Source organism: Balaenoptera musculus, chromosome 17 (assembly GCF_009873245.2).
Source record: "Balaenoptera musculus isolate JJ_BM4_2016_0621 chromosome 17, mBalMus1.pri.v3, whole genome shotgun sequence".
NCBI classification, from domain to species: Eukaryota; Metazoa; Chordata; class Mammalia; order Artiodactyla; family Balaenopteridae; genus Balaenoptera; species Balaenoptera musculus.
The window spans coordinates 55,786,550-55,847,497 of NC_045801.1; the positions used below are offsets into that span (position 1 = coordinate 55,786,550).

The following is a 60,948-nucleotide window of genomic DNA, read 5'->3' on the forward strand; positions in this document are numbered from 1 at the left end:
TAGGTCCATCCATGTTGTTGAAAAGGCAATATTTCATTCTTTTTTATGGCTGAGTAATAGTCCATTGTGTGTGTATATATATGTGAGGTAATATCTCACTATGGTTTTGATTTGCATTTCCCTGATGATTAGTGATACTGATTATCTTTTTATGTGTTTATTGGCCATCTGCATGTCTTCTTTGGAAAACTGTCTATTCAGGTCTGCTCATTTTTTAGTCAAGTTTTTTTTTTTTATTATTGAGTTGTATGACCTATTTTTATATATTGTCTATTAATACCTTCTCAGTCATGTCATTTGCAAATATTTTCTCCCATTCAGTAAGTAGTCTCCTCATTTTGTCAATGGTTTCCTTTTCTGTGCAAAAGTTTTAATGAGATATCACCTCACTCCTGTCAGAATGGCTATCATCAGAAAGTCTACAAATAACAAATGTTGACAAGGATGTGGAGAAAAGGAAACACTTGTACACTACTGATGGGAATGTAAATTGGTGCAGCTACTATTGAAAACAGTAAGGTGGTTCCACAAAAAAAGTAAAAACAGAGCTACCATATGATCCAGCAATTCCACTGCTGCATATACATCTGAAGAAAATGAAAACAGTAACTTGAAAAGATTCATGCACCCCAGTGTTCATAGCAGCATTCTTTATTTACAATAGCCAAGATATGGAAGCAACCTAAGTGTCCATCAACTGATGAATGGATAAAGATGTGATACACACACACACACACACACACACACAATGGAATCTTAGCCAAAAAAGAGAATGAAATTCTGCCATTTGCAAAATCATGGATGGACCTAGAGAGTATTATGCTTAGTGAAATAAGTCAGACAGAGAAAGACAAATTCTCTATATTATCAATTATATACATAACCTAAAAAATAAAATGAATGTATATAACAAAACAGACTCACAGATATATGGACAGAGAACAAAGTGGGGAGAGGAAAGGGGGGAGGGGCAAGATAATGGTATGGGAATAAGAGATACAAACTACTGGGACTTCCCTGGTGGCACAGTGGTTAAGAATCTGCCTGCCAATGCAGGGAACACGGGTTCAATCCCTGGTCCGGGAAGATCTCACATGCCATGGAGCAACTAAGCCCGTGTGCCACAACTAATGAAGCCTGCACACCTAGAGCCCATGCTCCACAACAAGAGAAGCCACTGCAATGAGAAGCCCATGCACTGCAACGAAGAGTAGCCCCTGCTCGCCGCAACCAGAGAAAGCCCGTGCACAACAATAAAGACCCAATGCAGCCAAAAATAAATAAATAAAATTTATTTTAAAAAAAAGAGATACAAACTACTATGTATAAAATAGATAAGCAACAAGGATATAATGTATAGCACAGGAAAATATACTCATTGTTTTGTAATAACTTTAAATGGAGTATAATCTATACAAAATATTGAATCAGTATGCTGTACACCTGAAACTAATATAATATCATCAGTCAACTATACTTCAATTCAAAAAAATTATTGAGATATTTTTTGAGGCCTAACATGTGATCTATCCTGGAGCTTGTTCCATGTACACTTGATAGTATTCTGAAGTTTCTGAATGGTATATTCTATAGATATATATTAAGTCCATCTGGTCTAATGTGTTGTTTAAGGTGAATGTTTCCTGATTGATCTTCTGTCTGGATGATCTATCCACTGATGTCAGTGGGGTATTAACGTCCCCTACTATTATTGTATTACTGACAATTTCTCCCTTTACATCTCTTCACTTTATATATTTATTCACTTTATATATTTAGGTGCTCCCATGCTGGGTGCATAAATATTTACAAATGTTATATCCACTTCTTGGCTCAAGCCCTTTATCATTATGTTCTGCCCTTGTTTTTTGTTACAGTCTTTGTTTTCAAGTCTATTTTGTCTGATATGAATACTGCTATCCCAGCTTTCTTTTCATTTCCAATTGCATAGAATATCTTTTTCCATCCCTTCACTTTCAGTCTTTGTGTGCCTCTAGATCTGAAATGAGTCTATTGTAGGTAGCATATCCACTCAGCCACCCTATATCTTTTGACTGCAGCATTTAGTCCATTTACATTGAAACTGATTATTGATATGTATGGTATAAGATATGTACTTATTACCATTTTGTTTATTATTTTCTGACTGTTTTTGTAGTTCTTATCTGTTCCATTCTTCTTTTCCTGATCTTTTCCCTTGTGACTGGATAATTTTCTTTAATGTTATGTTTGGGCTCCTTTCTATTTTGCATGTGTGTACCTATTGCAGATTTTGGTTTGCAGTTACCATGAGGTTCATATATATATCAACCTATATGCAGTAGTTTATTTTAAGCTGATAGTTGCTTACATCCAAATGCATTCTAAAAGCACTACATTTTTACTCCCCTTTCCCACATTTTTTATGTCATATTTTATATCTTTTTATTTTGTATCTCTTATGTACTTATTGTATAGTTGATTTTATGACTTTTGTCTATTAACTTTCATATTAGATTTTTAAGTGGCTAAACCACTGCCTTCACTATATATTTGCCTTTACCAGTGAGATTTTTTTTTTCTTTCATATATATTCTTTTCCTAGTTATGGCCTTTTCTTTCCTGCTTAAAGAATACCCTTTAAATTTTCTCGTAAGGCCATTTTAGTGGTGATGAAATCCTTTAGTTTTTGCTTGTCTGTGAAATTCTTTATCTCTCCTTCAATTCTGAATGATAACTTTGGCAGGCAGAATAATCTTGGCTGTTAAGATTTTTTTTTTTCCTTTTTCCTTTAAATACATTGTGCCACTCCCTTCTAGCCTGCAAGGTTTCTGCTGAAAAATTAACTGATAGCCTTATGGGGGTTCCCTTGTATGTGACTAGTGGTATTCCTCTTGCTGCTTTTAAATTTTTCTCTTTATCTTTAACTTGTGCCATTTTAATGATGATAAGTCTTGGTGTGAATCTCTTTGGGTTTATCTTATTTGGTACTTTCTGTGCTTCCTCAACCTGGATATCTGTTTCCTTCCCCAGGTTAGGGCAGTTGTCAGCTATTATTTTATCAAATAAGTTTTCTGCCCCTTTTTCTCTCTTCTCCTTTTGGGACCCCTATAACGCAAATGTTAGTACACTTGATGTTGTCTCTGAGGTCCCTTAAACTATTCTCATTTTTAAAAGTTCTTTTTTGTTTTTGCCATTCTCATTGGGTGCTTTTCACTTTTCTATCTTCTAGACCACTGATCTATTCTTCTTTATTATCTAATATGCTGTTGATTCCCCATGGTGTATTTTTTGTTTCAATTATTGTATTTTTCAGCTCTGATTGGTTCTTTCTTTTATTTTCTAAATCTTTGTTGAAGTTCTCACTGTGTTTCTCCATTTTCCTCCAAAGTTCAGGGAGCATGTTTATGACTATTACTTTGAACTCTTTATCAGGTAAATTATTTATCTCCATTTCATTAGGATTTCTTTCTGGGGTTTTATCTTGTTCTTCCACTTGGAACATATTTTCTGTCTCCTCATTTTGTTTCTCTGTTTGTTTCTATGAATTAAGCAAAACAGCTACCTCTCCCAGTCTTGAAGCTGTGGCTCTGTGTAGAAGAGTCCCCTATGTAGACTGCATGTATTGGGTGGCTTTGGCAGGCTGGCTGGAGGCGGAGTGGGTGCCAGCTGAGGGTGGGGTCCAGGGGTTGCCTTGGCAGGACAGCCAGAGCTGGAGTAGGTGCAGATTAGGGGGGGTCCCATAGTGTACCACATCAGGGCCACCTTGGCAGGATGGCTGGAGTGGGCACACACTAGGGGGAGGCCTCAGAGCACACGATGCCAGAGTCACCTTTGGGGGACAGCTGGAGCTGGTTTGGGCCAGGGGCCTGGGGCACACTGGCATGGCCCTGGCAGGCCTGCTAGAGCACCTGAACCATGTTCCTGCTTATACTATTAAGGTGGAGGGGGAAAACAAAAAAATGGTGCTCTCCAGTGCCTCTGGGCCCCAAGAGAATTACAGCAGGCCCCCTCCTATATGGCAGATGCTCTAGGGTTAGCAAATAGATTTCCTTCATGTATAGTCTAGGTGCCCTTTAAACCACTCTTCTTCCTCCATACCCCAGGACAGGCAAGTCTGTATGCAGACCCCTCAGTGATATACCTCCCTACTCGAGGTCACCATAACAGGGGTGGGATTCCTGCTGACACTATGTCTCCATCTCTCCTACCTGTCTGTATGTGGTCATTCTATTATTTGTCATGCAGAAGCTGTTCAATCAGCCCTTAGTTCTTCTTCAGGAGTAATTGCTCTGATAAGTAGGTGTAGATTCAATGTGTTGCGGGAGGAGGTGAATTCAGGGTCTTCCTACACTGCCATCTTGAACTGGAACCTATTCCCTTCCCTTCTGAATCTGTTCTCCACATAGTAACAGAAGTGATTTATAAAAAGTAAATTTGAAAACAGAAAAAGTAATTTGAAACTTCTGCTTCAAGAAGGAAAAGTAGATCTTCTTCCCCCTATTTCTCCCATTAAGTACAACTGAAAACCCTGGAAACTGTATATAAAACAAACATGACTCTGGAAAGTGGAGAGAAGGCAAACCAGCTAGGGACATGAAGACCCAAGGAACCACAAGGTAGTGAGTCACCTGTGTTTTCTTTTAACCTCATGTATTCCAGATTTGGAGTTGAAGAACTGGCAAACCAGAAATGTCAACAGACATAAGCAAAAAGAGCCCAAACAAAAGCCATACTCCTTGGAGGTTTGAGAGGGATAAATATGCTTGGAAATGAGAAAGGAAGCAGGAGCCACAGAGGGTTTTATTAGTGAGGAGAAGCAGCATGTCCCAGTGTTTTCCTTTTCTCTTTTTTTCAATCTAACTCATCTACTCCTTTTCCCTCTGGACTATATTTTAGATTGCAGATCTCCCTGACACGTTTCCATGGCAATACTAGACCATTACCACCTATCTCGATTCCACCACTATCAGACAGGAACCAGATTTTCAGATGAGATCTGGGGAACAGGAATAAAGGAAATGAGAAGTGGCAGGAGAACGGAAGGGCAGATAATAAGATGCTGAATTAACCTCTTAACTTACAGCAAATATTCAAAGTGCCAGTGGAGAAGGAGAGAGAGGAAACTCAACAATGGTGTGGCAATTCATACTTCAGTACACATTACGAATACTCACTGAGAGTTTCAAACTCTTTACTACCACATTCAACTCAATGGGGAAGGTTTTATGGAAGACATGAACATGTGAGAATCAATTGAAAGACGGATAATTCAGTGAATTGTTGGGATGTAAGAAAGAAATTTAGGAAAAACTACAAAGGTGTCAATGTAATAACTGAACCAAAAAGGAAATTTAGTATTCTTGATTACTGATACATGAATACTATACATGAATATATTATGTATATTATATACATAATAATACTATATATTGTTATATAAATATATTGAAATATATAATAAAATTTAAGCTGTATTATAATTAAATATTAAGAAAAAAATCTAATTGAATATACTTTTTAAGTTTCACTTTTAGGTCCAAATCAGTGCTGAAACAGTGTACTAGGAAACAACTGAAACCTTGAAACAAGCATTTTAAATATAAATCCATTAGTGTTCTTCATACAGTAATGAATTAGTCTATATACTAATGAATTACTCTAATCTAGGCTTTTTGAATTCTCAGTAAATATCTTTGGATAATATTTGCTAATGTTAAAATCAAACCATATATATCAGACACCATATTAAGCGACTTGTATATAATATCAGTACCTTTTGTTTTGCTAACCAATGGATTCCTTTTAAAGCTGCTTATAACTTTTTCTTTAATATATATAACTGTGAAATGCTAAATTTTACCACAAGGTGGCTCTTCCTAGATTCTAAATTAACTGTATCATGTAAGTAGCACTGAAGGGCTTCCCTGGTGGTGCAGTGGTTAAGAATCCACCTGCCAATGCAGGGGACATGGGTTCAAGCCCTGGTCCAGGAAGATCCCACACTCCGCAGAGCAACTAGCCCAAGTGCCACAACTACTGAGACAGCACTCTAGAGCCCGCAAGCCACAACTACTGAAGCCTGCACACCACAACTACTGAAGCCCACACACTGTAGAGCCCGTGCTCCACAAGAGAAGCCACCACAATGAGAAGCTTGCGCACCACAACGAAGAGTAGCTCCCGCTCGCCGCAACTAGAGCCAATTTGGGAAAGGAGAAAAAAATGTAATATGTACAACTACATGCTCTTTCAATGATTTTTGTATGTATATGTGTGTGTGTGTATGTGTGTCGGGGGGGCCGGGGGGTGTTGGAAATCCATGATTTAACCTATTTCACTTGTACAAGAGTATATCTCCCATTCAATGACGGATACAGGATATGAAATGTCAGATATGAAATAATTCACTTAAGGAATGTCTTTATTAGCATTTGGGAGAAGCCCAAAATACAAAACATTCATTCATTCAACAAATATATATTGGTCCTGACTATATTCCAGACTCTGTAATAGACAACATAACAGAGTGGTTAAGAACATAGACCCTGGAGCCAAATTGTCTAGGTTTCAATAGTAGTCCACACAACCCCGCCCCCATTATCTGTGCCCTCTTAGGTGAAATACTTAACTTATTGCACCTAGATTTACTCACATGTGAAATGGGTCCAATAATACAAGGTTGTCATGAGGATCAAATACTCAATATAAGTAAAAAGTATAAAAGAGTGCTTGCTATATTTAAGTGCTTGGTAAGTATTAGCTATGATTATTAGGCACTGTAGTTGACTTAAATCACATCAGCAAATTCCTTGACACTCCTCCCAACAAAAGTCTAATGTTCTTTTCTTTAGATGTGAGCTAGCCTTAGCAATGCATTCACAAAAAGCAGAAGGCAGTGACCTCTGAGACTAGTTTTAAAAAGCAATACAACCTCAGCATGGTCCATTCTTTCTTAGGATGCTCACTCTGGGAACCCAGACACCATGTTGTGAGGAAACAAGGAACAAGACACAAGGGAAGTCCAGGTAGAGGTGTCTGGCCAACAGCTCCAACTAAGGTTCTAGGCAACAGTGAGCATCAGCTGGCAGACTTGCATATTAATGAGCCAACAGGTGGTTCCAGTCACAGCCTTCAAGCCGCCCTAGGTGTGGCTGAGTAGAGCAAAGCTGAGTTGTCCCTCCCAAGCCATGTTCCCATTGCAGAGGCATGAGCAAAATAAATGTTATTGCTTTAAGCCACTAGGTTGTTCCAAGTTTAGTCACTCATTAATAACCAGGACAGGCACTGAACCCATAAATAAGAAGACCCAGCTTCTTCCTTCAAAGAATAGTACAGTCGAGTACACAGGGACAGTATGATCTACTAAGAAAATTTATGGACTTTGGAGTCAGATAATCCAGAGTCCTAATCCTCTCTGTTTACTGCCAAACACCTTCCTAAGCTCTGCTTCTGCATCTGAAAAATCAAGGTAGTAATACTTGCTCTCAAGGATTTCTATATACCCTAGCAAATCACCTCCCTGCCTTGAGACTTGCCTCTCTATTTCTTCTGGACACCAGAGACAGAATAATCTGTCTGAAATGCAAATCTGATCCTGGGTTCTTTTCTTTGTCTTCCCATTGCCCATTCCCAAGAGGAAACTTCTATGCTCCTCAACCTTGCTTTCAAGGTCCTCTGTGACCTGGTCTTCCACCTCCTCGGCCTCATCCTGAGCCTTCCCAACTCTATGATTTGAGGTATTTGCTCTGTGGACTTCCTCTATTTCTCTTCTTGCATTTCCTTCTAAAATTCAAAGAATTCCCAGTCAAGTCTCTATGTAGTGTTCCAGCCACAGAAACATGAGCTTGTCTGAAAGCTTGAAGGACAGGGTAGATCTTAAGTATGACGTTCTTAAAGAGGTGACACAGGAGTTTCATGCAGAATTTCAAAGAAAGCTACCAAAGCATTACCTTTATACACCTTTCCTTCCCCTGAAGGTTTTCCATTCTGAGCAGCTGGCAAAAATCTTTTTCCCCACATGGCTCTCTTATAGTCAGGTAGCTCCACCCTCCATTCTATCCCACCTCCATCATGTACCACTCCTGGTCCTCAATCTTCCACCCAAGACCAATGGCTAAGGTAATCCATCCTAGAATGGTTTAGGACATACAGAGAACCTAGCAGTCAGACGCCTAGACTTCTCTCATTTCCTCAGAAAGGAAGCACACATGGAACTTCCTGGGAAAGGCAATCTCAGCTATCCTCTTGGTTGCTTTACTTATATAAAAAAATCAGCCCATTACTGCATTATGCAAAAGACCTAATAAGCAAGATTGACTCCTTTACTTTAAGGTCTGGGGTGCATGGAAAATTGTACATATTCATATACTCGTAATGTTTTGCCCCTAATACACTTGACTCTACCATGCTGTTTTTCACCACCAGACCTTAGGAAATACTGTCCTGGCTGGAATGCCCCCCTCCCCCCATTTCCAATCCCCATTCCCTTCACCTGTGTAACTTTTAATAATCCTTCAGATCTGAACTTAGATGTTATTTTCTCCAGGAAGTCATCACTGATTATCCACCCTACAGCCTGGGTTGGCCCAGTTCCTTCGTATGAACACTCTCTACTTTACCGAGTTATGGTTCTTGCTGCTCTGCATTGTAATCACCTGTTTGGTCTGTTGCCTTTGAACTATACTGTAAATGCCATGAGGGCAATATCTAATTCTGATTTTATTACCACTGTATCTCTTGGGTTGGAGTATGGCAACCATAAGTGTTCAATAAATATCTGTTGGTGAAAAGAATAAATGAGATAATACATGTAAAGTGACTACCACCGAACCTGACACTTAATCCCCAACTCCAAGTAAAACTGCCTCTCTCTTCTTTATGCTGATCAGGTACCCTGTTGAGAGATCCATCCTAGTGTCTAGAACACATTCATATTTATTGATTTAAGTGCCTGTCTCTACTTAACTGCTAACTGAAGTTGTTAAGTATAAAGTGTTTATTTTTAAATGACCAGCACTTGGAATTATGCTTCACACACATGAGGTACTCAGCAAATGTGGGCTGACTGAATGAAGGGGGAGACAAATATGAAAACAATTTCAATACAGTGTGATAAAGGCCGAAGTTTACACTAAGGACAAACAGGAGCACAGAGGAAGAAATGCCAACTAAGCTTGGGAAACTTATGAAAAAACACATGAAGGATTTCAAATGTAAGCTTTATGAATGGACTCTTTCAAAGGAGAGAGAAGCAGCAGCATGGACCAAGGAGAGGAGGCATTTCACATTTACAACAAGTGCTTCATCCAGTATAGGGGCTAAAAAGAGAGAAAAAGAAAAACAGGAATGAGGAGATTAGAGTGGTAGGCAGGGGCCAGATCATAAAGTCCTTCGTGCCAGCTGCCAGGCTAAAGAGTTTTGTGTTTTATCTCATAAATGATGCTTAATAATAAAGGATTATGATGCATGTAGATCTATGTTTCAGAATTCTCACTCTAGTAGCAAAAGTGGAGAATGAAAGTCTGGTGTCAAGGTTACCAATGTGGAGCCAATTGTATTGGTCCAGGGCAATATATTGGATGCCCAAAGGAATGTATTCGTAGTGATAAATGAAGAGAAAACAGTTTTGAAAGATATTTTAAAAAACAATTGATAGAGACTGCTTCTGACAGGGTATAAGGAATGGAGAAATAAAAATCTGGGACAATTCTTAAGTTTTCTGCTTCAGGTGATCTAGTAGGTAGGAATATTGTCACCAACCAAAGTAGAGAGGGGAGGGGAACATCAAGGTAGAGAGGAGGGAGACAATGAAGAAATAATGACTTTAAAGTACTGATGGGACATTCAAGTAGGAATGTTCAACCAGCTTTTGGGACTAAGCTTAAGTGGAATGCTCCTTCCTTTTCTGTTCTCTTCACTTCTAGAAAAGGAAAAACTGGGATTGGGGGGTCAGCTTTACCATTTTTCTAGCTACACTGTTGCTGACAGGCAAACACTTCTCATCACTCAGCAGCCACAATGAAGTGGGTGTTACTCCCTGTGGATCGCTAGAGGGGAAGATAAGTGACCTCAATCTGTACTAGACACCACCTAACCTGACTTTCCATAAATCAATAGAGATCCAGTGGAAGTATAAGCTGATCTTTATTGAGGAAGAATCCTTGAAAACCATCCCAACCTTTCTCTAAAGCTATACATCTTTACCCATTAATTGGGACACCATCCAAGTTCTTCTGCCTCTTATTTAGGATTTACACATATCCTCATCATTGATCACCTCTCATTATGTCATTAACTACCCTCATAGAGATTATTGATTGTTTTTCAGCATCCATGTTCCATCCTCCCCTCCCAACAGCATCCAGATTGTTATGCTGACATACACCCCCTCCCCCATGCAACCCATGTTCTTTGCATAAATCTTATTTGAAGTCACCTACTTCAGGGCTGGACCTTGGTTGATTTAAGCCAACAAACATGTTCTATTCCCCTGGCCACAGTCACTGCTGCATTGTTGGGCATCTGACTTAACCCGTCCAATCAGGATAAATCTCAGGAATCTGCTTGGAATATTCAGATGAAAGTTCTTTTTCCCACAAGAATTAACGAGGAGACATATATACTTCATTACTACGGGCATGCATCCTACATCGTGAGGCTTTTTAGCCTAACACTACAGAAAATAGAACAGAACCATTAAGTCATCAGATCACCCAACTTAAAATCCATCCTACCTCTGTATTTTCAGGTAATTGTGTCAATACATTTGATTATTAATGTTTCAGCAAGTGTGAGCCATATTTTCTATTACTTATACCAAGTCATACCAACCAATTTAGAACCTGGTATTAAAACGTGAAATGAGCTGAATGAGAGAAGCATGGTCCAGGGCATATCCCAGGCTGAGGAACTGGCCATCCCGATAATAAGATTGAAAAATTGTTGGTTAAACTGTTAGCTGTTGTGATGGGAAAGAAACACTGTATTCACGAACACTGAATTCTCCAGGGCACCTCATCCTCTCTCTTCAGGCCTTCTCAAATATTACCTGGGTGGGTGATGTTGGTGGCACATCTCAATAATTCTCTGAACTAGCAGCCCTCAACAAGAATTTTGGAGAAGTTTGCTGGCTCCACCTACCTGTGTACTGCATCCTCAGAACATGGAGTATTTAGCAACTTATATCCTCATCTTTGGTACTTAGCTGCCATAGGTGATAAAACTCATGTATCAGCTAGTTGCATATCTTTATGTCTATCTATATCTATACCCATACCTATAACTATATTTATATACATGCTTATGTGTATATCTATAAAGTGTATATATACATATATATATCTATACATATGTCTAAGTCTATATATCCAGCTGCATACATAACAGTTCATTGTTGTAACATTAGGGTGGTTATAGCAATTAAAGGAGCTCAATGGGCATTTGTTGAATGAATAAAAAATGCCTGCAACATTTTGCATTCTCAGTAAAGGCTAGGCATTATTATTTGTATTTATTGTATAATAGTAAAGGTAGTAACAACAGAAAATCCCAAGTTAAGCTTGCTTATCAATAAGGAAATTTATTACCTCAGATAATTTCAAGACCAGAAGCAGAGCAGATTCTAGGCACAGTAAAATCAAAGGCACCATCATGTCAGCAAGATGCTTACCCCCTTCACTCTACCATCCTCATACCAGCTCCATCCCAAAGTGATTCCCTTGCAGTTGCAAAATGACAACCAATGGCAGTCAGGACTCTGTCCTTCCTTGTTCATAGCCAATCGCAGAGAAGAAGGGAATACTTCCCCCCAAGAACAGAAATTAAACCCTTCCCTTTTCTTGGCCTTTCTCTTGACCCTTCTCTTCACTTGCCTATGTGGCAAGCAGCCCTAAGGTGGCTCTGTCCAATTTAAGATAAAAGAAAAATTTTAAAGATATTGACTAGCCCACAGAACCTCTAGGACACTTGGGGACAATGCAGCCAGGAACAAAGCCTAAAACCAAACCATAAAACAAGTCTTGTGAGGATGCTTCGGTCACTGAGCTTTAGACACTGTACCTCAGACGACCAACACAGCCGGCATGGGAAAGGATTCATCTGATTGGTAATGCCGAGGGCATGTTCTGTACCCTAGCTGCCATGGAGGCTGAGAAAGCAAGTATACAGCAATTCAGAATTTTATAGGGGGAAATGGGTTCTGACCTCTCACCCAGATTCATAAGACTGGCATTCCCTAGACTCAGAAAGACACTCAGAGAGTTGGCATCCAATAAGGTCCGCTGCAGCACTGTTACAGGAGCTTCTGCCAACTCAGCCACCCACATGGTATGGTGCTCCCTGGGGAAAAGAGGACTAGGTGAACAAAACTCAAAGGGCTTGCTTGTCAAACTGTGTAACACTTCAGTATTCAAGCAAAAGTGAAAGAAAGTTCTCCGTTTCAATTGGCAGCAGGCTGCTGTCCTGTGGGTCTCCAGTTCAGCAGGGGCAGGTAGCATTGCTGGAAGATCTCCAGCTTGCATCCGTGGTGTAAGAGTTTGACTCAAGTGACACTGAATGTCTCAGCTCTGTTAGTGGAAAGGCTAGTGTAGAGCTGTCAACGCAAGCATGACTCCATCAGTGGCAAAAGCAGTGACAGCAGCTCATCCAGCAATGGTGACAGGGAGCAATGACCAAAACAGATTCCCGGGAGCACAGAAGATATCTCTTGGGGAGTTTAAGGGTATGTAGAAAAGGAAAAACTTACAAGAGACTAGAACTCCTTAAAATGAAGTGGGAGCTTGAAATTAGCAAGATTTGGGTATTAATGTTAACATCCAATGTCTCAGAGACATATGGATCACATATGCAATTGGAGAAACATCTGGCATCTTACTTCCTGGAATTAGAATGAGTTCTTAGGAAAAGGAAAAGGGAGTGCTTCTGCTAACTGGTTTCCGTTTTCCTCCTACAGAACATATGAAGCAGCTTTCCTAGAATGCTCTGCACCCCCCCATGTCTACAAAGTTGTTTTCTTCTAGACATTCACATTCTCAGAGAGGTCCGATTTGATGCCTCAATGGATAATTGCTGCACGTCCCCCTACCCCAGCCACTCTGATCACATTACTCTATTTTATTGTCTTCAAAGAATATAAACCTAGATAAATTCTTAAAACTTATTTCTTGTTATGTCTATTGTCTGTCCCCACGTAAACATTCACCAAATGTGAACTCCATGAGAAGAGTGGCTTTGCATATGCCGTTGCTGATAAATTCCTGGAGGCTTAGAACAATAACTCGAACATATGGTAGGCAGGCAAAAAATATTTGTTGAATGAAGAGGAAGATCTGGCTCCTCACAGAGTTGAGGTTATTTGATACCACCTAAAAATTAAAACTGTCTGCAAGTCTTTATTTCAATTCAAACAACTTTGTCTCTCATTATTAAGCAATCTCTACATAAAATCCTCTATACCTTTTCTGCCTAGGATATTCCTTTTCCCAACCATACTCCTCGTTTCCCATCCAGACACATCCTTCACCTGGTTAATTCCTTCCCAATTCTTCTGGCCCATCCAGTCTTTCAACAAGGAAGATGAGAGAAGTGAGACCTCAGAACCAATATCAAAGAGCAAATCAGAATAACAGTAAAGCATCTGAGGACAGACCAGGCACAGGAGAACATCAGTTTATCAAGACAAATTATTTTAGGAGCCAAACCTAGGATGCATGAATTATACTAGAGCTAGGTAAGAGTCAAATAGAAAAAAGAAATGAAATCATCTGAGCCAGCTATCATACTGTTAAATGAAGTGAGGAACCCAGGAGTTCCTGGAACTAAGTCCAAAGACTTTGTTTTCAATCTATGTCTTGCCAAGTATGGCCCTCTGAGGGTCTAGGTTCTACCCCCTGCAATGACAGAGAAGGACTGGCGGAGGAGAAATCTGAGCTTGGGTTTCAGAGACAGACAGAACTGGGTTTGAGTCCTAACCTTTCTAAACAAGATAACTTCTCAGAGAATAACTTTTCGTGTATAAAGGACAGGCTATTTGGCCTTTCACAGACTCAATCTGTAAAGGATCAATTATGATAATAGTACCTGACTCGTGGGATTATTTTGAGGGTTAAATAAGTTAATGTACATAAAATCGATAGTGCAGTTCTCTGCTCATAGTTCATTCATTCATTCAACAAGTATCTACATACATTACTATTAATATTGTCTATCTTCTTAAAGTAGTTGACCTACCGAGTTGACTCAAGATAATAATAATAGCTATTGTTCATTTTGCCAGGCACTGTACTAAGCACTTACCAAGCAAGATCATTTTTTTTATTTTTCACAACAACTTTATGAGGAAGAACTATTATTGTCGCATATTACAGATGAAAAAAGTTGGAAGCAATCCAAACAAAAGACCACAGCAAACCCAGATGATTTAAGCCCTCCCTGAAGAGGCTGATATCCCACATAGGAGATGAGCAGGAATCCTGGTATTGATGGATCAGAGACTTGCTACTTCTTCCAAGGCTATACATTTTCCCCTGAAAACTTTTTTTTTTCTTTTTTGAAAGGACCTCTTGCACACTGGGATGTTGAAACCTGGCACTGGGACCTCAGAAACCAGAATTCCTTCTCTATGTTTATCCCAGAAGTTGCAGCATATCTCAAACTTAATTAAGACAAAGACTTAAATGTACAATAAAACCTGATCCATTGGTCTGTTTAATTTCGGTAGTTTAGCTTTTTTTGGTTTTCATTTTATTTTTCCTCTGCATAATGCCTTTTACAGATCTTAACCAGGTTGTGATACTTGTTTGGTTATCTCCTTAAGGTTTCAAACGATACACATAAACTCATAAAGCATTAGATCTGAAGTGGACCTTAGAAATCATCTATCTAGTCCAGTGATTTACAAATTACTCTGAGCAAATGAAGGAATCATTTCTCTTTAAGCAGAGTTGTTTCACATTGTTTCATAGAGCAAATTTCCCTTTAGTGTCTCTTTGAAACCAAATTCCACTGAGAATGTTTGTATGTGTGTCTGTTTCTCTTAAACCACCAAGCTGATCCAATAAGAAAACTTTAGTCACCCATTTTCATTCATTTATTCAGTCTAGCCCCAACATACGCCAGAGGTTCTGCGAGCCAGTGGAGAAGAAAAAGACATGTCCTATGCCTCAAGGAGCACATGTTCTAGTCAGGAAGGCAGTCACATAGGGATAACCACATCCAGTGGGGGCAAGACCACAGCAGAAGCTTGTAGAGAGGACTGTGGGAACATGGTGAAGGGGATTCAGACAAGCCTTTGCAGAGCAGGTCACCTAGAGCTGAGCCTCAGAAATGGGATGAGAGGAGTAGAATTCCAGGCAAAAGCTACAAGAAATACTAGCAAGAGAAAAAAATGAAACGGTTAGACTGGGAAATAATTGATATAGCTGGACTTTGAGATTCATTGCATGTGATAGGTACTCAATAAATAGCTGGTTAATTAATTTACTAATTAATTAATCTGTAGGAAATAGACCATAAAGGAGATAAAAGTCATTACACGAAGGGGCTCATGGGCCTACTCAAAAAATTTGGATTTTGTTCTCTAAACTAGGAATTGAAAATGCAAAAGTCTAGAGGGATATTATAGGAAATGTGAATAAGTAAGATAGGCCAGGTATAAAAAAACAGTTATTATGGAGACTTTACATGAAGTACCTGCCTTATTCAGGTATCATATAAAATGCTGTCAACACAAGGATGTCCAATATATAATCCTGGCCCTTAGGCTGCACACTGAACAAAGTACTCAAAAATAATGTGATGATTGTCTCCATTCATGTACCAAATACAAATACAATGGGCTCATAGAGGCGGTGCTTACTTAATTCCATCCGAGGAAATCGGGAAGGTATTACTCATGAGATTATATTGGAGATGGACTTGAGGGATGAGTAGGAGCTCATATCACTATTTCCAGCTACATCCAAAGACCCTTCAATCCAATCAGGTTGGTCTCCTCAGTGTCCCACAGCACCCCACATTGTTATGCCCTTTCTCAAGTTTTTGACTTTGCCTAGGGTGCCCTTCCTGCTTCCTTTACTTATTCAATTCCTAGCAATCCTTAAAGGCCCAATGCAGGCCTTCCTCATGCATAAAATCCATGAAGACTTCCCAGGTATCAAATGTTAACTGAGAATGTACCAGGGGCAAGACAGTATTGGAAGGGTGAAAGATATTTAGGACATAACGAGTGCAAAAGTGCTCAGAAAAGGGCGTCTTACTATGCATGGTAAGAAGTTTACCAGTTTGGGAGTCAAGAGTTCACTGGCTCTGAGATTGATTACAGGCAGAACTTTTAGCTTCTGTTTTCCTCAGTAGTCTTAGCTCTAAAATGGAGGCTTATCTTCATGACCATTATGGTCCCTTTCAGTTCTAAGACTGTAACTGTGATTTGGCGAAGGAATTTGGTCTCTTTGTTGTATTTCCAGTAGGATTTCCACACATGCTTTCAAAATCTTCCTTATGTAATATGATGAGTGGGAAATCACTAATCAATGGTAGCAGTATTGAAGTCTCTTCTTTGTGCCATTATAAATGTCATGTAATTCCTACCCTGGATTTAGGAAATTGCATAGGTCACAAATTCATTGTAATAAAGTTGGCTATCATGCTGCCCTGTTACAACTTTGGACACCTCCTGTTACTCTAAGAACAGATCACTTGTGGTTCTTTTTCTGAACTCTTACAATTTCATGGCAGGGAGAAAATAAAGGGCAGGTGGAGTACAGATCCTGAATATTAAGATTACAGAAACACTGCCTATGGAAAACAACATACATGAATTAGGGAATCCATGAATATATCACAGTAATAATTGAAAAAGAGTCATTTTATGTTTTTTAGTTATTATAAATCATTGAGAAGGAATTGTTTGCATTTTATCAGCTTTTACTTTGCACCTTCAGTTTGCCTCATTCCAACTTGCTGTATTAGTTGTACTCTTGGTTATAAGCAAAATAACCAACTCTGGCTAGATTTAAGGAAAAAGCAAATCTATTGGAAGAACACTAAGTTACTCATGAACTCTAAGGAAAAGTGGAGAAAGGGGGAGAACCAGATCAACTCCAGGGATCTCAGCCGTGGGACTTCATGGACCACAGAATTTCCCTTAGTCTGACTTTAGCTCCTGTGACTTCCAGCCTGTATCCACACCACCCGCCCTCAAAATAATTCCTAGAAGAGAGCATCATTTGGACACAACTTGGGTCAAATATCCTCTTCAGATACAATCAAGTATGACAAAAAACTTTTGTTATAAAAGTATCATATTACGAACATGGCCACAAGGGCCCCAGCCTTGTAGAAGAGGGACAAGCTTCAGAGAAGGGGGAAATGTTGGGATCTAGGAAGCTACCTCAAGAGATGTCTGCCAATTGCACATACTTTTTTCTGTTGTGTTTTTTTCTACCTTTCCTCTCCCCTGTCCCTTAAACCCACTACCACCAAGTACCACTATCTATATATCATTGTACAAAATAGTACCTTGAGTGGGCTCAATACATCCTGCTAGGTATATATCTTTTATATAAAATTAAAATACTGAAAGGGCAGAAAAATGGTCTTTACAAATTAAAGACCTATTACTTTACAAATTAAAATGTATGCAATTCAATTTGATTTTGTGCACTGTATAGAGGCATCTAAGCTTAACTATCAATAAAATATTCCATACATAGAGATTAGCCATTAGATGTTGTCTGTGATAATACAACTTTTACTCTGACAACCACAGGATATTCTTTTTATTATTATTAAGGATGTTCCAGAGGCCAGAAATAAACCCATGCATATGTGGTCAATTAATTTTCGACAAAGGGGCCAAGAATATATTATACAATGAGGAAAAGACAGTTACTTCAATAAATGGTGTTGAGAAAACTGTACAGCCACATGCAAAAGAATGAAACTAAACTACTATCTTACACCATACACAAAATCAACTCAAAATGGATTAAAGACTTGACTGTAAGACCTGAAACCATAAAACTCCTAGAAGAACACATGGGCAGTAAGCTCCCTGATGTCAGTCTTGGCGATGATATTTTGGATCTGACTCCAAAAGCAAAAAAAACTAGTAAGAACTACATCAAACTAAAAACCTTCTACACAGCAAAAGAAACCATCAAGAAAATGAATGGGAGAAAATATTTGCAAATAATTTATCTGATAAGGGGTTAATATCCAAAATATATAAATAACTCATACAACTCAATAGCAAAAAAGCAAACAACCCAATTAAGAATGGGTAGAGGATCTAAACAGACATTTTTCCAAAGAAGACATACAGATGGCCAACAGGCACATGAAAAGATGCTCAATATTACTAATCCCCAGGGAAATGCAAATCAAAACCACAATGAGATATCTCCTCACACCTGTTAGAATGACTATTATCAAAAGACAAGAAATAACAAGTGTTGGTAAGGATGTGGAGAAAAGGGAACCCTCTTGCACTGTTGGTGGGAATGTAAATTGGTGCAGCCACTATGGAAAACAATATGGAGGTTCCTTAAAAACTTAAAAATAGAACTATCATATGATCCAGCAATTCCATTTCTGGGTATTTATCCAACGAAAACAAAATACTAATTCAGAAAGATACAAGGCACTCCCAAGTTCACTGCAGCATTATTTACAATAGCTATTATATGGAAACAACCTAAGTGTCCATCTATAAATGAATGGATAAAGATGTGATACACACACACACACACACACACACATACATACACACACACTCATAAAATGGAACACTACGCAGCCATAAAAAAATGAAACCTTCCCATTTGGGACAATATGGATGGACCTTGAAGGCATTATGCTAAGTGAAATAAGTCAGACAGGGAAAAACAAATACCATGTAATCTCACTTATATGTAGAATTAAAAACAAAACAAAACACCAAGCTCATCAATACAGAGAACAGACTGGGGTTTCCAGAGGTGGGAGGTGTGGGTGAAATGAGTGAAGGGGGTCACAAGGTACAAACTTCCAGTTATAAAATAAATCAGCCATGGGGATGTAATGTACAGCATGGTAACTATAGTTAATGAAACTATATTGCATATTTAAAAGTTGTTAAGAGAGTAAGTCTTAAAAGCCTTCATCACATGAGAAAAAAAATGTAACTATCACATGAGAAAAAAATTGTAATTGTATGGCGACAGATATTAACTAGACTTACTGTGATGATCACTTCACAACATATACAAATATTGAATCATTACACTGTACACTTGAAACTAATATAATGTTATATGTCAATTATATCTCTTTAAAATTATTTTTAAGAAATATTCAGTTCATTTTCTAAAAGTAAAATTTAGACATTCATCTATACCAGATATTCTGGAAGATAAAAGTTACATATAGTATGTATATTCTGTATGCTCCTTTCAATAATTAGTGAAGGAAGTTCTTTTTGGACAATTCCAATGATTTTTCCTAGATCTTTTTTCTCCTCCTAACTGGGATATCTCTATGTCTTTACTTCTTGAAAGTTTAATATTCCTCAGCTTCCTTGATATTAGATTATCAGATTTCCCACATCAGAAGTATCTTTTGCTACCACCTGCAGTCCTGACCACAAGTGAGGAAAATATTGCAAAGCTCCTTTTTCTTTTCTTTCTATACCTTTATTAACTTACAGAAATCATGGATATAACTGCCACCTCACAGCCAAGACTCCCAAGTCTGTCCTGAAAACTACCTCATGTTTTAGTCTACTGTTTCTACAGAATTCTCTTTTTATGTCTCATTCACACTGGAAGAGCAATATTATCAACTCAAAACCATTATTATGCCACAAGCCAGATTAGCTTCCTATGTGCATTTTGAAATTACGACTATCAATTTTTCCGAGTCTTCGTAATATTCCAAAGCCTTAGAAATCATGGAAAGATTTTTATATCAAATTGCTCAATTCTAATGATAAACAGACCTGCAGACTGGTCTGAATTTCAGTATTTTACTATCAAAGAACGACTTTCCTGATAATCTTCAGCTCTTTAAATGTGCACGTCTAACAAGCCTAATACCATATTATTTGAGATAAAATTGCTCTCGAGATAGTAAAAAAACAAACAAACAAAAAAATCCACCACTAACACACAAGAATTTCAGCAGTTCTCTGCCAATGAGGAGTTCTGAATTATGTAGGACGAATAGGAGGTAGCGGAGCATTCTACCTTCTCACTCAGAATCAACTGTCATCCCTTAAAACGCTGTTAATTCTGGAAACTAATCTGTAACCTAGTAGAACCAGCCCAAACTGGTGATGACTACAAGTCCCATGATGCAGAGCAGAAGCCCGGGCCAATGTTGGCCGCAGTGCCTCCCGGGAATTGTAGTCTTCTCATCACCTGTGGGGCAAACTAGGTACCGTAGTCTCCATTTCTTAAAAGTTAACTTACAAAAATAAAGCTATGGAAAAGAAGGTAAAATTCTTACCACAAAACTAGTTTCAACCTAGGTGCCAAAGACCCCTAGCCCCCCAACTCCTGCCTGCGCCTCTGGGGGCCGGCGCCCTTTCCGTGACGTCACTTCCTGGAGCGGCGGCCCCGCCCAGCCCCGCCCTCCACCTCGCCGGGATCCTGGGCCCTGCGGCCCGGGCGGAGGCGGGCGGAGGCGGGCAGAGGCAGGGAGCAGCTGTTTTCTGGAAGGGGGTCACGTGAGGCCTCTCGGTGTGGTGGGTGGAGACAGAAAGCTGCGGTTAAGTAGGGTCGGATTTAACCGTCCCAGGGAAGCGCGCCCGAGCTGGATCACGGAGCGGGCTAAGGTAGGGACCGGGCAGCGGGCGCTCTCCTGGGCGCTCGTGCAGTGACACCTGCGCCCCCGCGGTTGGCTGGCGGCGGGCCGGCTCCCCAGGAGGGTGGGCGTACGCGGCAGGAGCTTCAGGCCAACCTCAGGCCACCGCCAACTCCGCCCGGCGTCTGGGAGGCGCTGGCTGCGCGTTGGGCGGCTGAGGCAGGACCGTCTTGGGGCCCCAAGGAGCTCCGGGAGCGGTGAGTCTTGCCATCCACCGAACCGAAGACCCTTGGCCTGATCAGACACCGACCAGACACTCCTGGGGTCGAGCTAAGCCCGGGCTTCTGCACTTTGCTCTCGCCACCGACTTCTCTCGCCCACCGTGTTGCTCAGGCTTGGGACACTTCACCTGCCCTTGGTTTTCCAGAGTAGCCCTGAGATGTTCGTCCTCAGAGCATGTCGATGCCAAGGCAAAAGTGGAGACACTCTTAATGAGCCCAGTACGTTTTTCTTACGTTTGGGTAGCGCTCACGTCCTTGCAAGGTCAATGGCTGTATTGGTCTGAGCGCCCCCCGCTCCAGCCTTGCGGCCTCAGGTATTCGAATGGCTAGAGGCGGGGCGACCTTACAGGCGGTGAGGAGGTTGAGATTTCAGACTTTTATTTACTTCTTTTTGGGGAGGCCATCTGGCGGAACCGAGCAGCTCAAGTTTCCTGAATCTTTGATGATGGGGAAGGTATCCCAGAGCCACGTGCTGGGTTAAAAATTTTATTTCAGCATCTGTCAGAGCCTGAGCGGCTTGTTTCCTACCTTTCTCACCAGTCGGGTTGCGTAGATGTAATTGGATAGGCAGACCTCTTGTTATGTGCCATTTCCCCGGTCTGTAGTTATCGCCATTTCTTAGTTTATTAGTTAACTTAGTGGTAAAGCTTTTTTCTTTGTATCATTACGAAATTATTCTGAGGCAAGATAAACTCATCCTTTTGACAACAGAGCTTACTGAGTATGAGTTTTGAAGATTTGTTACGTACCTGCACTTTATGGCGTAGCAGAATTAGTGATGATCTAGAAACTGAAGAATATTTAAACTTTTATTCATTTAATCTTTTTGGATATAAGTTTAATGTTCTTTGGGGTTTATTTGATTAATGTAATTTGACTAAGTTTTTTTTTAAATCCATTTGATCCTGGGTTTAATAAACCATTGCTTTAAGAACTGTTATTATTTATCTTACAAGGTGTCTAAGCTTCTGGCTCACTATCATTACTCTGGGTAATTGTTCAGTTACGCTAATTAAATCAGAAGGAAATATGAATAATTCTTCTCCCTTTCTTTCCTTCCCTTTACCCTTCCCTCCCTGTACTGTATTTAGTAGTGTCAGGATCATAAGCAGAGAATAAAGTTTCCGGACGGTCTTTATCACTTTTCCTCTTTCCAACTCATATAGATGAGATCAGGTTACAATGGACGTTATAGAAATCCATCACGAAGAAATAAAGTGGGTAAAAAAGGATCAAGGTCAAGAAAAAGGGTGTGAATACTTCTGCTCTCCTTACCTTAAAAACGGGAGTTGTTAGAGATGATATTTTGGGATTAAAGGAAGAGGTTTGGGGCATGTTTTCATTCCAAATAAAGTAATAGAGTGTCACGAAATTAAAAGAAATGGATATGAGCATTTTGGTTTTTTTTCGATAATGCTCCCGATTAAAGACTAATCTTTCAATATGTTCTTCTCATTTTTAGGTAGTGAATTCCTAAGAAGAAAATAATGGATTGCATATTACTTGTTCTCTAATTGTTTGAACTCAGAAGTGTGCAGGTTTGTTGCAAAAGCCAAAAGAAGATGGCAACTCCTTATGTCCCAGTTCCTATGCCAATAGGGAACTCTGCTTCCAGTTTTGCAACCAACAGGAACCAAAGAAGTTCTTCTTTTGGGAGTATCTCAACAAGCTCAAACTCTTCCAAAGGCCAGTTAGAAGACTCAAATATGGGTAATTTTAAACAGACAGGTGTACCTGATCAAATGGAAAGCACTTCATCTGTCTGTAGCAGTCCCCTCATTAGGACTAAATTTACAGGTGCAGATTCTTCCATTGAGTATTCTGCTAGACCAAGAGAAAGTGAAGAACAAAATCCTGAAACAGTGAATTTGGAAGATAGACCTTCTACACCTATTATCCTGGGTTATGAGGTGATGGAAGAAAGAGCTAAATTTACTGTGAGTATTGACTTTTACTGTACATCAGTAGAAGATGAAAAATTGATTAACCTGTGTTCTAAACTTGTGTTAAGTGATGTTAGCCTATACGTGTAATTTCTTGAACATAAAATTCAGATGGTTTATACCCCTTAAGTTGTCCTGCCGTAGTGAACTTTTGCTTTACTTGAACGAATTTTCACAAACCAGTCACAGCTGTGAAACTAGCACACAAATCAGAAACAGACCATTACAACAGCCTAAAAGCCTCCCCCCATGCTCTCTGTCAGTCAATACCCACTCTCCTGATAGCCTAGATTAATTTTGCCTATTTTTGTACTTTATGTAAGTGGAATTACGGAGTATGTACTCTTGGGTATGGTCTCTTCAGCATTATGTTTGTAAGATTCATCCTTGATTTTGCACGTAATTGTAGGCAGCTCATTTTTATTACTGATGCTATTCCTTTATGTGAATATACTACAATTTATCCATTCTACTGTTAAGGAGCAGCGTTTAGATAATTTCCAGTTTGGGACTCTTACAAATACTACTGCTGTGAACCTTTTAGTACTTGTCACTCAGTAAACACATGTACTCATTTCTTTTTGATAGCTCCCTAGGAGTAAAATTGCTGGATCATCTGCCCAGCTTTAGAAGATACTGATGAACAATGTACCAGAGTGGTTGTACTAAGTTATACTCCTTTAAGTAGTGTATGAGAGTTCCAGTTACTCCACGTCTTCCCAACATGTGGTATTTTTCTGTCTTTTTCATTTTAGCTATTCTAGTGGGTAGAATGATACCACATTGTGGTTTTAATTTGCATTTAAGACTTTTTTTTTGGCCATTTGGATATTCTCTTCTGAAGTGTCTGTTCAAGACCTTTGTTCATTTTTCTTTTGGAAAGCCTTTTCCACTTTAATTTGTAGTTTTCTATGCATTTTGGGCATAAGTCCTTTTTCAGAACGTGTACTGTGACTATCATCTCTCACTCTGTGGTTTGCCTTTGTTAATGGTGCATTTGATAATCAAGAGTTCTTAGTTTTAATATAGTCCAGTGTATTAAATTTCTTTTATGGTTAGCACTTTTTAAAATCTGCCTCGGGCTTCCCCGGTGGCTCAGTGATTAGGAAAACGCCTGCCAATGCCGGGGACACAGGTTCGAGCCCTGGTCCGGGAAGATCCCACATGCCACGGAACAACTAAACCCGTGTGCCACAACTACTGAGCCTGTGCTCTAGAGCCCACGTGCCGCAACTACTGAGCCTGTGAGCCTCAACTACTGAGCCTGCAAGCCACAACTACTGAAGCCCGTGAGCCTAGAGCCCATGCTCCACAAAAAGAGAAGCCACCGCAATGAGAAGCCCGCACACTGCAACGAAGAGTAGCCCCCACTCGCCACAACTAGGGAAAGCCCACACACAGCAGCGAAGACCCAACACAGCCAAAAATAAATAAATAAATAAATAAAATAAATCTATAAAAAAAATAAAATCTGCCTCCTCTTAGGTTACAAATATGTTGTCCTATGTTTCCTTCTAAAAGCTTTATTGTTGGACCTTTCACAGTTAGATCTGTAAACCATCTGGAATTGCTTTTTGTCCGTGGTGTGAGGTCAGGGTCAAGACACATTTTTTTTCTCCCTAAAGTCAAATTTTTATTGAAAAGACAACTCTTTCACTTCTGCATTTACTCTGTTGCCTACGTCATAAGTCAGGTGACCATAAATGTATGGATCTGATTCTGTGTTCCATTTTTCCCTGCTTTACCAATTCCACACTGTCTTGATTACTAAAGCCTGATGATAGTCTTGACGTCTGGTAACTTAATTACTCTAGCTTTGCTGTTCTTCTTCGGGATTGTCTTGGCCCTTTGCATTGGGATTGTATTGAATCTATCTAGGGAGAACTGACATATTTACGGTACTAAGTCTTTGAATCTATGAACCTAACCCATTTACTTAAGTCTTTAACTTCTTTTAATAATATTTTGTAGTTTTCAGGGCAGACGTCTTACATCTTTTGGTAAGATTTATTTCTGGGTATGGATGTCGTTTGAGGTTCTTGACATAATGTTTTCTATTTGTTCCTTGCTAGTTTATATATTTTGGTCTCATATGTTATTATATATTTATGCATCCAGTGACCTTGCTAAATTAAATTCATTTATAAGCCTGTTCTTTCAAACTGTTAGTTTGTTCTTTCTCTTGGATTTTCTTGAAGTAATGATTTCCTATTTATTTCAACATTTTATGCTGTAAGTTTATGATAGTATGGAAGGACCGCCAAGAAAAAAAATACTGAAATAATTTATGAAGAGGCAGTCTTTAGAGTTCAAATATTGTAAGACTGATGATATGATGGGAAATCTGCATGGACCTGACTTTTCTGCAAGTGATTTTTGGAAATTATAATAAATTGGTGGCTCATTTCCTTACATTGACCTACCTTCCATACGAAGGAATGAGCATTCATTGAGGTGACATGTGTGAAAAGTTCATAGGCAAATTTAAGGCAGTGATATATAAATATAAACTCTTTCAAGACAATACAGAGGAAGAAATAAGTGGCAAATATGAAATTAGTCATAGTCGTTTATTTATTAATTTGACATTTTTGGAGTACCTGTTATGTGCCAGGCCCTCTTCCAGGTAATGTTGGGACAACAACTCGACTGAGTGAATGAAAGATAAGTTTTTTTTTTTTTTTTTAATGCTAGTATGTCACATGGTGATAAGTGCTATAGGAAGGAATAAAACAGGGGAAGGAAATAGAGAGTTTCTTGAAACTGGAGTTGCAATTTAAATAGCGTTGTCAGTCATGGCCTCACAGAAAAGGTGTTAGCACTAAGATTTTAGCATGGGAATATCCGGGGGAAAGCTTTCCAGACAGGTGGCATAACTGCCAAGACCCTTGTGGCTGACAGGAGAATAAGTAATGGGAAGAAATGTACGAACTGAGGTAACAGGTAAAGGCAAGCGAGTGTGACACCCAGATCAAGTAGAGTACATAGACTTTATAAGGCCTTTAGATTTTACTGATTTTACTAATTAGTAAAATTTATGAAGTAAATTTATGATTTACTAATTTTACTAATTTTACTAATGAGATGGGAATCTTGAAAAGTTTTAAAAGGAAAAGTCAGATGATCTGACTTAATTTTTTTAAAGGCTCATTCTGGCTGCTGAATTGAGATTAGATTTTTGTGGGGGAAGATTAGAGGCAGGAGGCAGTTAGGTTCCTGAAGTAATCCATGGGAGACATGATGGTGGCGTGGACCAGGTGGTGGAAGAGGCCCTAAGAAGTGATCAGATTCTGGATATATTTTGAAGGTAGAGCCTTGGGACGTGGTAGATGGAGAAATCAAAGGTGATCCCGAAGTTTTTGGTCTAAACAATGTGAAGAATAGAGTTGCCATTTAACTAGATGGCAAATTTTGAGGGGAAGATCAGGATTTGCTTTGGGAAGTGCTAGGTTTGAGATGTTTGTTAGACATCAAAATGGAGAGGCCAGGTATGTGTATGTGCATGTGAGTGTGTACACACATATATGTATTTTATACCTCTATATATTCGGTATTGTGTTTAGGGTAGAAGTCTAAGCTGGAGTTACAAGCTTGGGAGTCTTAGGTTTGTAAAATAATTTTACCTTGGTATATTTCTTTAAATTGATCTCTTAACTGAAGAAAGTATTAGGACAAACTGGCAAGATCTTATATAGAGTGTCAAGCCTTTGAAAAGTGTTTAAAAACAAAAAGTGACTAGGAGGGGTGGTGAGTAGGATCGGGAAAGAGTCGTGAGGTGGACTTCTTTGGTAATGTTTTGTTTCTTGCTCTTGGTACTAGTTACATGGTGTGTTTACTCTGTGAAAATTCATTAAGTTATATACTTAAGATTTTTGCACTTTTCTGTATGTATCTTATGATTAGTGTATACATCTACATTTGTTGTTGTTTACTTAAAACAGGGAGTACATAACAAGATAGACAGTACAAAGTAGTACATACTAAGTTTCAAATAAAGAGTAGAGACAATAACTGCTATTAGAACATAGAGGAGGCAGTGATCAATACTGTCCATAAAGTTTTCATTGAAAGCACTACTTAAACAAGTAGAAAAGTAGGAGAGCTTTCTAGAAAAGATAAAATGAAAACCTCTTTGTTTTTCCTAGAGAAACAAGAGTGTTTAGGGACCACTGTAAAGAGTGGCTTAGTTAGAAAAGGGCTCATTTTTTAAAACAGGAAAATAAAGTTGGTATGTATTGTGAATAGATAAACCTAATTATCATATGAAGTTGACTTGTATCACGCATCAGTTATTCATAGTCAAAAGTTTTGAAGTCAATTTATCCCTTTTGTTTGAATTAGTAACTCCTAAAAAGAATGTTTTATTTGTATCCCCTTCGTGACTATTTTTACATCAGGACTGTCTGGAGACTTTACAGGGTATCCAAATAATTTTCTTCCTCACCTTTAAATGTTATAAAGATAAATTACTTATGTTTTACTTCAAAACAAAGGGATTCATCCTAACCCTTGCTGACTTCCTTCAAAGCTGAAAAAGAAGTCTGTAAGGGAGAAAAATCAAATGGTAAGGATGATCTACAGTCCCTAAATAATGAATTGTCTCTAGATCATCCAGTAGGATTATGATGAGTCATATTTGTAATTTAAAATTTCCTAGTAGCCATGTTAAGAAAAAGTAAAAAGAAACTGGTGAAATTATATTTAGTAATGTATTTTGTTTGACCTAATGTACGTAAAATATAATTTCAACATGTAACCAGTATATAATCATTTGAATGATGTATTTTTACATCTTTTTTCATACTAAGTCTTTGAAATCTGGTCTGTATTACACGCATAGTACCTGTCAATTTGGACTAGTCACATTTTGAGTGTTCTATAGCCACGTGTGGTTAGAATGCAGCTCTAGAGCTACAATTGAAAGTTACTGCACAGCAGACTTTAAGAAAAAAAGTTACTCTTTTTAAGAGAGTTTCACTCATTCAATAGATAGTTACTGAGTACTTTTTATATGTCATGTATATAGTTTAGCTCAAAACACTGTACCAAAAACTACCAGGAGATGTTTCTCTGAGATTGTTATAAATAGTACTTCCAAAATTATACTTATAAAAAATAGGATCTAGCTTTTTCTTATATGCTTTTTAAAATATTGACTTGCTTCAACCAAGTTTTCTATTCAATAGCCTAGATAATTGTACATAATTATATAAATGTAAACTTTTATCTAATATGGGTATTTTTTACCTTGTATTTCAGCCTTGAAGATTAAAACATCTAATTTATTTGAAAACTTTGCTTGGCAGTTACTGAGTTTAAAAATTAAATTGACTGTATAAGACAAGATTATTCAAAGGTTTTTCAAGTATGATTGATTCTTTTATTAATTTTAGAATATATTAGCATAAAATATACTTTGGAGGCTGATAAGTTTATTTATTATTAGTGTGCAGCAAAAAAGCATTTTGCCTCAAATATGTCAGTCATGTTTCTTAAGAAAAAATCTTGCTTTTGGTACCTACATTTGATTATTTGAACATTTGATGGTCTAAATAATTTCTGATATTTTTTATATATTAATTGTATGATCTGGGTTGTCAAATAAAAGTTTTAAAATTATTTGGTTTGAATATTTAAATATTTTTACATAAATATATTTTAAAACTCTCTCTGTTTCTCGCTGTCTCTGCATAGGTATATAAAATACTAGTAAAGAAGAGTCAAGAAGAAAGCTGGGTAGTTTTTAGAAGATACACTGACTTCTCTAGGCTTAATGATAAAGTAAGTACTTTAATAAATCTAAAACTGACTTTTCAGTTTTGAATTATCTGTTCCTGGAGTTCTGCTGTTATATTTGTGTTTTTTCTTCCTTGTTAATTATTTGAGCGACGTCAAGTCTTTGCTATTTCCAAACAAAATTAACTGTTTCATTTAACTTTAATAGTTCGAAGTCCCGTCTCTATGCATAACTTCCTTTTATTGGAAACAAAAAATTATTTTTAATATTAAAAATGTGAAAACCTTAAAATTGGCAACAGAGATATAAGTGATTATTTATATAATCTTGTGAGTTTGAAAAGATGTATATGTATAATAAGACCCCCTAAATCATATGACTACAAAAGAATGAACAAGAAAGAAAAATTTAGCACATTGTGTTAGTTTTCTATTGCTGTATAACAAATTATCACAAACTGTGGCTTAAAACTTACCTGTTCATTATCTAGAGATTTGAACTGCTCAGCTGGGTTTGCTGCTTAAGATCAAACAAGGTCAAAATCAAGCTGTTGGCTTGACTGGCCTCTTACCTGGAGGGTCTGGAAAAGAATCAGCTTCCAGTATCATTCTGGTTGTTGGCAGAGTTTGGTTTCTTGTGGTTGTGAGACCAAGGTCCCTGTTTCCCTGCTAGTTGTCAGCCAAAAGTTGTTCTTGGCTCATAAAGACTGTTCTTCAGCCCTTGCACATGGCCCTTCCATTTTCAAAGTCAGGAAGAGACTGTCATGTCCTTCTTGTGCTTTGAATATCTTTGACTTTCTCTTCTGTCACCAGCCAGGAAGGAACCTTTACCCTTATAGAGCTCATGTGATAAGATTAGGCTCACCTAGGTAATTTTCCTTTCTTAAGGTCAACTGAATAGTAACCCTAATTGCATCTACAGAATCTCTTTTCCTGTGTAAAAACAAAACACAGAGGCAACACCAGGGGCAGAGGTCATAGGGCCATCTAGAATTCTACCCACTGCATAGACAAAGACGATAATAATAAACCTCAGTACATTAAGTACCCTTAAAAATAAGTAACAACAAAAAAAATATAGAAAATTCAGCAAATGATATGAATGGGGTAATCCACAGAAGAAATATAAATGACCAATAAGTTACTATCACAAGTACTCCAAGAAAAGAAAATTAAACAATTTTTCACCTGTCAAGTTGGCAGGCTTTAAATGGTATTATCCATTGTTGGAAACATGAGTCTTCCTAGAGGACACCCTAAAGCTGAGCATAATTTTGGCACAATCACATTTCTGGGATTTATCCTATATAATAAATTATGGATATGAGCAAGATTTAGCCCTAAGAATACTTATCATGATGCTTTATGTATTGTTGTTTTGTTCATGTTTTATTTTGTTTTTAATAGTTAAAAACTTAGAACCAACCTAAATTTCCAACACTAGGGAATTCATTGAGTTAATTGCAGTAAGAGTTCAGTAGAAAAACAGCAGCTGAGGCGTTCACAGAGCTGGAGAGAAATCAGGTGGGGCAGGTGGGGGTAATTGGTATTTAAGAAACCAAGAGAAAGAGCATTTTTCCAAAAGAAGCAAGTGATTTATGATACTTCTGAGAGGCCAAGTAAGCTGAACTTGGACCACAAATTATTCCCTAATTTTGACATATATTTAGTAGAGGAAACTTTACTGGTCCTATTCTTTCCCATCTGCCACCTCCCCCCACCTTCTTCCTGGACACTCAGAACTTCTCAAGTTGGTATATTCTTAAAATGTTTGGTGGTGGGAAACTCCATTTATGTGACTTTGCAACTGCCCGGATGCCAAAAAGTTTCTACCATTTCTGAAAACCTCAATTTGAATGAAAAGGTAAAATATAAAATGCTAAACTATTTTATCCTTAATTAAGGTATTGTTAAGATGACTTTTTGCAACATGTCAAAATACTTAAAAGTATTATTTCTAATATATTTCTACCATTATATGTAAATTTTATTTTCTGTTTCTGAGTTCTTCTTATATTCACGATTTAAAAACCTGTAATTCTTTACTTCTGTTTATTTTTTTTTAATGATTAAACAAACAAGAAGACCAAAGTAATTCATGAAGTTACCAGATACTTAAGTGGAATTCTTAGCTTTTTTATGAAATTGTTATAATTTTTGTTCATACAGTTTCTAATAGTTTCAATTTTGAGCTATTTCATCCTTTATGACTTCTTATTTTTCTTTTCAGGACTCAAATATTATTTAGTGTTTACTTCCCTTTGTCTCTCTAGATTCATCTTTATTGCCAAAATATTTATCTTAGGCAAGCTGAGATTTAGATAGCTCTTAAGCTTTTGAAGAAAGATGTTAGTAGAAGTTTAATTTGAATCTAGTAAATATCTCCTTGATACTCTGAGTTGGGCACTTAAAATTGATAAGTGTCTGTGTCAGTCTTCTAGGTACCAGCAAGAGCTCCACCCATCACCTGATTTTACTGGCAAGAATCAAAAATGTGTGTCAAACACCAGCAGCCACACAGTTTAAATGGTAGTTATTATTTTTATAATTGTTAAAAATAAAGTAAAATCTTAGGATCTTTCATTTTATAAAACCAATCATGAAGTATTTGTGAAATGAGTAGTTTGAGTTCAGCACTGTGCTAGGAATTTGGTATTATATAGAAACTATTTAGATCTGATTTCTAACGTTGAAGAGTTTATGTTTTCCATTTATCTATACTAGGAGGAAAAAAATAGTCAATTGACAATATGAAAATTATTTAACATAGTTAAAATAACACTGTTTAGAAAGAAAATTTTCTGTAGAACGCTAGTCTTTTTTTTATTTCTCTTTTTTTAATTTCCTGGGTTATAATCTGGCTTCAGCTTCTCTAGGAGTTTTTAAGAGCCTCTTCTGGGAAGAGAGGGCAAAGTCATGAGCAAGATCTGGAACACAGAGCTTTTCAGAGTTGAGACATCTGGCAGGGTTGTAGGGCAGGCTGGTGATGAATAATTTGCAGAAATATGGCCATGAGAGTAGGGTTTTCTCTATATTCTACTTAAAAGCTCGCTATTTTCTACTTCCAATTTGCAGAGTAGGTCAAAGCTGAGTATTTCTGTGAGATAAAATGATTATTCTCAGTTGGAATTAGAATTCTCTTAGAATTCTCTCGATTCTAAGTCTTAGCTGTACTAAGCAGAGCACACAGCAGAGCATAGGGAGGGAGCAGAACCATTATCAGATCACTGTCAAGACAAGCCAAGCTCATATGGAAATCTGGGCTAAGCTCAACCAAGCATTTGATCCTCTCATTAAAAAGAAATTCAGTGGTAATCCTCAACATGTCTGTCTCTTGGGTCACACTGTCCTGAACTGTCCTGAACTGATTGACATCAGGCAGTTCATAAGTAGTGTCCTAAGTTTGCCTTTTACTGTCTTTCTGGGGTTTTTTTTCACTTTTTTCCTTTGTTGGATTTTATTTCCTTTATCTCATGTCTTCTTTCTTGAATTACTCTTTCCTTTTAGTAGAACTAATCCCCTAGTAGCTTTTTGAGGAAGATTACATGGGATGTGATGTCTTTCAGACCCCACATGTCTAAAAATATTCAGTTTTCATACTTGGTTGAAATGTGGGCTAGGTATAGAATTATAGATTGGAATTTTTTTTTCAGAATTTTGAAGACATTAAGCTATTTTCATTTTGCTTTTAGTGTTGAGTATTACCCTTGAGAAGCCCAAAGCTATTCTTGCTCCTGATCATTTGTATGTCACCTGTTTTTTTCTTCTTTAGAAGTCTGTTGAATCTTCTCTGTGTAATTAATCTGAAATTTCACAATGACTTTTTGTAAAGTTCTTTTCTTCTATTATCTTGTACACTCTGTGGGCAACCCATGTGTTTCAGATCAGAAAAATGTTTTTGAACTGCTTTATTAATGAATTCCTCCCTTCTGTGTTGTCAGTTCCCTCTTTCTGTAAACTTTCTTGTAAAACAGACATTTGGGCTGGTTCCAGATCTTTTCCTCCCCTTTCTTTACTACCTTTTTCTTTTTTGCTATTTGGAAGGAGATTTCCTTATTTCTTTCTAAAACCATCTTTTTATTCTCTGGATGTCCCTGTTTTTGGTCATTTTATTCTTATTTCTTGAATGTAGTATCTTAATCCATTGAGTGTGTTAGTGATTTTTTTATTTGTATTTTTATTATTTTATGTTTTTTTCGCCTTGTGCTGTCTGTGTTCTCTGAGTTACTTTTTTCTGTTTGTCTTTGTCTTCCATGTTAAGTAATAGTATGTAGTAATTCTTTCTGGTTGTCTGGTCATGATTAAAAGTTGGGTACTAAAAGCTGATTGGAATCTCTTACTCCACGGGTGAGGCTTATGTTGACTTTAAGATTCACTGTATAATGGGGAAGGTGGGCTGTGCTGGAGAACTTCTGATGTCAGGATCTTAAGGTCTTTCCTGTTGGATTGATCAGACTCTCCAGAGAAGTGTTTTCCAATCTCCTGCCTTGTGCTGCCAATTTGTGAGCAATTTGAGGGCCCTGTAAGTATAAACCTGGTATAAATTTTTCTACACTTTGGGTTTTCTTCACTCTCCTGAGTCAATTTCTACTCTCCTCTCTACTTTTTGGTTTCCAGTATGTTGTTTTATGTTTTTTTCTCTTCACTGTAGTTTTAGCAGGGCTGCAGAAAGAGAGAATTAGATGAGTGTACTCAGTTCTCCAACTTAATCCAAAAATTATGTGCATTACTTTTTTAAAGGCTTTTTTATGGAAACATCAAATGCGTATTATGATGTCATTTCACAGGAAATCTATTAATGTTTAATTTAATGAAATATAAAAACTAGCCTTTACTAAAGTTATTTCAAGCTAATGGATAGTTCCCAAATTGTCCTTTGTTCAAAATAAAGTTATTGAGTAAGCACTCATAATATAAACACTTTGTGAGGGCTCAATTGTGGAACAACTCACTCTTTTCTGAGGATTATTTTTTTAGGGGAAAAAAGTCTAACCATGCATGTGGACATATATGACATTTAAATTTTAAAGCTTGAAATTAATAAAAAGACTATTTTTATTTTCTCCTTATGGCTTTTATTACTTTCATTGCAAACACAGTAAACGACCAGACTCCAAGGCCAAAATTATCTGTTTACATCTTGAAATCAAATCAGGGTTTTCAGTAGAAAAATATAGACAGAATTTATGTTCTATATTTTTATTTAGCATTTTACCCTGTGAATTTTCTCTTTTGCTGGTCTTTTTTCTTACGTTGTGATATTTTGTCTTATATTTAAGTATAGAAATTTGAACAGTACATGATTTCATTTCATTCATTTACTGAACATAGATTGTTGGCTGCTTGTAATGTAGCAGGCATTATGCTAGACACTGGGGGTGCAACTATGAATAAGACAATCATTACAATGTAAAACGATTCTAAGTCTTAGCTGTACTTTGGACACTCCTGGAAAACTTTTTAAACAAAGTTCTATATGAGTTCTTACTCAAAGTTCCTTGGGTGATTCCAATGTGCAACTGAGGTTTAGAAGACTGGTCTGGTAGAAGAGTCCAAAATTAAATAAATGTTACTTAATTTACATCGTGATAAATGTCATTTAAAAAATAAATTAGTGATTTGAGAATGTGTGGCAGATTGTCTTTTCTAAAAATGTTTGCAGCAATATTCTCAGTCCCATATGCTCTTCCAGAATCTTGCCTGTGACTATCAAGAAGTAGAATCTGTTTCCTCTCCCCCTTGAACGTGGGTGAGCTTGTGACTGATCTAACCAATAGAGGACAGTGGAACTGATGCTGTGGGATGATGAGGCTAGATCATAAGAAGCATACAGCTTCATCCTGGCTTTCTCTCTTGGGATGCTCCCCTTTGAAACCCAGACTTTATGCTGTAAGAAAGTCCAGGATACATGGAGAGGCCACGTTAGGCTTGTGACTGACAGCCCCAGCCAATGTCTAAGCCAACAAGCAGCATGATCCAGTATAAATATGTGGGAACGAACTTCAGTTGCTTCCAGCTCCCAGCTTCAAGTTTCCAGCTGAGATTCTAATTCATTGTGGCAAGACAACCCATCCTCACCATTCCCTGTACGAATTACCAGCCCACAGAGTCCATGGCCTAATAAATGGTTATTTTACACCACTGAGTTTTGAGGTAACTTGTTATCCAGTTATAGTCACTTGATCAGAGTGTGTAAAGAGAAATCTCACCGAGCTTAAAAAGTAGAAAGGTCTTTCCTAAGAAAGTAAAATTTAAGCCAAATATGCAAAATTGATCATAAGCCAAAATGTAAAAGCTAAAACTATAAACATCTTAGGAAAAAACATGGAAGAAAATTTTTGTAACCATGGAGTGAGCAACGATTTCTTAGATAGTATCTAAAAAACCATAAACCATAAAAGAAAAAAATAGATGAATTAGGTAACATTAAAATTTTTTAAATGTACACTGTTAAGACTGTTAAGACTGTTAACATGAAAAATCAAGCCAAATATATTTGTCATACATATATCTGACAGAGAACTTCTATCTAGAATATATAAAGAACTCTGACAACTTAATCAAAAGACAAGTAACCCAGTTTTTTTAAAGCAGAGAGTTCAGAAGATTTTTTTTTTTTAAAGTAAACTAAAGAACCATTTTGGGTTTTTTTGTTGTTGTTGTTTATTTATTTATTTATTTATTTTTGACTGTGTTGGGTCTTCGTTTCTGTGCGAGGGCTTTCTCTAGTTGCAGCAAGCGGGGGCCACTCTTCATCGCGGTGCACCGGCCTCTCACTATCGTGGCCTCTCTTGTTGCAGAGCACAGGCTCCAGACGCGCAGGCTCAGTAGTTGTGGCTCACGGGCCTAGTTGCTCCGCGACATGCGGGATCCTCCCAGACCAGGGCTCAAACCTGTGTCCCCTGCATTGGCAGGCAGATTCTCAAACCACTTCGCCACCAGGGAAGCCCCAGAAGATTTAAATAGATAATTCACCAAAGAAGATATGCAGATCCAAGCACATGAGAAGATACTTAACACCATTTGTCAAGAGAGGAATGTAAATTAAAGCCACAATGAAATACTACTACACACCCAGTGGAATGGCTGACATTAAAAAGACAGGCAGTGCCACGTGTTAGCAGGGACAGGGAGCAACTGTAACTCCTATGCATACACAACTGGTAGAAATCAAGAAATAAAACAACCAAGGCATAAAAAGCATAGCTGAATTTAATTCTTTTATTGTAAGCTTGTTATGTGAATAGTTTCACATAGTCAACGGGATAGATTTTGTAGAATTCATATAATTGAGTTGAACATTGTATCTTCTTTTTTCTTCTTTTTCAGTTAAAAGAGATGTTTCCAGGCTTTCGATTAGCACTTCCACCAAAACGCTGGTTTAAAGATAATTACAATGCCGACTTTTTAGAAGATAGACAATTAGGATTACAAGCGTTTCTTCAAAATTTAGTAGCTCACAAGGACATTGCTAACTGGTATGTAACAAATTGAATAACAGGTTATAACTGCATTCCAATAACTGGTTTAAACTAAAGAATAAATCTAGGACCATATATATTCAAGCACAAAAATATAAGGTAGGCGTATTTATCTCTAATAAAGCATTAACTGTAATTTTCTTGCCTTTTTTCAGCAAGGACTTTATTTGGTGTTTGATTTATATTAACACCTCCAAAAAGTCAGCAGAGTTGAAAATTCAGTGTGCCATATATTCAAACCACGCAGCTATAAACTTGATTTTAGAATTTTAGTAATAACTTAAACAGAGTGGCTCACATATTGGTAGATATTTAGTTAAATAACACTATATAATTTTGATGATAATATTTATATGTCTCCAAAGTAATGCAAAAATATGAAAATTGTGAAGTCAGGTTAATTTATACAGAGGGTAAAGTGAAAATACCAGAAATCATTAAAAAGGGAAAGAAAGGACCTATATGAGTTTTTTGTATCTGAATATATTTACAAGAAAATTGCTATATGATTTAATATCATCTGGGTATCTAATTTTGGAACTTACATTATCAGATAAATTAGAACCATTTTGAAAAAAATTATAGAGCATTTACAATGAAGCAATAGCATATTGTATGGACACCTGTGTCCGTAACTATCTTTAGCAATTTTTCACATAGGAATGGAAAACAAATGAGAAAACTGCCCTTACTTTTTTCACCCTTTTTTCTTAGTCTTTCTTTTATGTATATCACCTTATATTACACATGTACTATGCATATACATATTGCTTCTTTTTTTTTGAATTTTATTTTTCTTTTTACACAGCAGGTTCTTATTAGTTACCTATTTTATACCTATTAGTGTATACATGTCAATCCCAATCTCCCAATTCATCCCACCACCACCACCACCCCCGCCACTTTCCCCCCTTGATGTCCCTACGTTTGTTCTCTACATCTGTGTCTATTTCTGCCCTGCAAACCAGTTCCTCTGTACCATTTTTCTAGGTTCCACATATATGCGTTAATATACGATATTTGTTTTTCTCTTTCTGACTTACTTCACTCTGTATGACAGTCTCTGGATCCATCCACATCTCTACAAATGACCCAGTTTCGTTCCTTTTTATGGCCGAGTAATATTCCATTGTATTTATGCACCACATCTTTATCCATTCATCTGTCGATGGGCATTTAGGTTGCTTCCATGTCCTGGCTATTGTAAATAGTGCTGCAATGAACATTGGGGTGCATGTGTCTTTTTGAATTATGGTTTTCTCTGGGTATATGCCCAGTAGTGGGATTGCTGGGTCATATGGTAATTCTATTTTTAGATTTTTAAGGAACCTCCATACTGTTCTCCATAGTGTCTGTATCAGTTTACATTCCCACCAACAGTGCAAGAGGGTTCCCTTTTCTCCACACCCTCTCCAGCATTTGTTTTTTGTAGATTTTCTCATGATGCCCATTCGAACTGGTGTGAGGTGATACCTCATTGTAGTTTTGATTTGCATTTCTCTAATAATTAGTGATGTTGAGCAGCTTTTCATGTGCCTCTTGGCCATATGTGTGTTTTCTTTGGAGAAATGTCTATTTAGGTCTTCTGCCCATTTTTTGATTGGGTTGTTTGTTTTTATAATATTGAGCTGCATGAGCTGTTTATATATTTTGGAGATTAATCCTTTGTCAGTTGCTTCATTTGCAAATATTTTCTCCCATTCTGCAGGTTGTCTTTTCGTCTTGTTTATAGTTTCCTTGACTGTGCAAAACCTTTTAAGTTCCATTAGGTCCCATTTGTTTATTTTTGTTTTTATTTCCATTACTCTAGGAGCTGGGTCAAAAAGGATCTTGCTGTGATTTATGTCCAAGAGTGTTCTTCCTATGTTTTCCTCTAAGAGTTTTATAGTGTCCAGTCTTATATTTAGGTCTCTAATCCATTTTGAGTTTCTTTTTGTGTATGGTGTTAGGGAGTGTTCTAATTTCATTCTTTTACATGTAGCTGTCCAGTTTTCCCAGCACCACTTTTTGAAGAGACTGTCTTTTCTCCATTGTATATCCTTGCCTCCTTTGTCATAGATTAGTTGACCATAGGTGCGTGGGTTTATCTCTGGGCTTTCTATCCTGTTCCATTGATCTATATTTCTGTTTTTGTGCCAGTACCAGACTGTCTTGATTACTGTAGCTTTGTAGTATAGTCTGAAGTAAGGGAGCCTGATTCCTCCAGCTCCATTTTTCATTCTCAAGATTGCTTTGGCTATTTGGGGTCTTTTGTGTTTCCACACAAATTGGGAAATTTTTTGTTCTAGTTCTGTGAAAAATGCCAGTGGTAGTTTGATAGGGATTGCATTGAATCTGTAGATTGCTTTGGGTAGTAGAGTCATTTTCACAATGTTGATTCTTCTAATCCAAGAACATGGTATATCTCTCCATCTGTTTGTATCATCTTTAACTTCTTTCAGCAGTGTCTTATAATTTTCTGCATACAGGTCTTTTGTCTTCCTAGGTAGGTTTTTTTTTTTTTTTAACATCTTTATTGGAGTATATTTGCTTTACAATGGTGTGTTAGTTTCTGCTTTATAACAAAGTGAATCAGTTATACATATACATATGCTCCCATATCGCTTCCCTCTTGCATCTCCCTCCCTCCCACCCTCCCTATCCCACCCCTCTAGGTGGCCACAAAGCAATGAGCTGATCTCCCTGTGCTATGCGGTTGCTTCCCACTAGCTATCTATTTTACGTTTGGTAGTGTATATACGTCCATGCCACTCTCCCACTTTGTCACAGCTTACCCTTCCCCCTCCCCATATCCTCAAGTCCATTCTCTAGAGGTCTGTGTCTTTATTCCCGTCTTTCCACTAGGTTCTTCATGACTTTTTTTTTTTTTCCTTAGATTCCATATATATGTGTTAGCATACTGTATTTGTTTTTCTCTTTCTGACTTACTTCACTCTGTATGACAGACTCTAACTCCATCCACTTCACTACAAATAACTCAATTTTGTTTCTTTTTATGGCTGAGTAATATTCCATTGTATATATGTGCCACATCTTCTTTATCCATTCATGCGATGATGGACACTTAGGTTGCTTCCATGTCCTGGCTATTGTAAATAGAGCTGCAGTGAACATTTTGGTACATGACTCTTTTTGAATTATGGTTTTCTCAGGGTATATGCCCAGTAGTGGGATTGCTGGGTCGTATGGTAGTTCTGTTTTTAGTTTTTTAAGGAACCTCCATACTGTTCTGCATAGTGGCTGTATCAATTTACATTCCCACCAACAGTGCAAGAGGGTTCCCTTTTCTCCACACCCTCTCCAGCATTTATTGTTTCTGGATTTGTTGATGATGGCCATTCTTACCAGTGTGAGATGATATCTCATTGTAGTTTTGATTTGCATTTCTCTAATGATTAATGATGTTGAGCATTCTTTCATGTGTTTGTTGGCAATCTGTATATCTTCTTTGGAGAAATGTCTATTTAGGTCTTCTGCCCAATTTTGGATTGGGTTGTTTGTTTTTTTGTTATTGAGCTGCATGAGCTGCTTAATGGTGAAAAACTGAAACCATTTCCACTAAGATCAGGAACAAGACAAGGTTGCCCACTCTCACCACTATTATTCAACATAGTTTTGGAAGTTTTAGCCACAGCAGTCAGAGAAGAAAAAGAAATAAAAGGAATCCAAATTGGAAAAGAAGAAGTAAAGCTGTCACTGTTTGCAGATGACATATACTATACTATACTATACTATACTATACTATACTATACTATACTATACATAGAGAATCCTAAAGATGCTCCCAGAAAACTACCAGAGCTAATCAATGAATTTGGTAAAGTTGCAGGGTACAAAATTAATGCACAGAAATCTCTTGCATTCCTATACACTGATGATGAAAAATCTGAAAGTGAAATTAAGAAAACACTCCCATTTACCATTGCCACAAAAAGAATAAAATATCTAGGAATAAACCTACCTAAGGAGACAAAAGACCTGTATGCAGAAAATTATAAGACACTGATGAAAGAAATTAAAGATGATACCAATAGATGGAGAGATATATACCATGTTCTTGGATTGGAAGAATCAACATTGTGAAAATGACTCTACTACCCAAAGCAATCTACAGATTCAATGCAATCCCTATCAAACTACCACTGGCATTTTTCACAGAACTAGAACAAAAAATTTCCCAATTTGTGTGGAAACACAAAAGACCCCAAATAGCCAAAGCAATCTTGAGAATGAAAAATGGAGCTGGAGGAATCAGGCTCCCTTACTTCAGACTATACTACAAAGCTACAGTAATCAAGACAGTCTGGTACTGGCACAAAAACAGAAATATAGATCAATGGAACAGGATAGAAAGCCCAGAGATACACCCACGCACATATGGTCACCTTATCTTTGATAAAGGAGACAAGAATATACAATGGAGAAAAGACAGCCTCTTCAATAAGTGGTGCTGGGAAAACTGGACAGGTACATGTAAAAGTATGAAATTAGAACACTCCCTAACACCATACACAAAAATAAACTCAAAATGGATTAAAGACCTAAATGTAAGGCCAGACACTATCAAACTCTTAGAAGAAAACATAGGCAGGACACTCTATGACATAAATCACAGCAAGATCCTTTTTGACCCAGCTCCTAGAGAAATGGAAATAAAAACAAAAATAAACAAATGGGACCTAATGAAACTTAAAAGCTTTTGCACAGCAAAGGCAACCATAAACAAGACCTAGGTAGGTTTATTCTTAGGTATTTTATTCTTTTTGTTACAATGGTAAATGGGAGTGTTTCCTTAATTTCTCTTTCAGATTTTTCATCATTAGTTTATAGGAATGCAAGAGATTTCTGTGCATTAATTTTTTATCCTGCAACTTTACCAAATTCATTGATTAGCTCTAGTAGTTTTCTGGTAGCATCTTTAGGATTCTCTATGTATAGTATCATGTCATCTGCAAACAGTGACAGTTCTACTTCTTCTTTTCCAATTTGCTTCTACATCTTGCTTCTTAATGTGTGCTAAGCTCAGTGACTGCTTAAGATCTCTGCCCATCCCCCCTCACTTTCCTCTAATAAAGGAACTATAAGCCAGACCCCTTTTCTCATCTCCAGTTTCACATCTGCAGTTGCCTCCTTGACATCTCCTTCAGACAAACCTCAAACCTAGGATAGACTTCAATGCTTACTCTCTGACTTTTTCCCCAATATTCAGCATCATCCTCTACCTAAAACCCACAAGTCATCTGGACACATCCCTGCCTTTATACTTTAAACACTACTCGAATCTGCCTACTTTTCTCCATTCCTGCCATCGCCACCTAGTCTAGCAGTTTTCTCTCACTTTAATTACTCCTTTCCCATCACTCATCTTCCTCATGCACTCTTATTTCTATAGTCCATTGGAGCCACAGTGATCTTTTGTAATGCAGTTTAAGTCATCCTTTCTGGTCCCTGACCAGCTGCGTGTCTTTCCAACTTCATGTTTTGTTATTCCTCCCTGCCCCCATTCTCTGTACATCAGCCATATTGGTCTTGTAATTTTTCAAAGTCGCCTGCTCCTTTGTCCCTTAGGACCTTTCAATATGCTATTCCCTAGAAAGGCAACATTTCACACTACTACCCTTGCTCCCCCAGCCCCGGCCTAGATAACTCCTTCATGTTTCAACACAGACTTTTAGGTAACTGGCTGTCTGGACCAACCCCTCACCTACCACCACCACCAAAAACTAGGTCAGATCTTCTCATAGTATCTTCTCTACTGGTTCTGAAAGTCAACTCCTAATGCCCTAAGACACCCATTGCATGTAATGAATTAACTTCTCATTACATACTTCTAGGATGCTACTAGCTATGTACCAGTCTTAAGAGAATGAGAAAATAGTCACTCAAATCATTGTCAGCAGGGTTTAATCCTGTCGTGGAATCCCAGCTGAGAAAGGCTGCTTGGTACTTTACTTTCACAACATCTCAGTTTGTAACTATTTGTGTGATTATTTGATTGTGTTCTCCTACCAGGCTGTAAGGTGCATACATAGTAGTAGGTCATGTGGCTGGTTTACCCACCATTCAGTGTGCAGTGCTCAGCACAATTCAACACAGAGTCCATGCTCAATAAGTACTTGTTGAATGAATGGCAGAACTGTTGATATTTGCTGTTGTACTATTTATAAGAAAAAGAGACTGAAACAAATATGACAAAACTTAGCAACTGTGTGTTCCAGCCTGGGTGGTAGGGAGGTGGATGCTCCCTACTTTTCTATAATTCTTTACATCTCTCCAAAGAAAAAAGAAAAAAAAAGGTTAGTGTTAATTCAGATACACAAAGCAGGAATAGAAACCAACAAAGTCTAAAATCATAGAGAAAGCCTTTGAAGAAAATATATTTTATACCATACCATAAAGAAGACTTTACAGCTAAGAAGTCAAAACATCATATCCCCTTTCTCTTATTCCTTATTCAGTAAACCTTTATGTCTCTATATTGCAAATATGGTAAATTAAAATCAAATTTATTCTATAAATGACTATACTCTTTTTATTTAATGAAATATTAAATAGTATGAACCATGTTGATGAACTCATCTTGTGATTTCTTGATTTTTTTAAACATTAAAAGTGTATCTTAGTTGAGATGTATCTTTTTTTAAAAATTATTGATAATAGATCTGTATCTGTATGTTAAACATTCAAGATCCTGTTTCTAAAACTGCAGTCCTTAGAACAGTGATAATTATCGTGTTCAATTTATAGATAGGTGTTTCAGGGACAGAAAGATTTCTTGGTCAACTAAGTTGGGGAAAGGTTTCATTTGACATTCCTAGAATATTAAAGGTTCTAAAATGTGTTGCATGAAAACCTCTATTGTGCCTCACATTTACTTGCTTACTTATTTTTGTCATGTATCTCAGACATTTAAGGAATACAAGTAAGATAACTTAAATAGAACTCTAAATAAGGTTTGTATACCTTGTTTGTTCTAGGGTACTATATTTTTTGTGAGTGATGAATAGCATTTTTTATTTCACAATTTAAGCAGTTTCTTAATAAATTACTGTTTAAAACATGACTTGGCAGAGGGAAAAGTTATTAATCTGTATCCTAAGCATTTGCCCTTTGTCATACTAAGAAGGGTAAAAAGGAAGCTGAGGATATACCTACTGAACTTAATTCATTTGAAGAAATTAAGCTTCTGTTTGAACAAAATAATGGAGTTTATGAAGTCCTACTTGGCATGATACAGATTATAAAAGTAAAAGGAATTCAGAGAAGGGGAAGATCAGTCCTGTTTGCAGTGAATCAAGCAATACTGAAGCAGGGAGTGGGGTTTGAGAATCTTGAACAATAGATTAAGATTATGGGTGGGAGGACAAATAATTAGAGAATATCCAGAAAGTCTGAGGTTGTCAAACAGCCATTTATGAATTCTTATAAGGGAGGAAAGGATAAAGACAAAATCCCAATACTTCTTTATAAAAACATGAAACTACATATTTAAGAATCACTACTTAAAATATCAGTGAGTTTACATTACCTATTGGTATACCTGTTAGCATCCTGTTACAGTTGGAACGGCAGCATGGAAAATTACTATCTTTATATGGCCAAGTAATTATCTGATATTAATTCTTTATACAGTTATTTCACTTTCTGTTTTGATTCCTTAGCACCTCATGACACAGTTATTTGTTAACCTTCATGTTGGCTAAGAGCTTGCCAGTACACAACTGGCAGCTCTTAATATTACAACTTCTCTAACTATAACAAAACAGAAGTGAAGTAAGAACTGAAGGGATGTTAAGAATTGTTGGTTTAAATGTTTTAAGAGAATGTTATTTTCAGATGCATTTAGAGAATACAAAGTAAGAAAACAGATAATGTTAGTATTTTTATGATAAAGGATTTATTATTGGTTTTTGTTTGTTTGATAAATGTTTATTTAGGTCTTACTATATATAAGGTATTACAGCTACACAAAGGTGCATTAGATGCTAATCCTTTATTCAAGAAAACTGAATAGGAAGAAGACACACCCAAAAGAACTATAATGGATAGAGCTCCATCTCTTTCAGAAGAGGAAGAGAGGGAACTTTTGACTGGGAGAATTAGAGGAGGCTTCCTAGAGGGTGATATTTGAGCTGGATTTTAAAGAATGAATGCTATTTGAACCGACAAAGAGAAAGTAAAGAAGGACTTTCCAAATGAGAGGGAATATTATATCAAAATGCAGAAGCAAGCAGGCAACGTCCTGTACCCGAAACACCATGTAACTCAGCTTGTCAAGGTGAAGGATGTGTAAAGATGGATAGAGGGGGAAGTTCTCATATTGCATAATCTGTTACAGTTAAAATTTAGCTATTTATTGTTTTATTCTGGTTTGTGCTACTTTGAAATAATTACATCATTTAATCAGCACACCAAATATCTTACTATTCTCTGTTTTCAGAATTACTACACATATATCCTGATTTACCACATTTTTCTTCTTAATTCTTTAAAATACAAGGGTTAAAATTACATATTTTTCCTTATATTACCATTCATCTATAAGGAGTTCCATGCCAAAATTCAGTATTTTAAATGCTACATCTGTTGAAAGAAAAAAAGTGCAGATAGATCTGGATTAACAGCAGTTCATGGTTTAAAAAATATATATTGTAGTCTATAGTATCCAAACATTTACATGAGGAAACAGTTGAAAGAAATAAGAATTTACCCTTTGAAAAAAAAAAGTACTTGGAAGAACATGATAACCATCTTCACGTATTTGAAAGATTGTGATGGGGAAAAGAATTAATCAAATGATATTTAGCTTTAAAGCGGTGCTTCTCCAGCTATAGTGTGCATCTTGTTCAAATGCACGTCCTGAATTAGCAAGGTCTGGAGTGGAGATTCTGCATTTCTAACAGGTTTCTAGGTGATGCTGTTGCTGCCGGCCTAGGGACCTCATTTTGAATAGCAAGACTAGCGTGTAGAACTAGGAATAAGTGAACAATTAGAGGAAGCCCCCATCAGCTCAGATAAAAAAGAGCTACATGTCATTTCAAGCTGTCTGGTATAAAAATGTTCTGCCTTTTGAGAAAGTGAGTTTACCTTAAGCATCAATATTTGAAGAGACTAGGCTAAATAACTATCAGTGGTATTAAAGAGGGAATTATTTACATGAGATATATTGGATTAGATGACTTCTTAGGTCTCTTCTAGTTGTAAAATTCAATAAATCTATAATTTTTGAACAAGAATATGTGAAGAAACTATTTTTTATACATTTTCACATCTTCTCACAGGAAATTTTATTAATGTGTAAGTTGTTTTTATATGTGAAGATACTGTCAAGAGAGGTTGAGTTAGTCTTAGTATTTTTATAAAATGAAAGAATTCAGTTATATATGCAATAGTTTATATAATGACAGCTCATGAGAATGAGCACATTATTGCTAAGGTTGGTTGGATGATTTTTACCACAAAATATTAGTTTGGTAGACCTTCAGTTATGGACAGTTTTTTTAATGTAATAAAGCTAAATATTTTGTATTCAGATACACGTAAACTCTTAACTTATTAAATTAGGTCTCAAAGACCTTATGCAAAATTCAGTTTTCTGGGCTTAGTAGTGAAATAATTTTAGGCAATTACTTAACTGACTTTTTTTAAACGTATGCATTTATTTTTTATATATTTATTTTATTTATTTTCTTTTGGCTTTGTTGCTGCGTGCGGGCTTTCTCTAGCTGCGGTGAGCAGAGGCTACTCTTCGTTGCGGTGCACAGGCTTCTCATTGCGGTGGCTTGTCTTGTTGTGGAGCACGGGCTCTAGGTGCCCCAACTTCAGTAGTTGTGGCTTGCAGGTCTAGAGCGCAGGCTCAGTAGTTGTGGTGCATGGGCTTAGTTGCTCCGTGGCATGTGGGATCTTCCCGGACCAGGTCTCGAACCCGTGTCCCCTGCATTGGTAGGCAGATTCTTAACCACTGCGCCACCAGGGAAGCCCTACTTAACTGATTTTAATTAGTGTTTCCAATTAGAAAATGAAGTAATTGGACTAAATGTTCTCTAAAAATCCTCTTTCAGCTCTAAGTTTCTCATATGCTATTCCTTTCATTGTGCTTCTTTATAAATCTTGAAGACATACCATCAGAAACAGCCAGATTCTAACCTTCTTTTAACTCTTAAGACTTTTGGTCTTACATGTTGCTGTCCTAAGCTTACTCCCTCGTCAAAGTAGGCATATCTATTAAAAACTAAATTCCATCCCAAATTTGAGAGTTGTGCTGTATTATTTATCTACAACAGTGGATAGAAATTTGTTCTGATGCTCTTAATAGTTTCATTAATTTTTTTAAGAGCAATTAGCATAGCTCTTACAAATAAATTCATTATTTTTTGAATATTTATTCTGTGCTATGCTAATTTATTCAGATTCTGTACAGCCCTGGAACCTGTCATCTACTTTTTGTTGAAGCAGACTGCTTGGTAAACAGAAAATACTAATAATACAGTGTAGTAAGTCCTATGAAAGGGATCTCTTCAAGGTGGTGTAGTAATGCATATAAGAGTACTGAACCGAGTAGAGTGTAGGGGAGGGGGATTTAGTCAGAGAAGATTCTATGAGGAGATAATAGATGAGCTAAGTCATGAATATGAAGTCTGAGTTAGCCAGCTGAAGGTGGGAAGGATGGGCCAGGATGACAGCAGCAAGCATGAAACAACATGATAGACATGAAGATGTACTATTACTGAAGTGTCAAATAAGAAAGGCAGTAAAAGCTTGAATGTACACAGGTGTTTTATGCCAACGCCAAGACCTTGGCTTTGTTCCCTCTTGTTAGAGGAGGCACAGATGGGTTTTAAGCTGGGTTTGACATAAAACATTTGTTTTTGAAGTATTTTTTGTATTAGAAGGAATAAAACTGAATGTAGGGACATAAGTGGACTAACAGTAACTAGGTGAGAGATAATCAAGATATAAACTAGGCCCACAGCCTCACCTGCACATCCACCCCAGGAGGGTAAACGTGAGCCCTTCAGCTTCACACCCACCAACCCGTCTCCCTCACCGTGACCCTCACTGTCACCAGCCTTGATCCCTGAGTCCCTATCCTCGGGGTTGTATTTAATGTCAAATTTTTGTTATTTTCTTTTTACTGGTAGAGAATACTGAAGAGAAATAGTAACTGATAAAACATTTCTATCTGAAATCCCTCAATTAATATTTTCATGCAGTGACTTTTTGTGCTTAATTTGGTTTTGACAGAAGTAGTATCTAGTATTTTTAGTACTTTTTTTACATAGTTCTTTATTGACCTTTTAATGAATTGTAGGCATTAGTTTTAGCTTTTTTTTAATATAAATTTTGAGATAAAGAGCTCATTTAGCTATTAAATTACTGGTCTTTTAAAATCATGTCTACATACATTAATTTGTATTTTCTTACAATGTTATCTTTGAGTGTGTGATGATATAATATTAACTTAATAATCACATTTAATCGTTTGACATATTTGGAGAGAAGCTAGGGATTATCTATACTGTTAGATTAGTTATTTTTGAAATTATGTCAAAAATACTTACCAATGTATACATTAATACATTGGTAAACGTACAATACAAATACATACCCATGAAAGAAAAAAAGGAAGGTATATTATGAAATAAAAGGTGAAGATTCACTGGATGAAATAGTTTTTTAAGAAAAATTACAGTAAAACTCTTTTTTTTTTATTTATTATTTATTTATTTATTTTTGGCTGTGTTGGGTCATTGCTGAGTGCTGGGTTTCTCTAGCTGGGGCGAGTGGGGGCTACTCTTCGTTGCGGTGCGCGGGCTTCTCGTTGCGGTGGCTCCTCTTTGTTGCAGAGCATGGGCTCTAGGTGCGTGGGCTTCAGTAGTTGTGGCACGAGGGCTCATTAGTTGTGGCTCACGGGCTTAGTTGCTCCGCAGCATGTGGGATCTTCCCGGACTAGGGCTCGAACCAGTGTCCCCTGCATTGGCAGGCGGATTTTTAACCACTGCGCCACCAGGGAAGTCCCAGTAAAACTCTTTTAAAGGAAACTTTTTCAAGAGACTCAAAGGAAGAGTTTAAGCTATAGGGCAAATTTGCTCTGATAAAAACAATGCTGAAGGGTACCATCTCTGGTTTCCTTATATTCAGGCAAGTTAAGTCAACAACTGATCACAATTTTAAAATAGAGATTTCCCAACCACAGTAAGAAGTTACTCTACGTGATAAAGAGAACAGAAAGATAGTCTTTCCATACCTTTCAATTCCAGATTGTTGGATTTTCTCTTAGATGGGTTTCTCTCCTAATTCTGATGTTTTTCTTACCTTCATTATCATGGTCAAATGGAAACAAAAGTATTAAAGATCAAATACAGAAGAGAGATTAGGGGGTTGTATTGAACAAGTGATAACAAGTAAATAAATAATAATTTTTTTTAATTGACTTCTATTTAATCCATAGACCATTTAATAATATAGACTCTTTGGTACTTATACTTTATTTGAAATTACTTGATTTGTTTATAAATTGTACATTGATAATATATAAGAAATCACTGAGCAGAGCCATGGCACACGTAGGCAGTCAAATATTTATCAAATCTAAATAAAGTTCTCTAGTCAGTGATTCTCAAGAAGGGGTAAAGGCTTCCTTTTCTAGGGGGGAGAAAAGGTACCCGAATTTTTGAGAAAGAAATTGTCTTCTCAAACACTACCATCTGCCAAGACATTCTTGTGTTTCCCTTTCCTTGGATGGGAAAAGAGCTTAAGAGTATTAACTTTCTTCTTCCATCAACTGAGTCCTATTGAAACAGAAGAAATGTATTGAACCCCTGAAAAAAGTGTTTTGTAAATCACAGTTGTAGTGCCAGTTTTAAATTTCATTCTTATGCTACAGATTAAACAAAGTAGGGCATGGAATATAACCTTGGAACTGTAGTGAAAAAAAAATTTAGAGAATCCATTGGATTTCATTTGAGTAGAACTCTAGTGAGCTATAAATCATAAAGATTTTTAGGGGAGGAGAATGAAATGGAATAACTACTCTAAAAAAACTTTCCTACAACTAGGTACATTGTCAACATCACTGTGGATCTTGGGCTGTAAACCAAAGGTATAAAAAGAATTTCTGCTATAAACCAAAGGTATAAAAAGAAATACATATATCCCTTTACCCCCTTTTTCTTTCCTAGCAGCAGCATTCCAATAATTAGAGTAATGGTGAACATAAAAATGTTACTAATGAATGAGGAAATCTGAGTATAAACTTATAAGAAATAATGTCACACATTAAGTTGTCATACACTGAAAGTATTAAAAAGACTCTTCCATAAACTTCTTAGCACTTTCCTTTTCATCCTTAAAGGCTGTTCTCTCAGCGTTTCATCCAAACTTTTGACCTGTCAATCCCAAGATCAGTTTATTTCTTGTGCCTTATTCTGCCTAATAGTTGGTTTTCCGATATAAATAGTGGGTGGATAGAAAGTACAATATCTAAACCAAAAGAACGTATGGTGGTCCTGTTCTTCTCTATACTATTAGACCAACTGCAGTATTCTAGAGACTTTGATTAGAGAAAGATACAGAAAAATTGAATGTGGTCAGAAAGAAGTGATCAGCAAGGGGAAAGAATCCAAATGAACCAAAACATAAGAGAAAAGAGTTTAAAGGAGAAAAAGGCACATATTTATACTCAGAAGACAGATTTAAGGTCCAGCTCTACCACTTGCACTGATGACCTTGGGTGGGTCATTTTACCTCTCTGAACTTTATTATCACTTGTAAAATGGAGGTATAATGCCTATCCTCACCTCACATGATTGTTGTGGAAATTGAATAAAGTAGGATATGTGAAAGCCCTGTGTGTGTAATGTACTTTGAAAATGTTAGACATGGTAACCATGTGAGGTGATAGATATGTTAATTAGTTTGATTGTACTTCATATTTCATAATGTATTTATATATCAAGTCAAGTTATATACCTTAAATATATATAATTTTTAATTGTCAATTATATTTCAGTAAAACTGGAAAAAAATGTTGGCTCCATGAATGCAGAAGACCATACAGGCTTTAAGTACTCAGTAAATTTTGTTACATGAAAAAAGAAAAGGAAATGTCAGTGTGTTAGTATTGCTTGTTAGAGGTATAAGGTTAGAGTAAACATAACATTCTTGACATATTTTTAGGGTTATCATGTGAGAGAAGACTTAGACTTACCTGGAAGGGCCCCAGAAAGCCAAACTAAGACTCATGAATAGAAGCTTCAGTGAGAAAAATCCAGCTCAGTGAAGAAATAATTTTCTAGTTGTCTGTGTTATTCAAACTTAGGATGGTTTATTTTAAGAGATGATTATAGTCCCTATTTCTGGAGGTGTTTAGACATATTCTTGGCTGAACATATAAAAGCGATAATATAAGCAGCATGCTATGGATAGTTCTACTAGATCACATTTATGATCTCTTCCATCTCTATTATTTCATGATTATGAATACTCAAGTTTTATCTCAGTTTCCCTGAGTGTTATGTTTTTTTATTATCTATATTATCAAGATTTTATAATCCAGAAACTTGCTCCTCTTTTTTCTATTTTTGGGATCTTCTGGATTACTTTCTTAACACCACTTCTCTATATTCATTTTTTTCTTTGGAAAGATTTTACTAAAAATCCCATTTATCTCCTTATCACCACCCCCTTCATCATCATCCTTTAAGTCTCCACATTTTTGTTTTAACATACATATAGAGCTGTCTCTCAATCCAAGATTACTTTTTAGAAAGAGGAGTATTTTGTAACAAGGAAGTTCAGTTTTCTACCTTCTTAACCTGTTTCTGATAATTGAAAAGTATAACAATATCATATTATTTCATTATTATGAACTTTATGGTAATTCAGAAATGGGATGATCAGAATTCTTTCTCTTGAATTCTCTAGGGAAAATACTTAAGTAAATTAATATAATAAACATGATTGCAAGAAAAATCTTTAACTTGTTTCATAGTAAATACTTTTTAGTTACTTTAGAATCATCTCCTGAAGAAGAAACAAATGAAGTATAAATTAGAAATTGTATTTCTTCATAAAAAGATAATGACTTTTTTAGACTAGTTCAAATTAATATTTCTTTGAAAATAATACTGTCTTTTCACCATTTACTTTGGTTTCCTATACCATTTCTGATTTATGTTTTATGTCGTGTAGTTTATATGTGACATAAATTCACAATCTATTTATGTTCATAAGATCTTAGAAATAACCTAAAATCTTTGTATCTTCTATAGATTTTATATTTGTATTTTGTTACTTGTGTGAAAACACATACGCCATCTTGCTTATTTTCATTTATCAGCAGAACCAACTTGCTTAAAACACTATAGCTAGCTTCAGAGTAACTTTTGCTTTCTGCTATCTTGCTATCTTTTGTAAACTTATTTGTACCCCAGCTAATTTTTTTTTTCCTTTGAAAGCCTTGCAGTGAGAGAATTTCTTTGTCTGGATGATCCACCAGGTCCATTTGATAGCCTAGAAGAAAGCAGGGTAAGTGCTGTATTATATATCACATGAAAAAGAGGAACAAATAGTACCATACAATAACTACATTGTTTCTTGAATGGAACAATAAACAGCAAAGTTATAATTTCAGACCATGGTAGTTTTGCACAGAAAGCTTTTAATGTTTGAGTCAAAGCTTTCTTTCATTGAAATACATGAACGTAATTCAGTGAAAAAATAAAAATTCATACATGTCCTATAGTCTATGAAGCCCTAAAATTAAATTCTACATTTATTCTCTTTATTTATACCGTTTCAGAAAAAAGAAAATTACTTGGAAATTTATTTTACATTTAAAAGTAACATTTGCATGCTGAGTTTTCTTCCATCTAAGTATCAAAGTAAAGAACCTACAGTTAAAATCAAATTTAAAAAACCAATCTTCAGAAGTAGAAGTCATTGTCTTGTTATCAATTCAGCTCAAGCTTAAGGCTACTCAAATTACGCTACTTGACGTGTTAAAGTAGCCTACTTCTTGAAGCAATTGGCTAGATTCAGCTAGGATTAGCTAGGATTTATGCAAGTTTTTCTTCCAAATGTTTAATAGTGTTTAAATGGAACAGATTTAATTGGTAGATTTGTAATGTTTTCAGTTAAACTGAGTCAGTTCTTTGTGTTAGAGGAATGCGATAGCTTTTTTTTTAAACAGCTTTATTGAAGTAAAATTTTCATCCATAAAATTTGCTATTTGATATTTCATTGTAAATGTACAATTTAATAACTTTCAGTAAATTTGTAGAGTTGTGTCTCCATTACCATAATGCAGTTTTAGAAAATTCCATCACCTCAAAAAAAATTCTACAAGCCATTTTGCAGCCATTCCACACTCCCAGCCCCAGACAACTACTGATCTGCTCTCAGTCTCTGCAAATTTGTCTTTTCTGGATATTTCATATAAATAGAATCATACTGTGTGTGTGTATATATATGTGCATATAAGTGTATATGTGTGCCTATATATATATAATCTCATATATACAATATGCATAATATTGTATATGCATAGTATATACAATATGCAATAGTATACAGTATATATAATCTTTGCATCTAGTTTCATTCACTTAACATAATGTTTTTGAGCATCATCCATGTTATAGTCTCTCTCAGTATTTCATTACTTTTATTATTGAATGGTTTTCTGTTGTGCACATATACCACATTTTGTTTATCCAGTCACCAGCTGAGGGATATTTGGATTGTTTCCAATTTTGTGTTATTATGAATAATACTGCTATGAACAATTTCAGAGAAGGCTTTTTGTGGACATATGTTTTCATTTCTCTTGGGTTGATCCCTAAGAATAGAATGTTTGGCTATATGGTAAATTATGTTTAACTTTTTTAAGAGACTTACAAAGAGTTTCCCCAGTGGCTATGCCATTTTACATTCCCACCAGTAGTGTATGAGAGTTCCAGTTTCTCCATGTCCTCACAAACATTTGATATTATCTGTCTGTTGGATTATGGCCATTCTTGTAGGTGTGAAATGGTATTTCATTATAGTTTTAATTTGTATACCCGTAATGATTTTTATGTTAATCGCTTTTTCATGTGCTTTTTTGCCATTTGTATGTTTTCTCTGACGAATTGTCTGTTTGAGCCTTTGGCTTATTTTTTTAGTTGGGTTGTTTGTCTTACTGAGTTGTAAGAATTCGTTATTTTGGATACAGGTCCTTTATCAAATATATGATTTGCAAATATTTTCTCATAGTCTGTATGTGTCTTTTTATCTTCTTAATGGTACCTTTTGAAGTGCTAATGTTTTTAATTATAATGAAGGTCATTTTATCACATCCTTTATGGCTTATGCTTTTGGTATTGTATCATAAGAACTCTTTGCCTAACACAGGGCCACCAGGATTTTCTCCTATTTTTTTTTTCTAGAAGTTTTATAGTTTTAACTCTTACATCCATACTGAGCTAATTTTGTATAAGGTGTGAAGTGAGGATCTTAAGTTTCTATAGATATTAAAATGTGTCGGTACCCTGTGTTGAATTGTATTGGCACCTTTATCAAAAGTCAAATGAACATGAAAGGAAGGGTTTGCTTCTGCACTCTTCTCTTTCACTGATCGCATTACCTAGCCTTATGCCAATACTGCACAGTAGAAATGAGTATAGAGTAGATGAGTATAGCGAGATGTTGATGAGGCAGTGGGGGAGGAGGAGAAGGGGAAAGTGGGAAAGACTGGGTTACCTGGGTCATAGAAAGTAGCGAAATGCAGTGATCTAAGATGTTTGCCTGGTGGCTTTGATGGTGAGGTGGTAGAGCAGATATTCCGTTGGGAGTGCATTTTGACTTACCATTGGTACATACAGTTGAAGGGGACCAATAGGCATATGAATGATATCTGTGTACTCAGGAAAGATCTGGGCTGGAGATGAACAGAAAAAACAATTGGAAGTCGATAGCAAATAGTATAGGTTATAGTTGAAGTGATAACAGTAATTGCCCAAGGATGAGATACAGAGCAAGAGAATATATAATCAAGGACAAAACTCTGATGAATGCCCACATGCAAAGAACAAGTAGAAATCTAAGAAGTAACTGTAAAGTTAGGGGAACCAGGTAGTTTCACAGAGAACAATAAAAGAGGATTCCATTAAATTTTTTTTTTTTTTTTTTTTTTTTACTTTTTAGGTCAGTAGTGACATGCTATGAAGTTGAGAAAAACAGTACTTTGGGTTTGACAGTTAGAAGTCATTGTTAGCATTTGCCTGGGTATAATTAGTAGAGAAAAGAGAGTAAAACTAATGATTTTAGCCATGAATGGGGAGGCTAAATTTGGATGATAAAAACTTTTTTCCTGGAAATCTTTTTTATTTTGAAAAGAACAAGATGAGTTAGTAGCTAGAGAGACTCCTATCAAGGGAGTGGTGGAAATGACTTTTGTTTTTATGTGGAGAGATTTTTAGGGTTTGCTTAATCAACTTCAGTCAAATTGATTAAATAAACCTAAGGGCCAAAAGAGGGAAAGGTTGAAAATTTAAGAGAGAGTGTATTGGATAGGGCAGGCTTCCAAAGGAGATTGGGCTTAACTTGAAGAGGCACATATTCTTGAGGACAAGAACGGAATGCAAATGTAGTTAGGATTCTGGGAGAGTAACTTTTTTTTTCTGGTATAGGAATAAAGATCATCTGCTGGGCTTGGGCTCACCAGTAGTAACATATTGTAGGGGATTTGCCAGGGGTGAAGTTTTAACGTAGTCACAAAGGAGACAGGGAACGATAGATAACTAGGAACAATTAAAAGAATTGATCAGCAACACTGAAAGCCTCATCAAGGTAAGTGACCCAGATTTTTTTCATGACATCATTCTTCATGGCAATATGATTTTGTTTTTTGTTTTAATCTATTTCAGTAGTGTTTAGCTTCCTGGGTATAAAGGATAGAATGTCTTTGAGTGAATATAGTAAAAGGATAAGCAAGGGAAAATAATATTGAAGGCACTATGAAGGAAATCGTTATTATAGGATGTGTCTTCTGAGCTAATACAAATGGAGTCAATAGCCGCAGTTTTCTTTTTTTTATTTTTTTTCTTTAAAGTATAATCATCTAGGACTGGGCAAAAACAGGCTAAGCAGAATAGAAGCTAAAACAGTGGTTATTAGTAACTTTTTTCGCAGTTATACACTAGAGAGATATCACATATTCATTTCAGGCACCCTGGCTTACTACTTAATAATTCTCAAGAAAAGGGACTTATATTTATTTATAAGTTCCCCAGTAGGTACTAAAGTAGCAGAGACCTAAAAAGATGAGGGTGGAGAACAAATCATCTGGGTTGTATACACATTATTTTGGTTACCTATGTTCTTTGACTCTTCAGTTATGCCCTTGAGAAAGGTACTGCGTAAGTAATTAATGTTATTCTCTTTCTGCATATGTTTTTTATTTGCTGTTTGTTTGTTTTTAAGGCTTTCTGTGAAACTTTAGAAGAGACAAACTACCGTTTTCAAAAAGAACTACTTGAAAAACAAAAAGAGTTGGAATCACTGAAGAAACTGCTCTGTGAGAAGCAACTTCTTATAGACACGCTAGAAAACAGAATCAGGTGTGTTGTGATGCTTGCATTTTCAGTCTAATTCAGCTCGATACTCTGGGCTAAATGCCCTTTGTACGTTACAATTTAGGAAATTTATGACTCCAGAAGTCTTAGACTCATGGTGTACATCCTTATAGATTGGGAAAATTGTCTGTTTGATTATTTATTTAGAAGCCTGAAAATTTGAAGGACGGGAAATATCAGGAAAATAAAGCTCTAGCTGTTCACCAAGACAAACATTATTTTAACCTGTTTAAATAGTATCTTTGTTTCTAGGCATTTATGCCAACTTTTCACATATGAAAGTTCTAGTTTGCCTTCTTGTCAGCATATATCGAATTGATGTTAAAATCATTTTAAATTAATCATAAGTACTGATTTCACTGTTGACACCCAGAGTCAACAGTTTATTAGGTATATGACTACACTTAGAACAGCTGAAGGCTACTAAAGCTACATGCATTCAGAACAATAAATATATACCTATTTTCTTCATAGAAAATAACTTGTTGCTGTACTTTACCTTTAGGAACTTATGTTTAGAACCTGAAGAATCACTGCTCGTGTCAGGAACAGAAGGTGAACAGATCCTAAAGGTGGAGTCCTCTGCACTTGAGGTTGATCAAGATGTCTTAGATGAAGAATCTAGGTATATAATGTTTGGTTTATTATAGCCTAATCATCTGAATAATTGGAGAGAAACAGTCATAATACTCTGTAGAGTATGTTTTTATGAACTCAGTGTTATTGTATCATGAATCTGATGAGCAAACAGAGGAAGACTATAGATAGTCTAGGCTGTCCCTAAAAATGAATCTTTGTCATCCAGCCTATAAATTTCATTACTTATTTTGAAGATATGTCTGAATTAACTGGGCTGTGACTCAGTTAATTCATTAATTTTGTAACCTTGACAAATTACTTTAATCTCTCTCAATGTCAGTCTTTTCCATGCAAAAAGTGGGACACTGTAATAGCAACCACCCTGTCTACCTAATAGGAATGATGAAAAGATGGTATATTTGAACACACATAGAATTTTTATTACATATAAATCCAAGGTCACCATTAATACATTAATGATAGTGGTTAAGCTATAATTATGAGAACAAATTTTCTGTTGGTTAAAGGTCATTACAAACTAGATTCTTATTGAAAAGTGGTAGTTCAGAGAACTGAAAGAGTTAAAAATATATCTCCAAAGGTGTTATCTGGCAATGACAACTTTAAAATATTAAATTTCTGATTGAATATTTAAATGTTCTTTTTCATTAAATATTTTTCCATTAAATATTTAAATATTCTTTACATGACTTTAAAAATTTTTAAGGTAATAGTGAAGTGAAGTAGCGTTCATCCAGTCTCTTCATTGTGTTTCTCTTTTTTTTTGCAGAGCTGATAATAAGCAATGCTCAAGTTTTAGTGAACCTGAAAATTCCATATCAGACATAGAAGTGGCAGAAGTGGCATATAATGTGGAAGACGACTAATGCATCTCAAGTGGTTCCTTCCATTTTTACGTTCCTGCAAATTTAGAATAGAGTAGCAGATATTTAAAAAAAAAAAAAAGAGACTGAAGCATTTACAGAAAACAGCAAGATTGCACATGTATAAAGTTTACATAAAGAAAAATTTAAGTTATTGGTATAGGAACTATATTCACTGTTGCTTTACATTGTCTTTTAGCCAAACTTTGTATTTAACACACTAAAAAAAATCTAGAGTTCTGTCATCAAGGCCCACATCCTGAAATACTGTGCATAAATTATTTTGTTGTTTTGCCAATATATTGCTCCACACTAACGTGGGTGTGCACACTTTGTGTGTGTGTGTGTGTGTGTGTTTAAATCACCAGTTACATTAGTTAAGTGGACATAAATTGCATGTTGCTGTCTGTTGGTTATATACTTCCTTGTGTCTCAGACATGATATATTTTCATTAATGGTTTAAATAAATGGTAAAGATGAATTGAGTTTTAAATGTTGACATGTTTATCATCTCTAAATAAAAGTTGCTTATCTGGAATGTTACTATTTAAAAGAAGAAAACTTTCTAGTACCAAAGGAAAACTCTTTGAAAGAGCTGTAATAACATAGCTAAAGTGATAAAATAGCCTTGATTTTAAAAGCAAATTCACTAATATCAAAATACTAAAATAAATGTTGTACCAGTGTATTATATGTTATACTTGTATATTTTCCACATAATCTTTACCTTAAATCTCTACCTATAGAATCAGTGGGTTTGCCTTTGTCAGAACACTACCTCTTTTTGCTAATCAAGGCATACCCTTTTGAAAATATAGATTGTAAGCAAATAGGCAATTATACAAAAAAATAAAAGAGAAAAAGCCATATATCCTGCAAAGTTTCTATGTCAACTCCTGGCATTGCATTTTTATTTCTGTATATGTGAATATGTTGCTATAATGTATTGATGCTGATTTTCTTCTTAATATATTTAGCCAAGTGATGCACTTTATGACAATTAAACTCTTTTGTGCCAAGTTTAATTGGTGAATTTCTTTAGTAAGTGGAGTTAGGAAAAAGAATTATGTAGTGCCTTCACTATTTCACTCTTTACAGAAGTCTTCTAGAGTCTTTGAGTCCGCGTTATGAAAAAAATGTTTATCTCAGCTTTGCATATAGTTGTTGAAAGTGCCTTGTTTCATTTTTATAGTATGAAGTTATTTATTTTACATTTCTATTGTTTTGCATATTGCTGTTAATAAGCACTGTAATAATGTTGGCGTTTTGAAATCCCAGTTGGTATATTGAACTGCATATGCTTTCTAAAAACTGAAGGAAACTTATTGGGGAAAGAATAACAGTCTCCGTTTTTTTCTTTCAGTAGCTAAAAGCTTATCAGTATCTTGATGTACATATTAAGATGTGGTTGTTTAAAATTCTACGGACGTAGATTAATAGATACAATGGCTGTTGTCAACCTTTGATCTAAAAAGGAGACTGCTTTTTACCAAAGTACCAAAATTTTTTAAAGTCTTCATCAAAATGGACAGGTATGCTCTATCTCAATATTTTCCACAAACTGTATTAGAAATGTGTGTGCTGTCTGGGGAGACAGAAAGAGTATAATAAAATGGTCTACTTGTTCATTTCAAAATATTATTCTAGGCTTTAAAAAGGTTTAAAAAAGAACAATCATTTAAATTAATCAATATCATTTTTAGTCTAATAAAACAAGATGATAAATTCCAGATATTGTAGTGCTACATACATGTCTGTTTTAAAGTGAACCCTACACTTTCAAAATCTGGCCTTTCAGAAGATTGTATTTAAAACTTTGAATGGGTGAAGAAAAACTCTTGTTAATTAGAGAAACCACTATTGTTTATATTTAGAATTTACTTTTATAATGCATCTTATTCCCAGTGTTATACTCATTTAATAAATTATTTTTTCAGTACAACAGTAACTGTGTTGTTCAGATCTTGAATACTATTTTTCTCCTCCAGTTTCTATGTTCTTCTTCCTATCCCTTACGATTATTATAAATTTAATTACAGTTAACTGCTGCATTTCACAGATGTGGAATGAGTCTGTGATTTTCTTTTTAAGTTTACACTTTATATTACTGATCATTTTAAGTCTTTGTAAATAGGTGCAGTGCATTTCAAATGTAACCAGTATTGATTAAAAATTTGAACATAACTGAAACAGAATTTTGTGGATAATCTTTTAACTTAACCTTTTGAAAATTAAGTCCACGTATAAAAAGTACAACCATAAAATTCAGCATTTTAGAATGTGTTCTATCTACTATACTTAGATTAGCCATTTAAAGCACATTTATTTAGAAAACCATGGTCCTCAGATAAATCATGTAGTCTACTTCACCTGTCTGTGAGATTAGAAAGGAACAGTGGCCTTAGGTCTAAGAATAATTAGTCTGGTTTTGAAATGGATTTGTATTACTTATAGGAATAGAGGAAGTTTTAGATGTTGTTAAAACAAGTTTGTATTCCCAACTAGAAAGAGAAAGGAATCTAAGTTTTATATTCTAGGAGACTTTCAAAGAGCTACATATTTGATCCACATTTTGATTCTTCATAGAATTAGCTTTACTCCATTGCAATTTGCTTCTATGCTGTTAGCTTCTACTAGCAAAAACAATCATCAAAACTTGTATTTTCAATACATGTGTTTTTAAAGCTGATGCATTCTCTATCACATTGTGTACCATTTATGAGAACTCATGGGAGAAGATTCTCGTAGGTCTCAGTTCCAGTAAAACCTGTGCGTCTCCTAAACAACTGATTTGTTTTTATCTTAAAGACTGTGTTACTGTCATTCTCTTTTTTGTTTTGTTTTCTGGGGAGCTCTAAGCCAAATTGTGGTTCACCTGTAGCTACTGTATAGAACCTTATAAGTTACCGTTTTGTATAGTAAAGATGACTTTATTTTTCCCTCTTATTTTCTCTTAACTCCAATTTTCTTCCCTATTTAAGTTCTTCAATTAGAACAGATGTATTTTTGTTCTGGTAAAGTCTCAGATTTTAATGATGTTTTAGACTACATTAGGTAAGAACTTGTCATAGCCTGTACTAAAACAGTTACTGCATCATGAAGTGATGCCAGTAATTACACAAATTATTTTAAAAGATGCCTTTAGTAAAATCAGTGAACATGAAATGCAAATTTAGAAATGCTGGCTAGTGGTAAGCTATTGGTAGGTTCTCGGCCAGAACACAGTAAACTCAAATTATGGCTTTAACCATTGCCTCAAATTAGAGCAGACCCTACTTGCCACTTTCTTATATTTATCATTGATGGAAAAGTAGAACAGTGTTAATATCTCCACACAAAACAAACAACAATAAAAAAAAATACAGCCAATGTATACTCAATAGATGAAAGGTAGTGTTTTAGATACAGGGAAGACTAGGTACAGACTTCAAATACCCTAGTGTAATGTTAGCAGCCCAGCTAATTGTAATCAAAGAGGCATTAGTGTTAGTCAGATGGTGGCTAAAGTCCTTTGCTACAGTGTGAAATATAAAGCCCACCTTGTGGTGATTAATCTCATGACAGGAAGACTCTTCTAGAATGAGCTGATCTGCCAGTCCAGTCTTCCGGTTCCCTCTATAGCACACACCATTCATTGACAAACCTGACAGATGCTTGCATTCCTCAT

General features: G+C 36.2%; 1 protein-coding gene across 4 annotated transcripts; it reads left to right on the forward strand.

Annotated features, from left to right (window-relative positions):
- Positions 1–20,649: 20,649 nt before the first annotated feature.
- On the forward strand, positions 20,650–58,123 carry SNX16 (sorting nexin 16). Of its 4 annotated transcripts, XM_036830971.1 has the most exons (9): positions 20,650–20,791; positions 22,504–22,751; positions 22,839–22,978; positions 28,679–28,765; positions 36,050–36,198; positions 51,660–51,729; positions 55,666–55,802; positions 56,323–56,442; positions 57,187–57,426. In XM_036830971.1, exons 2-9 carry the CDS (start codon positions 22,604–22,606, stop codon positions 57,281–57,283), a joined length of 948 nt encoding a protein of 315 aa, XP_036686866.1. In that variant the 5' UTR covers positions 20,650–20,791; positions 22,504–22,603; the 3' UTR covers positions 57,284–57,426. The 4 variants fall into 4 exon arrangements, with proteins under 4 accessions (XP_036686866.1, XP_036686863.1, XP_036686864.1 ...); XM_036830968.1 differs by having other exon boundaries at positions 22,504–22,978; positions 57,187–58,123; XM_036830969.1 differs by having other exon boundaries at positions 20,650–21,017; positions 22,504–22,978.
- The last annotated feature ends 2,825 nt before the right edge of the window (positions 58,124–60,948 follow it).

Coding starts and splice junctions, on each gene's coding strand:
- SNX16 (XM_036830968.1), top strand. CDS start 22,604: ATGGCAACTCCTTATGTCCCAGTTCCTATGCCAATAGGGAACTCTGCT. Junction 55,803..56,322: donor ACGCTAGAAAACAGAATCAG/GTGTGTTGTGAT, acceptor CTTTACCTTTAG/GAACTTATGTTTAGAACCTG. Junction 56,443..57,186: donor GTCTTAGATGAAGAATCTAG/GTATATAATGTT, acceptor TTTTTTTTGCAG/AGCTGATAATAAGCAATGCT.